The sequence below is a fragment of the Vigna unguiculata genome, chromosome 10 (genome assembly GCF_037176805.1).
Source record: "Vigna unguiculata cultivar grain cowpea cultivar isolate G323 ecotype 2 chromosome 10, ASM3717680v1, whole genome shotgun sequence".
NCBI classification, from domain to species: domain Eukaryota; kingdom Viridiplantae; phylum Streptophyta; class Magnoliopsida; order Fabales; family Fabaceae; genus Vigna; species Vigna unguiculata.
In genome coordinates, this window is record NC_140801.1 from 41,466,283 (window position 1) to 41,538,371 (window position 72,089).

The window sequence follows — 72,089 nt, forward strand, 5'->3', positions numbered from 1 at the left end:
ATGACAGTTTGTTTAAAGCACTCAATGATGAACAAATTGATGTATATCAGCATATCATGACAGCAGTTCTTTCAAAGAAGGGAGGATTCTTTTTCTTATATGGCTATGGTGGTACAGGTAAGACTTTTATGTGGAAGACATTGTCGGCTGGTCTAAGAAGCAAAGGCATGATTGTTTTGAACGTAGCATCAAGTGGAATTGCTTCTTTATTACTTCCTGGTGGAAAAACAGCACACTCTACCTTTTGCATCCCACTGTTAATTAATGAAGAATCAACTTGCAACATAGCACAAGGTAGTCTTAGGGCAAAACTTCTTATGGCTACCAGTTTGATTATCTGGGATGAAGCACCAATGATGAATAGAATGTGTTTTGAGGCATTTGATAGAACACTAAGAGATATTATGCGAAATGTTGATGATGCCAATAAAGACAAACCATTTGGTGGCAAAGCAGTTGTGTTAGGAGGTGACTTTAGACAAATTCTACCAGTTATCAAAAAAGGATCTAAATTTGATATCATAAAATCATCAATCAACTATTCAGAGTTATGGAATTGTTGTAAAGTGCTAAAGTTATCCAAGAACATGAGATTAAGTACTACATCAAATACTGAAACAGCCAATGATATTCAAGAATTTGCTGATTGGATTTTGAAGATTGGAGACGCAAAAATGGATCTAAATGAGAATGGTGAGTGCATTGTTGAAATTCCCGAACAGATCCTGATTACAAACACAGATTTACCTTTATTGTCATTGGTTGAATTTGTCTATCCTGAATTTGTGGTTAACATGTTGAATCCTAATTATTTTGATGATGGAGCAATTTTGTGCCCAACAAATGATTCTGTAGAGCAAGTAAATGATTTCATGTTGTCATTAATTGGTGGTGATGAGGTGACTTATTTAAGTTCAGATACACCTTGCCAATCTGATGAACAAGATGAAGTGCAATCTGAATGGTTTACATCTGAATTTTTAAATGATATCAAATGTTCAGGGATACCAAATCATAAACTGAAGTTGAAAACAGGTGTTCCAATTATGCTCTTGAGAAACATTGATCAAGCAAAAGGTTTATGCAATGGCACAAGATTGCAAGTCAAACATTTAGGCAAGAATGTAATATGTGCAACTGTAATTACTGGAAAAAACATTGGTGACAGCATTTTTATACCAAGAATGGATTTAGTGCCATCTGATTCAGGGTTGCCTTTCAAATTTCAAAGAAGACAATTTCCGATATCTTTATGCTTTGCAATGACGATTAACAAAAGTCAAGGACAAACGCTTTCTAGAGTTGGCCTTTATCTTCCACAACCTGTATTCACACATGGCCAACTATATGTTGCTATTTCTAGAGTCAAAACCAAGAGAGGATTGAAAATACTTATATTGGATGAAGATGGAAAGGTAACAAACACAACTAAAAACGTTGTGTACAAAGAAATTTTTGAAACTCTTTGAAAAGAAATCAATTATAGGTATGTCATTTACAATTTTATTCTTCATTTCAAAACTGTTATAAATATATATCAATTGATTTATGTTATTTTCTGCCATGTAGGAAAATCATTGTACTGAAAAAGTTGAACAAAGAAGTCATTGTGTACAAAAGGAAGTTATGAACTTCAATACCAAAGGATACATTCTAGGTATGTAATTTATTCTTTTTTAATTCTTATATTAACAAAGTAGTGTATTAGTCATATTTTTGTTGTTGGTGCTTGACGACAATATTCAATGAAATCAAATCTTAAGTTGACATACAACTTTAATTACATTCTAAATTGATCTATTTCATTGATAAACATCAACATGTTTTTAAAACATTAGATTATCATCATATAGATTATTAAATATCCAAAAAACCATTGCTATGACCAAAATTATTACATATAAAAAATACCCGTGCGTTGCACGGGTAGAAGGACTAGTTAACGTATAATTGTGCATTTTAAAATTAAATCTTAGAATCTTTCTTGTCGTTGTCATTCCAATGCTTGATGATGATCAAAGCCAAACACAATAGTGGGCCAAAAAAGAATAAAACAGACAACGTACAGAAACGTATAAATGCCAAGAGAAAAAGAAGAGAAGAGGAGGAAAGAAAGAAATATAACTTTCTGAATGTAGAAAACAAAGAAAATAAGAAGAACTTATTACAGAAGAAAAGCGAGAAGCATGTATATATAGGATAAAAGGTAAAAAAGAAACAGAAAACAACGCTAAGCGCTATTAATCTTCGCTTGGCAGTTCAGTAATGTGATTTTGTTTCTAATTTTTTGAGTTTGTTTCTGATTTTAAGAAGTGTTTTCCTCAAGCTTGGAATAGATATTTAATATTTCTGGTTTAGCACAAATGATGAAAAGTTAAAGGTGATAATTGTTGTAAGTTGGAGTTGTAAAACAATTAAGAATCTTTTAACATTTAAGATTTTCACATAATAAAACACTAATCTTATCTATAAAAGATTCCGTGAATGTGCGGTTTTTAATTTGTAATTTTGTATGCTCTTCAATCACGTTCTTGATGGGTTATTGTGAAAATAACCTTATGCTCAGAGACAGAACCCTAATCCCTTTATAAATCAAGGTCCATCAAATTTATTTTTATTTTATTTTATAAATCAATGTCCATCAAGTTGGTTTTTATTTTATCTTTATTTTATTTTATTATCACTTCCCATAATAATAACTAATAGGTCTTTAAATTTAAATTTTATTAAATCAGAATTGGACTCATCATATATTTCAAATGAGTCACATAATATAATTAATTTGGTCAATTAATTCTAACATTTTTCCACTTGACTCATATGATGCCATAACATTATGTAATTTAATACGTAAACATAATGCGCATTAAAAACCTTACATAAATTGGTTCCATCATTATTCATAATTAAAGATACAAAAATAATAATAGCGGTTACATATCATTGGATCGACATGATCCCTTCCATGCACTAATGTATCATCCCTTTCTCCTTAACATGACCTTAAAACGAGAAGTCCATAATGAGTTCAAACATAATGTCATTTTTCCAAAACAATAACATAACATAATTTATTTTTTACATCATAATTTGCATGCATAAACATAAAGAAGAAAACACATATTTCAGAAACTTATACATTAGAGAGCTTAGAGTGTCACATAAACATTAATAACATTAACATTCACTAGACATAATGTCCATATTCTTTACATGGCCAGTATACAATTTGGACAGTATCCCTTTTGTCAAAGGGTCAACAATCATAAGATATGTGCTACACTCTACGATTCTGAAATCATAAGATATGTCCAATCATAAGATATGTCCAAATAAATTACTTGATCAATGAATCAAGCTATTCAATTGCATGAAGAAAAAAATTTGGAAAACTTCCAATTGCCACGTTCACGTACACGGTTTTAGATTTCACATCATGCCATTCATTACATTTCAATCCAAATTAAAATATTCAATGCTTTACTTTCATTCATTGCCAATTAAATCATCAATGCCAATTAGAATAAAAACTCGTAACAGTTAATTGCTTTCATTCAATTTCAATTAATGGCAGCAAAACGGGACACAATTTTCTAATGGCAGCAGAATCATACATACGCAACTTGAATACATTCATAAAGACAGTGTGATTATAAACCCTCGATTAATAATTAGGGTTCGTGAAAAAAAAATTGGGGATAAACTTAAATTAGGGTTTATAACATTAGGGGAAAACATCATAAAGGAGAAACATCACATAATAGGAAAATCATAAATCTTATAGCACTTGCTATGATACCACATGTAAAACAATTAAGGATCTTTAATTTAAGATTCTCACATAATAAAACATAATAGAGCACTAACCATGATCCGTAAGTGATCCTATATGAATAAGTGTTCTTCAATTTATAATTTTGTGTGCTCTTCAACCACCGTTTCTCAATCTATCTCTTTACCTCTTTTTTCTCTTCTCACACGTTCTTGATGGGCTACTGTGAAAAGAACCTTATGGCCAGAGACAGAACTCCCAATCCCTTTTATAAACCAACTTCCATCAAGTTGGTTTTTATTTTACCTTTATTTTATTTTATTATCACTTCCCATAATAATAACAAACAGGTCTTTAAATTTAAATTTTATTAAATCACAATTGGGCCCATCATAATACTTCAAATGAGTCACATAATCAAATAGGAAGAAGTTTCACCGATCCTTGTTTAACTTTTTCTCAAATAATGTGACGATATATCTATAAATGGTGTAATCATGGAAGACTAGATTAGATACAATCTTTTATAGTATATAGATGATCACAATAAATAAAAACTAATTATGGAGATCTTGCATAAGATAATTCAACCATTGCAATGGAAAATAATCAATCAATAATCAATATAGTGACTGTTTTGGTGATTGACGTAAATCAATAATTATATCCTTTGTCATTAATATTTGTGACCGCTTCAATGACCGATTCATTTAGTGACTGATTTTGTAATTGATTTCGTGACTGATTTAGTCCTTGATTTCGTGATTAATTTAGTGACCAATTTAGTTACTGATTCTATGACTGATTTAGTGACCGGTTTTGTGATTGATTTGGTGAGTGATATTTTGTATTGAAGTTTATTTAGATTTTAATCACAATTATAATTTAGTTTTTTTTAGACTAAAGAATTTTTTTTTAATTAAGTGAGTCAGTGAGCCAACTGATTTAACCCACCAACCCGTGGTGGGTCAGGCAAAGTTCAAATTTTTTGCTCGTTAAGGGTTGGCTCACTAAGTGGCTAACCTGTGGTGGGCGGGGTCTACTAGCCCATTTTGACAACTCTAAACAAAATGGGTAAAATAGTAAATTAATATTATCAAATGACTAAAATCCAACATGAGACATTTGTCAGCAAAATAAACATGGGTAAGAATGTAAAATTCCTAGTATCTTATTTTCTTATATTATAATAGATAATAGATTTTAAATTTGTGTCTACGCACAAGTTAGTGTTTTTTGTGTGTTTTTTTTTATATTATAGTAAATATGTATTATATTAAAAACGAGATTAAAGTAGTTTTATAGATAGATTTAAACATTTGAAATTTCACAAAAACAAATAATACTTTTTAGGAAAAAAAAAATAATTTATTCAAGAAATGTGAGCATAAACCATTTCTACTTTCCCTCCTCCCTCGCGGCTTTACATTCTCCAAATCTTTTAGTTTTTCCCACTTTGCTCCTGTCTCCTTCCGCCATACGTTGAAACTTAGGGATGGGCAAGTTTAAGTTTTCACCATGGTCATTCCCTACCCACACTTCATTGCCACTAAGAAGGCCACCATGGACGCTGGCCTCTTCCTCCCTTCCTCTTTCTACTCCTCATCCATCATTTTCACCAAAGTGATAGGAATAAAATATATATATATATATATATATATATATATATATATATATATATAAAAGATACAATAATACAATATATTCAAATCATATTCAAGTATGAGTTAAAAATGAGCTACTGAAGCCATAACAACACGAAAAACATCCTTAGTAGAGACCGATGAGAAAGTCTCCTTATAATCAATGCCATCCCTCTAACTATAGCCTTTTGCTACAAGTCTGGCTTTATACCTCTCAACTTTTTCATCTAGACTACGCTTAGTCTTGAAGACCCATTTACACCCAACTAGTTTACAACCTAGTGGCAAATCCACAAGATCCCAAACATCATTATGGACCATAGAAGCTAACTCATCATGCATAGCATTTAACCAATCATCACCATGAGAACTAGAAATAGCCTCTTCAAAAGTAGTAGGATCATCAACATTATTTAGATCATATTCATCCTCTTGAAGATACACAACATAATCATCAAGTATAGAAGACATGCGTACTCTTTGAGATCTCCTCAAAGAAATTTATTCAACAACATCATCATGAACTTTTTCATCTACTACAAGTGATGTGGCATCCACAAGATCTGGAACAAATTCATTTTCATCACGGACAACTGGAATCACATTATCTGCAGGGAGATAAGTGGATGGCACGGGAATAACGACACGGTCTTCTCTAAGAGTGACTGGTCGTGGTGCATTGCTCCCACTGTCCAAATCATCCTCAAACAATACTGCACGGTCAGACTCAATAACCCTCATAGAGTGAGAAGGACAATAAAACCTGGTACCACGAGAACCCATACAATAACCAATGAAGAACCCACTAACAGTCTTGAGATCAAGTTTTTTTAACTAACGATTATAAGGCCTCACCTCTGCCTTACAACCCCACTCATGGAAATGTCTCAAACTTGGCTTCTTCCCAGACATGAGTTCATAAGGAGTCTTTGAAACAAACTTACTAGGTACTTGATTAAGAATATACACAACAGTCCTTAAAGCATCTCCCCAAAGGAAATCCGGTAAAGAGGAATGACTTAACATACATCTCACCATCTCTAAAAGAGTGTGATTCCTCCTTTCTGCAACTCCATTTTGCTGAGGAGTACCAGGCATAGTATATTGAGCTTCAATACCACATTCATCAAGAAATCTAGCGAAAGGTCCAAGATTTCTTCCAATTTCATCATATTTTCTATAATACTCTCCACCTCTATCAGACCTTACACATTTTATCTTCTTTCCTGTTTTCAACTCAATAGCAGCTTTGAAAGACTTAAAAGCATCCAAGGAACTTGATTTTTCTTGTAGAAGGTCTATCCATCCAAATCGGGAATAATCGTCTATTAACATGATAAAATACCTATATCCCCTCATGGAAGTGGGTGTGATAGGTCCACATATATCAGTATGAATAAGCTCTAACACATTGTCAGTCCTGTTTGCTCTTGTATTTCTTACTTTTGCGGTAAGCTTGCCCTTAACACAATCAACACAAGTATCAAAATCAGAAAAATCCGGATCATGCAGAATACCCTCTTTAGTCAACCTCTCAATCTAAGGTCTAGAAATATTTCCCAAACGTCTATGCCATAACATAGAGGAATTTCATCAACTCTACTACGCTTACGTCCAATAACAGAATTAACAGACATGTCATTCAGATTCAGCATGTAAAGTCCATCATATAAAACTCCAGAGCCAACAATAATTGAATTTAAATAAACAACAAGTTTACCATTAGCAAATTCAAAAGTGTGGCCACATTTATCCAAAATTTAAACTGAAATCAAATTCCTTCTCATAGAAGGTACATAAACAATGTCTTTCAATAACAAAACATGTCCAGAAGGTAAATTTAAAGAAACTACTCCTATGTCTTCAATTGGTGCTCTAGCTCCATCTCCCATGATAATCTTGGACTCGACATCACTTGGTTTTCTCAGACTTGTGAACCCCTGTAAAGAATTCACAACATGAATAGTGACACCCGAGTCTAACCACCAATAATTGGGAGGAACATCATTAACATTAGATTCAAAACAAGCTAGAGCATATAGGAGTATACCTTCCTTATCAACATTCTTCTTCTTAAGAATATAATAGTCAACTAGCTTGTGTCAAAATTTCTTACAATAGGCACAATTCCCCTTGAAGTACTTCTTCTTAGGCTCCAAAACCACTTATGCTTTCCCTGTGTTCCCCTTTTCAGGACGAGATTTACCTTTGAACCCCTTTTTCACAAGTTTAGTGCCAGAACTAGTAGTTGTGAACTGCACACTATGAGACTTGGTCTTTTAAATTGATGCTTCCTCTTGAGAAATAATAGCTATCATTTCATCAATTGTCCATTCCTCCTTCTAAGTGTTGTAAGAGATTCCATAACTTGCCAAATCAAGTAACTATCACCAAGCTCTACCTTTAGAGATTTGAGTTTGTTATAATAGTGTACAAGCTTCATCATATGCTCACGAACACCACTGACACCATCATATTTGGTCTTCTCAAGAAGTGACAAATATTGACCCTTTTGAGCATTGTCAAAAGTCTTAAACTTTTCACCAACTGATCTCATAAAATCCTTAGCATTGTCATTATTCGGAATGCTCTATCGAATAGACTTCTCCATGGTATATCTGATCACCATCAGGCACACCCTGTTCGAGTGTTCCCATTTTTCACGAGAAGCTCTTTGGACTCTAGCGGACTCAGGCGTAATAGCTGAAGGTTCTGCTTTTCTCAAGGAAAAATTCATGTTGGTAATTGCTATATACAAATTCAAAGATTCTTTCCAGTCCTCAAAATTTGTCCCATTTAAAGTTTTGACCGAAGTCAATGGCATAGGCAAAGAAGCTAGTATCAAAATAACAAAGAAACATTTAATACACACTTATTGTGTAAATAAACAAAATAAATGTTTTTGAATACACAGCAAAATATGCCTATAATACCTAATTATTTCTCATTCGTTATGATCCCGCCTAAGGGTCTCAAATCATAATAAATAAGAAATATAATAAAATACAATGCACATCTCATGTTAAAAGAAATCTAATACCGATAGGGTACAAGACAAATAATTGACATAATAAAATTCAAAAAATACATTGTATCAAGAAAAATAAAATACATTAATAATAAAGTACCGATAAGGTATAATTAATATTAATGAAATATCAAATTAATTAATAAAATAATTAAATTATATCATTCCCACAAAATTTCATACAACTGTGCCCACGATAGGTGAGCTAACAATTATATAAAATTATATCATGCATAACAAAAATATAATAAATTATATAATGCATGAAATAATAATAATATTATTTATTAGTATTATTATTTTTAATTTTAATTTTTTTTAATATGTGAAGATCGGTTCAAAACGCATGCCGAAACTGATGCAAAACACAGGTCGAGAGGGTGCAGAACGGAGGCCACCAAAAAACGTAACTGTCAGCCACCATAAGCCACCACCACACCGTGTAGGCCGTCGATAAAAATACCCAGATCAGAGCAGCAAAACCAAAATCGTTCAGGAAAAGCATTTACGAACAACAAAACCAGCATACAAAAGCATATGCAGATCCTCCACTGCCATTGTTAGCGACGCAAAACCTCCGCTCATGAAACCTTCGTTCAACGCTGTTGCACATAATGCAGACCACCACCACGCAGATCGAGCACCGTGACCACCTCCGATGCAGCGTCATGATGTAGCGTCAAACATTTCTCGCGAAAGAGAAAATGAAATTGGTTGGTGGTGAACCGGGAGAAACCAGGGGCTTTGATTTTGAATCTTGATTTATCCAAAAACCAATTGATATTGATATATTAGGTTTTGAAAAACAATAAAAAATCTCACGAGCAAAGATCGTGATATTCCATAAAGGGTTTTACTCCTAATTAGGGTTCCAATTTGGTGCTTTTGTAATATTAATTAAACCACATCAGACCAATAATTAATAAATAATTAAACTCTTTAATCAAATTTTGAATGCAATAAGTTCTCCCGTAAGAATGAACAGTTATGAAAAATATGATACACTTTCAAAAAGAATAATTATATTTTGTATCTCATAGCTCTGATACCAATTAATAAGAATAAAATATATATAAGGTACAATAATACAATATATTCAAATCATATTCAAGTATGAGTTAAAAATTGTGTACCTGGAATTAATGAAGGATCAGAAGCACGTAGTATGAGATGCTATTATTCTCTTTTTGATAGCTATTCTAAAACTTAAGAGTGTTTTACGTTGTTACTTAAAAACTGACTAATGGGTGTCAGTTTTATAACCTCTCGGTAGAGACCAGGGACCTCTCAAATAAGTATATGATTATCCAAGCCCATCATAAACCGTTTACTAAACAATCCAACCCATCATGGATCGTTCATCAGAAAACCCAAAATTATATATATTACCCATACAATAATTAATTATGTGCAATATAATTAACATTAACAAATAACTTAATTTATTGATTAATGCTAATCCATAATAATAACAACATAGAGAATAATAATTTTATATAATAAAATTATATAAAATATAACACAAAGATGACCTCAACAAGATCGACACTTACAAGGTCGTTAAGTATGTTGAATATGGCATGGTTCTTGGCCTGGGCACTAGCTGAACCGTTGAGTATGTCGAATCCAATGAGCTTTTTCTTTAGGGAAAACTCACATACATCTTCAGAATACTCACCTCCAAGATAAACAACAAATAGGCACTGCTTTAGCAGACCTAGGGTTTTCGGGGTGGAGGTAAAATTGTGTATAATACATGGCATAAAGGTTTGTTTTCTGATTTTCTATTATAAAAGTGTTTTACACTCTTTAGGATCCCCTATAATAGCTAGTTGTAGTTGTATTTAACCTTGTTCTAGAGAAATATTTTCCATTTTGTTTCCATTTTGAATTTAGGTTAAATTATTTCTCGCTTGGGAGCTTCTCCCTACACCTCAAATGATTTTTCTAGTACCTCCAAAACATTTGAAACTTCTTAGTTTACCCTTAAGTAAAAATGAAAACCTTTTATTTTCTCTCTTACTTAATGCCTTAACAATTGAGCCCCACCCCCAAAATTTTTTTACCTAGCACCGCTTTAACTCCACATCTCTTCTCCCTACATCCTCCCAAGTCTTTTTTTTTCTCTCCACATCCGGAAGTTTGCAACTCTCCCCCCATCTGCAACAACTGCTAGCAACCCCTCTGTTATGGCCCTGTTAAAAGAAAAAGCCAAAAACCAATAGAAAGTAATCCTCTCTGTTATTAATCTTCTAGAATACGAACACTAAAGCAAAAGATACAATTAAGAAAATTCCAAAGTCGGAGACGTTGGCTAGAGAGTAAGAAAGAAAGGAACAGAAAAAAATTTTCCATGCTCCTCCAATCATGCACCAATCATTTTATGCCCTTTTCTTCCTTAGATTCCCTCAACTTCCACGTTTTGCATTTCTCTCTCTTGCTACGCCTCATTTCTCTCTCTTCCTTAGATTCCCTCAGCTTCCACGTTTTGCATCTCAATGCCCCCTTCATTAAAATTGACCTTGTCCTCATGGTCAAACTGAGGAAATTGAGATTTTAGTCGGACGACAGATTCCCAAGTGTTGTTAGACGCATCCAGAGGGGACCATTAGACACAGACTTGATCAATCCAGCGTCCTTGTTGTTGGATACACCGAGAATCTAAAATAGCCATTGGAACGGGTACGGGAGCATCAACTGTGGCTGCTAACGGAAGGGGATAATATTGTTGGTGACCAGTACCGATGCATTTCTTCAGAAGTGACACATGAAAAATAGAATGAATGCGAGCAGAAGGAGGCAATAGGATGCGGTACGCAACAGGCCCAATCCGTTCAATGACAGGAAAAGGTCTAAAATAGCGAAGCCCAAGTTTCTAGTGATGGTGTTCGCGCAACGTAACTTGTCGATATGGTTGAAGCTTGACATAGACCATGTCACCCAACTGAAATTCAACATTGGCACGCTTGCGATCAATAATCTGCTTCATACGTTGTTGAAGGAGCTGTTCCACATCAGCTGGAACAGTGGCGATAGGGTCTCTAAATAGCACTGGAGGAAGCCACCCGTAAACAACCTGAAAAGGAGAGAACCCTGAAACAGTTTGGTAAGATGTGTTATACCAATACTTAGCCCATGGAATAAATTGGAGCCAATTACGAGGTCGCTCAAAAACGAAACAATGAAGGTACATCTCAATACAGCAGTTGAGAGCTTCCGATTGGTCATCCGTCTGCGGATGATACGTTGTACTCATGGCTAAAGTGTTGCCCTGACTTTTGAATAATTGCTGTCAAAAATGACTCGTAAATGTTTTGTCACGATCAGACACAATGGTCTTAGGTATCCCATGTAATTTAACAACATGTTGGATGAATTGTTCTACGACTGATGCACTCGTAAAATGAGTTTTTAAAGGAATGAGATGAGCATATTTTGATAATTTGTCAATGACCACAAGAATAACTGTGTAACCGTGCACCGGAGGAAGTCCGGTGATGAAATCCATAGCAACATCTTCCCAAATGTTTTGCGGAATGGGCAAGGGATGCAAAGGTCCAGCAAGTAGGGAATGAGAAATCTTTGCCTGTTGAAAAACTTGACATTGCCACACATAATTTTTACTGTGATGTTGCATTCCATGCCAAAAAAATTGCATAATCAATCGTTGATAAGTGCGGAGGTACCCGGCATGACCACCCACGGGAGAATCATGAAACTCCTTCATAATTGTTGCAATTAGAGGAGAGTTAGCAAGAACCACCGAACGATCTTTCCAATACAAAAGGCCGTGAGATTCTCGATAAAAGGGATTTGACTCGCCATTGCGTAGAGCAAGGAGAATGGAACTATATTCGGGGTCCTGAAGCAATTCAGCCCTCAAAGTATTGAGGAAGTCACAATGTTGAACTGATAAAGCAAAACAGTCCAATCTGGATAAGGCATCAGCACCAGAATTTTGTGGGCCAGGTTTGTATTCAATGACAAAGTCATAACCATGAGTTTATGCATCCATTGCTGTTGTTCGGGCGTTTGCAGAACCTGGTCCATGAGAGGGCGCAAGCTTTTATGGTCTATTTTAATAACAAAACGATGTCCGAGCAAATAATGGCGAAATTTAGCCACCGCCTCAGTAATGGCTAACATTTCTCGTACATAAGCAGACTTAGCTTGTAACCGGGGTGACAATTTCTTAGAGAAGAAGGCAATGGGATGACCCTGTTGTCCCAAAATAGCTCCGATACCGGTTTCGGAAGCATCTGTTTCGAACTCGAAGGGTATAGAAAGTAATCCTCTCTATTATTAATCTTCCAGAATACGAACACTGAAGAAAAAGATACAATTAAGAAAATTCCAAAGTCGGAGACGTTGGCCAGAGAGTAAAAAAGAAAGGGACAAAATTTTCCCACGCTCCTCCTATCATGCACCAATCATTTTATGCCCTTTTCTTCATTAGATTCCCTTAGTTTCCACGTTTTGCATTTCTCTTTCTTGTTGTGCCTCAATTCTGTTACCTCATCTTTCAGATCATTTGCCGTGTGGTTGGGCGCATCCACACCCATAACACCCTCCCTTCCTTCAAGTAAGTTTTTTTTTCAATTTATACTTTATTATCTTTTATTGTAGCTTGTACCCATTTATTTACTCAGATTTCACTGCCTTTGGTGTTATACTTGCTTCGATTAATTTATTGCATTGCCATTATTTTGTTGTGGACTTCATTATGAAATTTTATTTTTTAAGATCATATTTATGATGTACTAGATGTCAACATCCGGTTCGTTGGTTTTTGTTACGGATGTGGACATCCGAAATCATTATTTTTTGAAACCTTTTGCCCACACCGGATGTGGACATCTGGTATTGTAAATTTTTGCTACAGATGTCGACATCTGAAAAGGTAATTTTTTAGTTTTTTCAATATCGGATGTTGATATCTGGTACTATTTTCAATTAATATTTTTGAAATATATTTTAATTGCGGTTTTCGACATCCAGTATTTCGAAAATAAAAAATCACAAAACAATACCGGATGTTGACATCCGTAAAACACATTAATATACCAGATGATATTCATAATAACAAATAATTTTATTAAGTAAACCATATCAGATGTCGATATCCAATATTAAAATAATGTTTAATAGTTAAAGATGTCAGCATCCGGTGAACACGTTAACATATCGGACGTCAACATCTGGTATAGAGAAAATGTTATCAAAAAACAACATATATCAACAATGCAGTATGCCATTAGAGGAGGAGGTTGGAGAGGGTACATTGTAGTGTTTTTCAACACTTTAAGTGAATTTGAAGCTGCATGGGCTTTCGGTTGACATGGGAGCTCAATAAATTTAATTATCGTCACCTATTTTGATTAGCAAGGACATTAATATAATTAAGATTATTACTTGGGGGTAGTCGAGAAATCGTTGGAGGTGCATGGAGAAGCCCCTCACGCTTTGAAATGTGGCACCTTCTACCTTTTATTGGGTTTGGTGAAACACAACTCTTCCTAATACTCTTCGCTAGGTTTCGGAAGTGCAATGCGATGCTTAAACATCACACTCCAAAATTTTACCTTAACTTCTTTCGTTTTTAGTGACAACTAAGAACATGCATAACTTTAATATATTTAATTTATTATATATTTTAAAAATTTAACTTATCAAAGACACCAGAAATTATTTAAAATAATTAATATAAAAATATAATATCATTTTTTCAGTTTAACAAATAAGAAAGAATAAAAAATATAATATTCCATAATGTAATATAAAATCTCTAACATTTCAAAAACAATTATGTTAATATTTTCCAAATATAAAATTTGTGTTACTTACCTATATTAATGTTTAATAAACAAGTATATTTTAATATCCTGACTATTGTATTTAAATAGCTAGCACAACAGATCCACCCATGTCAAATTGCGTACAATGCTCTTATTACTTTTCTTCGTAAGACAATCCCATCACTAAACAATCTCATTTGCTCCTTTCAATGTTGTCACGGTTATCTTAAGCTCAGTCCCACGATAGGCCATATCTTGTTGTGTGTGTTGTCTCCTTATAAAGGAGCCTTTTACTTGTAATGTACAACCTGCACATACTTATGAAGAAAGAGATTCCATTAAATCACATGACAAGCAGACCCTACACCAGCTCAGCTTACTGGTATCGCACCAAAACTCAGCAACACACATCAGAACTCAACAACCAATAATACAAAGTGATTTTGGTCTAAACAGTAAGCTGAAGATCACACCTGCAAGCAAAAAAATGTCCATGATCATAAGGTCTAGGTTATAAATCAAAGATTCTTTACAACTACCCTGCTATTCTCCCTAGCTCAGGAACACTAAATGAATAATGGATTCCTATCCTATAGATCTTAAACAAAGTATGAGACATAGACACCAATAAGAAAAGAAAAAGTTTACATTTATATTTTTTTTATTTTTGCCAAGTCCATACTCTCACTTGGACTATACTAATTTCTTCTAGGCTGGTACAACATTCCTAAAAACAATATGATTTCAATAGTTCTATTGAATACACACTATACCAATTCACATTCTCTTTCATAGCATATTTCCTTTATGATTGATGAAAATGTGTTTGAAACTAATTGTGGCTTAACCCCGGAATCCTTATCCAATTATTACACACTGTGAGACCCCTTTATTTCTTCTTCTTCTTCTTTTCTTTTTTGCCTTTTTGCCGAAAGCACAGAAAACAACTCCCTTACGTTTACACTCTCCACTCCACACAACCTTCCATCAGCCACTTCTCTTCAGTGCACCCTTCTTTTCTTTTGTAACTTTTTCCCTTCTCTTGCAACCAGATCCTGGAAGTGAAGCTACTGTAGAGCCCTCTGCTGATTCCAATTTCGTTGCTCCACCACCTCTGAGTAAGTCAACAATGCAGTTTTGATCTCCTTTTTGTGTTCAAATTCAAAATTTTGTCCCAAGTTCTAATATTAATCAGAACATTCATCTTTTTCGTAACCTTGTGTTGCAATTTCTTAGGTTGAGTTGAGGTTTCTGCCCTTACTGGTTGAGGTTGATTTCACCAAGCTTAAAATCAGTAAAAAAGTAAGGAAAGCTACCTGTTTTCTTGAATTTTTGCATAGAAACCATTTTTGATGACTTTGATTGCATGATTAGGTGTGAAATGATGTTGAATTGCCTGTTTGCGTTGAATTGGAGTTTTTGGTATGAATTTTTTGGAGTTTGCATGCGAGATCAGATTGGGAATCTGATGTTTTCGCCCAAGCAAGCAGCTTTCGCACGAGCGAAAACACCATAAACTCATCTTTGTTCCCTATGCGAATGGTCGCCTAGGCAAGCTATTTTTGATTGAGCGAGAGACAATCTCGCCTAAGCGAGAAAACCCAGCCTGAGAGAGAATTCGCACAGATTTAAAGTGCTCTCTACTTTGAGTCTCGCTCAGACGAGAATGATCCATTTAGGCGAGAGAATCCTTTTGCTTGGACGAGACCTTCTAGCTTGAGCGAAACCCACTACAGTAGAGTATTTATTTCCTTATGTGTTATGGATGAATGAATACCCTCAGTGTTAAGGCATGAATTGTTATAATAATATGCTTGAATTGGTGTATGATAACCTGCGTGGTGTAAATGTGTGAATTGGACTATGAGAGTTGTGGTTGATCTAGAATTCCATGGGGAAATTCTAAAGGGTATGATTGTGTGAATTGGACTATGAGAGTTGTGGTTGATCTAGAATTCCATGAGAAAATTCTAAAGGGTATGTTTTAGTGTATGTAAGGACATGAGGACTCACTATTGGGGGTATCCTGAAACTCCAATAATTATTCACGCTCAAATAGAGCAGAATGGATTATGTCGTGAGGAGTAGCAGGAGGTCCTAGTCTTTGGACTTGATCAGGTCTTAGATGAGATCCAAGAGATCCAATGTCACTTATATAATCCGGATAATTGAGTCTAATGTCATTCCTTCTTTTCTGTGTTATTATAATCCAATTGATTTTCGGTGAAATATGAAATTAATATTAAGTTTTTAATTGAATTATATGTTTCTTCTAATCATATTAGCTTACCCTTCTTGCTTGTGTCTGTTTTCTTGTGTGGCTTTCCTTTTTGCAATGATCATCAATTAATTGATGTGAGTAGAGAAAGATGCAAGTGAAGGCACTCCCTTCTTGGATAGGAGTTAAGACAATAGAATAGAGTTTCTGATAATAGCCTTTGTTATATGTTTTGATTAGAGTTGGAACTTTCTGTTAACTCCTTTCTAACATAGGTTGTAAATATAATTGACATTTCTATAGTTATTTGGATGATTGTATTAATACTCTCTATTAACTTCCTTCTACTATCTGCCTTGTCTTATCATGATTGTATATTTCCTTTAGTAGTGTAAAAACTATTAAATGGGATGTTACACACACAATATGTAAGACCCGGGAAAATTAATTAAATAATTAATTAATTAATAAATGCGGGTAGAAGACGCCTTTATGGCATTAATTGTTGTTTAATGTGATGTGAAAAAGTACTAGCTCAAGTGGTTGAGAGTATTTTGGTTATGTAAGAGGACTTGGGTTCGAGTCCTAAGTATGCCAATTATGTGTGATTGTTTTGTTATTGATTTTTAAGAATATGTATGAGTGGGTGATTGGTACTGTAAACTTATGTTGATTGTGATTGGGTGATGATCTGCCAACTTTGATCACACATTCCAAGTTAGAGGTGCTGAATTATGTGCGTTTTACTTGAGTTGTATTTCTTTGTGGTGTGCTCGATTGGGGTCTGAATTTGGTATGCTTTTAGGGGTTTTATATGCAGTTGTGATTGAGTAATTGTGTACTCTTGGTGTTGTGCAATTTCTTGAATATATCACGCAAGTGTACGTGGGTTTTTACGTAGTTCTTTTAGGGAAGTAATGCGATGGTGTCAAATGAGATGAAAATTCAATTATTAAGCATGATTCTGATGTACTTGTGCCTCTACATTGTGTTGATAATGATTGGTTGGTGTTTTGGTATGATTTTGACGAAGTGGGTGCGTGAACAGACTCGAAACCCTGCAAGTCTCGCCCAAGCAGGTCCATCTCGCCTAAGCGAGAGTTGCAGAGTTTCACGTAGAGTTCTGATTCGTGGTTCTCGCCTAGGCGACCAAGGAGGGGTTTGAGCGACATGGTCTCTCGCTCAAGCGAGAGGCACTCGCCTAAGCGAGTTCGCGAGGAGAACTTGGAGGTTTGAGCGCGATTTCTCGCCCAAGCGAGAGGCTTTGGAGTTTTGAGTGACTGACACTCTCGCCTAGGCGAGAGTGGTTTGCCTAAGCGAGTTCTCGAAATGTGTTCATGTTGGTTTTGTCGAATGCTCGTCTAAGCGAGATTTGTTTGTTATTGGGAGAAAGTGTGACTCGCCCAGACGAGGAGATCTCGCCTAAGCGAGATGACGTGTTGATGTTGAGAAATTTCAGGTAGTTGTGTACTTGTGTGTGGTGTTTTGGTGATCTATTCTAAAGTATATGTTGTGTATGCATGTGGTGTGGTGGTTGCGCTTAAAGGAATAAGTCCATTAGGGGTCTTGGATGTGCTCGGTGGTTGGACACATGATGGGCATGGAACTGGTTGAGTTTCCGTCGGCTAATAATGGGCGAGGAGTCCTTAGTATGGTGATTGCATGTGTCGGGCGCACGATGGGCAAGGAACTGTTATGTTCCCATCGACTACTATCGGGCGAGGAGTCTATAGTATGGTGATTGCGTGCGTGCCAGGGTCCAAGTGTGAGACTTGGATGTTTTTACTGCAGACGAGGAGTCTGTAGGGCAGGACTATGAGCGGGATAGGCTCATAGGGTTGGACCACGAATGAGTCAGTTTCGTGGGAGCACAGGGAAGTCCCAAGACCTAGTTCATGCATATGACTCATGAAGGACCATGAGGCCATGATTTAGGTCATTTGGAAGTTATAAATTTAGTTATGTTATTTTGGGTTGGGAAACAAAATTATATCATGTTTTGTATATATATGTTGTGCATAGTTCACCCTTTCTGTGTGTGTGTAGCGATGATCGGATAACTTATTATCCGGGAGCAGATGATGTGACAGGTGGGCCAGGTGACACTTAGACGCGGAGCGAGGGCTAGCAGGGGGATAATTTTGTATATGTATATAAATGTACATTTTTAGCTTTGAGGAAATTATGTAATCCCTTTGGGAGTATTTGATTTTAATTCGGTTTTATGAATTATGAATTACTGGATTTATGGATTTTAGTTTTAAAGTTTTAAATTTCCCGTGTTTTGGGAAATAGTTTATATTAAATGCAACACTTGTTGGATTTCGAATTTTCATTTATTTTAATATCAGTAATATTTCTTAGGGATGTTACACAATCCATATCCAAGTATATAATTTTTAAATTATTATATATTTTTCATGATTATAGAAATATAGTATATTATTTATAAATATTATAAAAGATAAAATGATAAGGCAATTATTTTAGTATAGAATATAATTAAATTTAGGATTAAATATGTTTTTAATCTCTAAACGTTTATAAGAAATCGAACTTAATCTATGTTCCAAACTTTGATACAGTTTGGTTCCCAAACTTTAAAAATAAATAGATATAGTCATCATAACCTAGTCGTCTTAAATTTTTTTTTTTGGCATGTAAAATGGTGTTTCTACATTTGAGTTGTTTAAATTGTTTGACATGTTCAAGACTAAATATCATCCTGAAAAGTCTTGTTAAAAGAAATTGAGGTCATTAGCTAAGGGGACTATAATCCTTCAATTTTAGTGTTTGATAATCAAAATGTATCAAAGTTTGGAAGAGGAAGGAATTCCAAGTTTAAGTTTAAGTTTAAAGACTAAAAATCAGCTTAAATTTATATAAATGGTCTCTCAAAAACTAAAAATAATGCAATAATATTGTCATAAATGTCATTAATCTAAAATGGTTATCACTCATCTTTCCATAAACTTGGGATCAATATAAGAATAGTCACTCGAAATAATATCGATCATGTATGCGTAGAAACCTAGTATTTCTCCATCTTGTGTTAAGCAAATATTTGCATAAATAAGAAGACAAGTAAACATTAATAAAAAATTAAACCCATCTTGAACCCATTTTCAAAGTATATATAACTAAATACTATAGTGTGAAGATTCTAACATATACAATATTAATTGATTAAATATTTATTACTTCACCTATATATTTAATCTAACTTAAAGATCGAAATATCTTTAGAAACAGCCACTTATCTTCGATTGATAATGGAGAAAAAAGAAACAACTTAACAGATGAAAAAAACAACATTTCAACATATTAAAGGAAACATTTTGCGTCTTATAGAAGATATTGAAAATGAGAAGTAGTATAGTCTGTTTCTATTCGTAAAACAGTACCCTGTCAGAAGAAATTTCTCCGTTTCTATTCATAAACAGTCAGAATTAATTGAGATAAGAGACAGTGAGATCGGAGCCGTGGATTTTCTCTCAATTTTCACATAAGTGCCCCATATAAGAATCTTCAGTCAAAGCTTGTCTATTCACAACACTTACTAAGTTATGTTTCTTGAAAAACAAAAGATCTTTAATGTTGCTAATACTTTAATGTCTGTAGAAATGTATTTCTCATACAATAAAAAACAAAAAAAAAAATGTATGGTTTGTATTATTTTTAAAGAAATACTTATTAGATAGAATAAGCATATTTCTACTTATTACATAATGTGTTTGTTTGTCTAATTTATTCATGTTTATTATATAATAAGCAAATTCCATCTTCTATTATTATTTAAAAAAATAAACATATATATATATATATATATACACTTAATAATTCTTCTATTATTAATACCTCTAACTAAACTCGTCGTGATTTAAATACTTAATTGCCACATTTAGCCAAGACAAGCAATCAAAAAATTAAAATCAAGTTAAATAGAAATTTAGGTCAAGGAACAAAGAAATAGACACATCACCCAAAAGTACCATAATCATTAATCATGTCTCATAAAACTGAAGTTATATATTCTGATTTATATGGGACAATAACAGCTCATACATAATACTCTATATCTTCTACTAGTGCCTACACAAGCAGCTTCACCACTACTTCAGTTACAGACTTTATCACAGACATAAGATAACTCGTACAAGCCTCAAGGAAGCATTTTCTAGCCATTCCCATGTCATGTCACGTGGCCTTTTATTCAAACATAGTATAACATAAAACACCATGCTCCCACCTCACTGCACACTGCATCACAACAACAACAACAACAACTCATTATAAACTGTAAGATAAAAAACCTTCTCACTGTAACAAAAGATCACAAAAGACTAAAACTTGTATGACTTCTTCAAACGTAGAAGTTAGGTTCTGATTCTTGCTATTGACATCAGAGAAAAATTTAGCATAGAAATCGCTATAAACTATGTTAAGATATTAAACATCTCGGTTATAAGATTATCTTAGTAGTAAAATTAAAAAAAGGTAATGGAGTACCTGTTACAGTCAGTGCTAGGGCTGATCTGGTAAGGAATGTTTACATGACATTGCTTGGGAAGACTAGCAGCAAGGTTGAGATTCCTAGGATTGTAGGTGATGCCACTGCCACTAACAGCATTCTTGATGCAGTTGCAAACAGCTTGGCGGTCAGGTGTGGTCTGAGCCAGGCCATAGAGGTTCTTGATCCCATTGCAGCACTGATCAGGAACATTGGTTCCACCATACATCACATAGGAAATGCATGGGCTCAGGTTGCTCACAACTTGCCCACATGTCACCACTGCCTCTACCCTGGGAGTGCTTGTTGCTCCAAGAACCACCCACACAATGCACAACAAAGAAACCCTAGTTCCCATGGTGGCCATGATCAACCACTCAACCCTTGCAAGAACCAGATATGGAAAGGTAGTGTAGTAATTATGTGTTTGGGGCCTTTTCTTTTCTGTGTTGTGGTGCTTTGGAATGCTATGGTGGTTGTGGTTATATAGAGGGAGAAGGGTATGGGGCTGGCTAAGATGTTAACAGTCATGTGGCTGTTCTTATTGGGTAGTTGAAGCAATTCAATGCATTAATGGAGTGTAGTTGAGTAAGTAAATGCCACACTATACTAGGGAAGAGTGATGATGAAGAGAAACTATGATGATGTCTACAATTTGTTGGAGATTTTTTTTTTCTTTTTTCTAACGAGTAATATCCAACAGCAACATTTTTTTGTTTCTGAACACCTAATGAATACCATAATTTCTCTATATTTTCTTTTTGTATCACATCATACAGTCTGTATATTTATATTCCTACCGGCACCATAGACTCACATCATTTAGAAGATCCAAATTTAAGGTTTTTTTCTTCTTCTATCATGTGTATCTTTAAAAAAGATAAAATCATAACAAAATCTTAGAATGAAAAGAAAAACAAATATTTAAATTGTTTTTAATCTTCACTACTGGTGAAACTATTAGATATGATACGAACAACCCAATATATAGTATGTACTATGTACTAATGTATAATAGTGACATAACATAAAATGAATACTTTCATAACAGAATGTTGGATTAAAAAAGTTGATTGAAAAATAACATCGACAACAATTATAATGCTATATCTAAGTTGCACTGTCTGGTGACTGAAATCACTGTTACGTATCACAGAGTAAATGATTATCCATTTTCCGAGCAGTGTCAATGTTTCCAACAAGTAGGTCACGTGTGGATTAAGATTATGGTTGAAGTTTAGTAATCTTTGGAACAATTAAATAATTCTTCTACTCTTACTCTAGGTTTTTCGGTTGGCCACAGGCTACGTTTCGAGTTAATCACTTCTTGTTTTTATACTTAAAACTACATTATGCAAGTTAAAAGGAAAAAATAAATTATTGTATCCCTATTGGTATTTCTATAAGGTGAAAGAAGGATTTAAAAGGACCATAAAGAAAGAGAGAGAAGAAAAAAGGTGTCTATAAGAGTAAAAATACGAGTTGAAGAAAGATATTTTGACTATTAAACTTAAACAATTTTCTTTTATATATGAGACGACATCTTTTAATGGGTTTAAAATAAAAAAAATAAAAAAAAAATGAAAAGAATCAAAAACTACTTAAAAGAGATGTCACATTAATTATAAAAAAATGTCAAAATTTAATTATTAAAAATTATTATTTTAAAATATATAAAAAAGAATTGAAAAAGAATATTTGTACATATTTTTCTTAATAAAGACCATTATAATTATCTTATTACACATTTTATTTTATGTCTGTTTTATTTAACTAAATAAGAAAAAATATAAGTTTTGATTTTTATTTCATTTTTTTTAACAATTTTTCTTTCTTTCTTTTTTTTTTTAATCAGACATATCATAAAAGAAGAATTTTAAAAATATTTATGGAGGTTATTGAAAGGTAAATAAATATTAACATTTCTTTTAATACTTTTTTTCTCTCATATTATACTTGCCACATATATCATTTTCCATGTCGCATTCATCTAACTCACAGAAAATGAAATGTGAGAGTTTTATCATTAAAAAAAAGTATTACAAATATAAAATAGAGTACTAGAATGCTCCAACTTTTTTCAGACAACATATACCACAAAAATATTTAAGGAATAACTTTCTAACAATATATATATTTATTGATATTATGCAACTGCATGTATTTTGGAGAACAGAAGCAGGTATGGACTGGTTAAATTATAAATGCTATATGTATATAGGTTACAGCAAAGTTATATCCTGCAACTGCAGAATATGATAAACATCATTTAAGAGGGTACATATATATATATATATATATATATATATATATATATATATATATCATTTTAATTTCTTATTTCTTTACTTGAAAAACAAAAAGTGCTGAGAGGGGAAAAAAGTGGGAAAGCACAAAAGGAAAAAGATGATGATTATTCACCTCTGAAATCATTCATATATTTTATTTGATAATTTAAATATGTAATAGTTAAAAAAATAAAATGTAGAGACTAAGTAAGATATTTTAAGTACAAAAAAGATGAAAATATTATAATCATAGGGATCAAATAAGTAGCTAACTTGATTTGTAAATAAAATTTGGAATAAACTTAGAGTGAATTGGATTTTTATGACTAATAAGAATTAAGACAAAGTTCAAATATAAAAAAGTACATACGTAATTATTTAATAACAAGATATTTACATTTACAATTAAAAAACTCGAAAGTTAATTAATTTAACTATAAATATTATTTTTTATTTAAATAATTCTCCAAAATAATATTCACGATTTGTTTTATAAATGTGTAGGCTTAAATACTTTTTTTAAGACCCGTGAAATTTAATTAATTAATTAATAAATGCGGGTCGTGGAAGCCTTTATGACATTTAATAGTGGTTGATGTGACGTAAAAGAGTACTAGTTCAAATGGTTGAAAGTACTTTGGTTGTGTAAGAGGACTTGGGTTTAAGTCCTATGTAAGCCACTTATGTATTATTTAATTATTATTGTTTTAATAATATGAATGTGCGTGTTAAGTAAGAATATAGTAATTGAGTTATGTTAGTTTAACATGAAACATGAATTGGCATGATGGTTAGCATTGATTTAATATTTGCATGATTAGGGGTTCAAACCTTGGTTTGAACAAAATGATTTTCTTTTTGTTAAAATCTACACTAGCATGGAAGTGAAGAGGCACATAAACCCTAAGGCATGTGGCAGCAAGGGTGGCTGGAAACAGAAGGTAGTATGCTTGCAATCTTCGTTATATTCGCAACCGCCTGGCGGTAGGGCATGAACCGCCAGGCGGCTTATGTGTTTTCAGCCTATTTTCTGGGTTCGCCTATGAACCGCCGGGCGGTTGAGGGTGGCCCGCCAGGCGACGCAACGTGCGTCTTCTTATTTTTTTCGTTTTGGTTGGTTTGTCAGCGATGCTGTGGTGTTTGGGTTGTATTTCTATTGTACATATTTAATTGACATGATGAATTATGAGATTGTAGTTACTAAATTGATTGGACATTGCATGAACTTGAAAAGTTCATGAATATCAATTGGTGGGTTGATGAATTGGGGATTTCATAATCACACTAAATTAAAGGGAAAAGGTTAATGGAATTTTACTTATTGGAAGTTTTAGGAATGGATCATGAACCTAAACATGTGAGTACAACCTTTTGAGTCGTAAATTGAATGAAATCAGAGTTGTTGTGAAGGAGGCAAGGTTCGCAGGTGCAGGAACCCCCTGGCGGCACCATATTGGCCGCCAGGCGCCACACCAGAGGTGCGTGGTGTGTTGATTCACGAAAAACGTTGTTTTTCGTACTTTTCGCGTAACAGTAACCGCCGGGCGGTATTTTAGTCCCGCCAGGCGCCAATCGTCTAATTCTGGGCGCTAGGCGCCACCAATTTTTCTGGTTCGCGCAGTTTTCGTAAAACTGCATTTCTCGATTCGTTAACCGTCCGATTTAGGTGAAATTTTGACAAGTGGTCCATAACATGTGGTTCTTCACTTTAAACAGTAGAGATTGGATTTGGAGGTCAGTAGCTAGAGATATACATTACCTAATATTACTAATTTTGGAGTTTGTAAAATACATGAATAAGCCTTTGATGAGTTCAAGTAACTTCTAATGAAGCATAATTGGGTGCATGTGGTAAGTTAAATTCAGAACGTATGTTAATTGGGTACGAGTGAGATAATTATGTGAGATATGGTATGGATGGTGAAACTTTACCCTAGTCGTGGTTTTGTGCTTGTGAATTTTTATTGAGGTACATATGCAATATTGACAAAAGTGTGGTGTCATGAGTTTATAAAAATATCAGACTGTATGATCCTAAGACGAGGTGTATGTGGAATGTATGTGGCATGTTTAAAGGGGTAAGTGAAGGAGAGTATGGGTGCATGACAATACTTGATTTGATGGCATGTTTAAATGGGTGTGGTGTAATCTTATTATAGTTGTATGACTGGAAAACTAGGCTGTGTTATAAATTGTTATGTTGTATGATTGGGATCCCTTGGGGATCTGTTTAAGTGCCAAGGAACCAGTAACAGTGTGCTACTGGTATGGCGCCTGGCGGCGCGAGCGAGCCGCCAGGCGGACGGAAAGCAATCAGCGATAATGGTCATAGCACCTGGTGGTAGGGAGAGTTCCGCCAGGCAGAATGGTGCAGCAGAGACTCTAATGGTGCGATGGCGCCTGGCGGCGAGGCAGGTGCGCCAGGTAGTGACGGTGAGTGGCGCCTGGCGGCATGGTGGGTCCGCCCGGCGGTGACGATGCAGTGATGATGTTGCAGGCGCGTGGTGCTTGGCGGTGTGTGATGCCCGCTAGGCGGTGTGTGATGCCCGCCAGGCGGTCTGAACCTAGTGTGTGCCTGACGACGTGGGATGCGCGCCAAGCGGTTTTGGTTCAGTGATGGTGCGCGAGGAAAGGTTTCTACACAGCTTTAAGGGATGTTCATGATGCGATGCTTTGGCTGGGGGCCCAATTACGAGTGTAATCTTGTATTGGGGTAACACGTGACCACTCAAGGTTGTAGCCTGGTGGTTTAGGAAGTCCAGTGGAGTGTGCGAGTTGTGGCTCGTACGGCGAGGTTCGGGTGATTGCCCTCTTCAGAGTGATTCTGATAGAGTTTTGGTAGTTTGGAACAGCTACAAACTTTATGTTTGTTTCGGGGAGCTCCACTTGGTGTCACGATGAGATGCTGTGGCAAAGTTATTCCCACGTGTGGACTATCAGGTGGTGGCCTGTAGTCGAAGGGGCGAGTAGACACTCGCGCAGCAAAGATCGATCATCGTTCTCACCTAAAGGGTATAGAAATGATAAACGTCTAATGAAAGTATTGGAAGTGGAGAAGTAAGGAACAAGGGAGAAGAATACTAATTCGGGGTTTTAAGGTTGCGATGTTGTATTTAATATTTTATGTGTTTGGTTTTATTTAAATGAGCTCACCCTATCTGTGTGTGTGTGGCGATGATCATGTAACTTGTTACATGGGAGCAGATGATAATGCAGGTGAGCAGGCGGATACGTAGAGACGGAGTGGGGATCGTGACGGGATTATTTACTCAGTTTTATTATGATTTACTTTTGTAATTTTTATGGTTTGATTTTGTAATAACGGAATAGTACGATTTTAATTACTACGTAAGCGATGTTGAACTTTTAATTTTCCCGCATTTTTGGGAAATTACGAGAATAAATGCGATGTTTTATAAATCTTATTTCTTATTTATTTTTAAATAGTAATTTCCGGCTAGGACGTTACATTTTTTATCCTCATTTTCGTAGTGTTTATTGCAGATGGTCCTTATTTTTACCAAATGTTTAAAATGGTCCTCATTTTCACAATTCATGTTTAATTTAGTCTTTTTCTGTGACACCATTTAAATAAGTAACGAAGCATTGTACAAGTGGCACTGTTTGTATTATGTTGTACTGGGGTGTATTACATGTAATGTACATGTGTAGTAATTAGATATTTGGGGATAAATAGGCGAGCTAGGGTTTTGAAAATGAATTGTTGGGCAGTTGGTCAGTTGTTGCAATCTTCTTCCTCCATTCCCAATTCGTGTTGCTGCAATCTTCTTCTTCCTGCAATCCCATTACATAGGTATGTCACAGTCCCAATCTTCTCCCTTTACCTTTAGTTGTGATCGTTGGAGGTAAGTGTTGTAGCAATTCATGCAATGTTGGTGGTTCAACGAGAAATGGGGGATTAATCCCGATTAGTAACTGCGGAGAGATGGCAGAATTAATAAGTTCCAACCACAAACAAACCCCGTAACAGAATTACAAAAACCCTAACCCCAACTGATTCAAATGTGCAAAATTTATCACAACCCTGAAAACCCTAAACCCACAAGCAAAGCACTTACCTCGTCGATGATGATTATCTGGAAAATTGAAATTAAGCGAACAAATCGCCACATCCAATTGTTGCTTCCTCTGTAAATCGGAGATGAAGAAACTCGAAGATGAAGAAATCGTCTGTACTCGTCAATCCCTAATTGCAACGTGACCTAATTGAAAAATGTTTGCCCCAAATTGAAAAGTTAATGTTAATAATCCACTTGTACAGTACACGTAATACACCTCAGTACAACATAATACAAATAGTGTCACATGTACAGTGCTCAGTTACTGATTTAAACGACATCACAGAAAAGGACTAAATTAAACACGAATTGCGAAAATGAAGACCATTTTAAACACTTGGTAAAAATGAGGATTATCCACAACAAACACTATGAAAATGAGAACGAAAAAGGTATTTCAGCCTAAATGTGTATAAGTTCAATTCCAAACTTTAAAGGATTTAATTTCCATTTACGCACAGCATATAATAGAAAAAACTCTAAGAGATAATCCATTAGAAATCACTTTTTATTTTTTTCAAAATTATCCCAATTTTATTAATGTTTATTAAGTTAGCCGGTTCAATATAGGATGACAAATAAATTTGTCCTCGGGAATATTGTCCGAACTCGTTCCTGTTTTGACCAGGAATCTCCGCATTAACTAGACATGGATATGAGTATGAGGAATATCCTACTTTTTCAATTAAGTATAAGGATGTCTGTATTTGTCCCATCCCATTCCTCATGACTAGGTATGGATATGTTTATCATAAAATTCATTTGCATCTCCAATATAATTTTCGTCTTATCACAACATTTATGCAATTATGTCCAAATGATGTATGTCAATTAAATATTTGTTATGTCTCACATTTGAATATTTCTACTCTTATTTAATAATTTTATTTATTGTATATTCTTTTTTCATATGAGAATGTTTAATATTCTCAATTTAAGTGTTCAATAGTATAAACATTTCATTTACTATTTACTAGGTAATATCATAAATTTATCTTCTTTATTCTATTATTATTATAATTTTTGTTCCATTTAAAAAACTTTTTTGTTCCACTAAAACAATGTTCGGTATCTCTCAATTATCAACTAGGATGATTTTTAAAAGTTTTCTTAGATCTCTACTGTATTTTTCATCTTATTATACTATTAATTATACATTTTTTTCCTTTGTGCGATTTCATTCAATGGTATCTCAAATTGTTTTTAAGATACACACTTTATCATTTTCTTAATATTTTTATTTTTCTTGTTTATTTTTATCATCTACAATACTATTTTGATACTTTTAATACAATTATTTTTATTTTATAACTCATTATCATGGTGTAATTTTATCACTATAATTGTATAAATAAATTTTATTTACTATAATATAATAATTTTATGTAATTGACATGAATATTTTTTTTATCACCATCCAATATATGTTGAAGTTTAAAAGATAAAATATCTATGTTAAAATTCTATTATTTTAATTATTATTAGTTTAATATTTGATTTTTATGTGAATTTGATCAAATGATGTATTATGATTTTTATTAGTGTATAAAAATGGAGATTTCGTTAGAATTTAAAAATAATAGTAAATAGATATTTAAAATATATTTTTTTTAAAATATTTTCAATTTTTATCCACCAGGTTTCATTAATATTTGCAAATTTAATAAATATTTTTGTTCTCATAAACTTTTATTTGGTATTATAATTTGAAATGTACACAATTATAATTTCTTTCTAAATATTTGACATTGAAGAAACAACTTTCTTTTAACTATTGAATATTTGATAATACTATGTTTCATTTACCATATTTTGTTATTATTTTATAAAAAATAATTAGTTAATATTGAAACTGTAAGAAAACATGTACGAATACGAGTATATATATCTGTTATCCGATGGGGATGAGTAGGGATGACAACAGGACGGGACAGGGACGGGTTTTGCAATCCCACACCCATCCCCATAAAAAAAATTCATCTCCATCCCTATACCCAAACCCAACGGGTATCAAACTTTTGCCTCATCTACATCCCCATTGGGTAATGGGTATATACTCGTTCAGATACTCATGTTTTCTTACTATTTCAATATAATTAATTAATTTTTATAAAATAATATAAAATTACAGGAAAGGAAACATGATATTATAAAATATTCAATATTAAGTGGATGGTTGTTTCTTCAATATCAACTATTTAGAAAGAAATTATAATTGTATACATTCCAAATTAGAATACCAAATAAAATTTCATGAGAACTAAACATTTATTAATGCAAACTTTAGCATGAGTAGATTCAGTTTTGATTCTCAAATAAAATTTTGTGAATTTAGTTTTGGGTGAGTAGAACCAACCATATACGAAAAAATTCCCATTCCATATCTTGTTGCTATCCTCAAAATGTCCAAAGGCAGTAGGTCTTGTATAAAAGGAAAAAACAAAGTTGTGTAGGGTTATAATCCTCGTAGAACAATTATGGCAAAACATGGTACAAGTTTAGTGGTAAGAACCTTAGCAAAGCAAATCATAAGCCATCCTCCAACACAGAAAACACTGAATACTCTCATTGCTTGCATATTCAGAAATCAACCTTTTCACACCTTAGAAACCCGAAATAAAAGTAGTTAACAAGTTAATCCCAAACAACTATCATAATTTCTCTTAACTACCATAATTTTCACACCTTGTACTTTTGCTGATGAATATTTGTAAAAGATTGAATAGGATCAAAGGGACAAATAGATTTATGTTGGCCTAAAGAGTGCATGAAAACTGATATAACTATTATTAGAAGCCTTCTAAATGGCTCTGAATCCTATATGATCAATCTGCATTAAACAATGATCATCCTTGACAAGTTACGATGCTATGAAAATGAAATTTTCATTGTCTGAATTTATGCTTGTTACTCTCTCCATCCCATAAAAATCCAAAATAAAAATGAGAACAAAACCACAAATGAGGTAGTTTGGCCACCTGATGGGAGAATGAATATGCCAAAGCCCTCTCTCTTCTTAAAGTTGCTTATTGTTTGTGCAAGAATTTGGCTTCAATTTGCTCCTTTGACTGCAACTAATAAAACAAAGAATTGTCTCCCACATCTAAATTAACCCAACAAAACCCTAAAACATCACAGTCAGGAATCTCAAGTAATAAAACAGAGGCCTTCTAGAGAGCACATTAATCACACTGGTTCATAATAGAAGAGGAAAACATGCACTTACAATAGCACACAGCTTCTCAAGTTCTCTTTCATGTGGCGTCGGTGGTGGATGATTCTGGTGGCGGTGAGCAATTTGTGTTGAAGCAGTTGCAGTAGTTGCTACCACATTTTGGTGCCGGAGGTTGTTCCTCCATTAAATTATGCACCATTTTCGCCAATCACACCAAGCTCGTTTCAAACTCTATTGCTACATCTTAGATGTTCTTTGGTAACTGACAGTCAGATACAAATAACCATTTCAGCCGTGATTTCAACACCAAATTATTCTGAACCACCACCATGTCCTTCACCTTCTCGGAATCGATGTCGATTACAATCGGTTAAACCTTCATCGGAGCCATGCCTTTCTTTTTCTGCAGCGACAGTGAACGGTGGAGCTCCGAACTGCATTGCTAGGAAGACGATTTGCGAGGGCGGAGCACGGTTATTGCTATTTCGTGACCTGACGCGATAGAGAAATGTGATATCTGGGGAGTACTCCAGTAGACGTAGCGGTCTAGCAAACTTCAGAAAGATCTCCTAGGAGCACTGTAGTGGTTGCGGTGCTGACTTATGGTGGCTGTGGTCCAGAAGGCAAGGATTTTGTTCTTCGTGTTTCACTTAGGATTCTTGTGATGAGAAATTCTTTTTTTCTTTTATGACTTGTGAGTTTGATTTTAATAAAAAGTAAATGACAAAAAAATTTTAATAGAAATGACAGGGAAAGATAAGAGCCAGAAAAAGATAACGGGATGAGAAAAAATAGTATAATACGTTAATGACATTTATAAATGCCATAATTTGCCTATAAATTAGGGCAGTTATTAAACTGTCGCATTATAAAACAAATTATGCCAGTTTTCTAAAACTGCCATATTAAAACAGTCATAATTATTTCAATTTTTTGTAGTGATTAAATTTGTAAACATTAATGATATTTAGTTGATAAAATTTAAAAATATTTAAAAAAATATATAAAAAAAAATACATATTCAAATTAAAATATATTTTAAATGTCTCTTTACTTCAATTTGTTAGATTCCAATTAATCTCTTTTTTATACACTAATAAAAGTCATAATACATCATTTGGTCAAAATCATATAAAGAATAAAGATTAAAATAATAATAATAAAATTTTGACATAAATTTTGTATCTTTTGAACTTCAATATATGTTAGATGGTAATAAAAAAAAATCATAGCAATTATATTAAATTTTTATATTATAGTAAATAAAATTTTGTTTATACTAGAGACAAAATTACAATTTGATAATGAGTTAGAAAATAAAATAAAAAAATAGTTATATAAAATATATCAAAAAATTATTCTACATGATAAAATAAAGACCAATAAAAATATTGAAAAAATTGTAAACATGTGTGTTAAAAACATTTTGAAAGATTATTGAATGAAATCGCACAAAGGAAAAACAAATATATAATTATAGGTATGATAAGATAAAAAATACTTTAGAGATCTAAGAAAACTTTTCAAATATCAACATAGTAAATAGTTGAGAAATAACGCAAATTGTTTTAGCAAACCAAATTAATAACAATAGAGTAAAGAAGATAAATTTTTTATATTACCTAGTAAATGAAATGCTTATGCTATTAAACACTTGTACTGAGAGTGTTAAATATTTTCATGTGAAAGGAAAATATACAATAAATAAAAATATTAAGAAAGAATAGAAATATTCAAATGTGAGACATAAAAAATATTTAATTAACATACATCAATTGAACATAATTGGATAAATGTTATGATAATAAGATGAGAATGAATTTCACAAAAAATAAACAATTAGAAGAATTAAAGAATAAAAAAGTGCGTTGTAAATGTGTGTGTGCGTGTGTGTGCGTGTGTGTGTGTATGTGCGCGTGTGTGTGTGTGTGTGTGCGTGTGTGCGTGTGTGTGTGTGGGCTAGCCAAAATAATACATCAAAAATTTATACATTTAATTATTGTCACTAATAAAATAAAAATGAATACATAATTTAGTATAACAATAACTAAAAAGGAAATCACACATATCTAGAAAATTGTCAAAAGAAAATTCAATAATAATCAAACCACACTTAAAATCCAGTTATAAAAAACACAAAGTACAATATGATTAAATATAGTATTATCAAATATTCAATAGTCATAAAACAAAAAATTAATATACAAGACGCTGATTAAATAAATGATTAAACTAATATTTACTATCAAGCGAGACAAGAGAAAATTACCTTCTTTATTTCTTCGAGAAGGGAAGAAAACCGTTGAGAGATGAGAGCAAAAATAATAGATATTTTTCTCTTCAGAAACAAAAGAAGATAGGTGAGAACAATTTGTGAGAAACTCAAAACATATAATGGAACCACAATTAAAATTCGGTTATAAAAAAGCACACAGTATAATATTTTTTCTTCTATGTTCATAAAATAAAAAATTAATATAAAACAGGCTCATTAAATAAATATTAAACTAATATTTCACTATCAATTGAGACCAAAGAATTACCTTCTTTTTTTCTCCCTCGAGAATGGAAGAGAACACAAGAGAAATAAGAGCAAAAATGATAGATGTTTTTCTCTTCAAAAACAAAAGAAAACGGCTGAGAATGAGATATGAGAACAATTTGTGCTCAAGATATATAATGGAACCACAATTAAAATTTGGCTATAAAAAACACACAATACAATAGTTTTCTTCTATATTCATGAAATAAAAAATTAATATAAAAGAGGATCATTAAATAAATTATTAAACTAATATTTCACTATCAATTAAAACCAAAAAATTACCTTCTTCTTTTCTCCCACGAGAATGGAAGAGGACAGAGGAGAAAATAAGAGCAAAAATATTATATCTTTTTCTCTTTAAAAACAAGAAAAAACAGGTGAGAATGGAATATGAGAACAATTTGTGAGAAACTCAAACCATAATAAATAAATAAATAAATAAATATCTTGATAAATCTTTTTATTCTTTATTTTATTATGTTTAATTTTATATTTTATTATTTATTAACATTAATTATTATGTTTATAAAAGAAATAAAATATTTGATTTAATCATAATATATTTTTTAATATCTATAATATAAAATATATATAATATAAAAAAATTCAAAACTTTTGGGGGGGCCATGGCCCTCCCTGCCCTAACAGTGCTCTGCCACTATGTATATATAAGGTTTCTAAATTGACTATGAATATTTTAATAATTTAAACGGGGACGGGGAAATGACAAGGACGGGTATTATGGCGGGTACGGGGATGGGACGGATATGTACATCCTCATACCTATCCCTATCCCTATACCTAATTGAAAAAGTTAGGAATTCCCCATACCCATATCCATACTCAGTCAATGTGGAGATTTTCCGTCAAAACGGGGAAGGGTTCGGGCAATATCCACGAGGACGAGTTTATTTGCCATCTATAGGGAGGAGAATAGGACTAGAGATGTCAAAAAAACCGTACATGTGGGTACCCGCGGATAAAACCCTTATCAGGTAAGAAATGAATATTGTAAATAGATACCCACGAGTAACTAATACGGGTAATTTTTATACCCACTTGTTAATGAGGGCAGGTACAGGTATCATAGTATTCATACCCATGGATACCCGTACTCGCTATACTGTAATTAAATTAAAAAATGATTAAAACATTAAGACATTGATTTTGAATAAGTTTTTTTTATCAATTGGTTTTAAAATAAAATATTTCTTTCTTTGTTAGCTGTCATCCAACACTATTTAAATGAGTTATGTTGACTTTGTTTGCAATTTATGAATGTTATGTATTGTATTTTATTTGAATTTATGGTAAAAATATGTTGTTAAATATATTTTTTTAAATACCTGTGTATACCCGCGATCATCCGTGGATATTAAGAAAACGTTCAGGTACCCATATAACGGATACCCGCACAGATATGGGGACGAGTACAAGGTGAATAAAAATACGTTAAGTTGAATTTGGGTATCTCTAAATACAATAAAAATTTGATACCCGTTGAATTTGAATATAGAAATCAAGATAATTTTTTTCTCTAAAAATAAATATGAGATAGCAAAATTCATTCCCACTCCGCCATATTGTCATCCGTGATTAAAGCATGCTCATGCCAAATATGAAAGATGCAACTAGACACAATCATGTGTACTTTGAACAACGCAATAAATTTTTGTAACATTGAAACATAGATCCTTTGAGAACTCAGAATATTGACTACCGTACCAAAATATAGATTTAATAAATTTAGACTAATTCTTGGAATTCAATTATTTTGTCCTTTCTAAAACTATCGGTACTTACGATTTTTAATTATTGAGAAATCAAACTTCACAATTTGCTTCACATTTCGTAATTCGGGTAACAAAATTGATAAAATATATAAAAAAATCTTCGTGCAAAATAACATCCAATCTTTCTTTATTTTGATATTCTAATTATATACTTATTCAATATATATCAAGAATTATACATAAAAATTATATATAGTTGTTTAGTCACATAGATTTGAAAAATGGATATAGAAATAGAAGCAATATTACCTAGGAATAGCAAAACGGGTAGCCCGACCCGTTTTTGCCCAGCCTGTCCATGACTCTTCAAAAATGGATCAGGTTGGGCTGACTCGTCAAACTGAAACGGGTCAATAATGATAACTCATTCTGTATAGGATAGGCTAACAGGCCGGGTTGGGCTGAGCCGTCACTTTTAAAAAAAAAAATTAATTTGTTTTCAAACTTTTTTAATTTTTTATTTTAAAATTTGTTTATTTATACATATAAATTAATATTAAAAGAATATTTAATTATATAAAGTATTTTTTAAACTTTTAATTAATTAGTTAATATTTTTAAGTAAATAAATTAAATTAATTATTACATTTACATGTTATATTACTCTATTATAATTAATAATTAAAACTTAATTTGTAAATGTTAATGATTTAAATTGCAATATTATTATATATTTAAACCTTTTTAAAAAATATAATATAAAAATTTATCTTTTTAATAACTTTTTATTTTAATTTTTAATTTAAAAAAACGAGTCAACGGGTTGGGACAAGCTGGAATGAACTAACGATTGAAATCTTCAACCGATTCATCCCTTTTAACACAGACTGACAGACTGACCCATCAGGCTAACCCATCTTATCACCCGTAATATCACATAAACCAAAATAACTATAACGAAAAAGATAAACTCAAGTGATTAACTATGATTTCTCTTCATAATAAAGATGTTGATCACATAATTGTTAAAAAAAAATTGAAAAAGGTTTTCAACTCAATTTAAACTCCCTTTAAAAATATAAATTGATTTAAGAGAGAATGGTTTTGACTTTGCATCGTTTGGTTTGAAACCAGAGTGGTGTAGAATCCAATCTTACAGTTCTAATAGATTGAAAGACCTTTAATTTAATTAAATAAAAGAGAATCTTCAAATAAAACTACCAAAACTATTAGAGTTTTAATAGATTAAAGTTAGATTTTAATCTATTAATTTTACTTAGTAGTAAAATTAATTGAAACTTATTAAAATACATAATTCAATACGAGTGATTTTAATTTATTAAAAGCTCGTTTTAACTTATTACATTAAAATAATTAGATTAGAATGCCTCATAATTTTAAGTCATTCTAATCTATTAAATGTTAGAATTTTTTAGTTATATATATATATATATATATATATATATATATATAATATATATATTATTTAATATGTTATGACCATTAACTGATTGGTTAAAATACTAAAGTGGTCTATTAATATTAAGTTTATAACTAAGGGCATAATTGTCATGAAAGGTTATTATGTAAACACTATCAAAAAATTTTTAAATAATGACCAGTTTTAATGATTAAAAATATAAGGGATACTACGTTTGCTAAGGGAGACAAATTTGGTTTCAATCGATGCCCAAAAGAAAACTTGAAAATTCAATTAACATAGAAAATTCATCATGGATTAGTTGTAAGAAGTCTAATGTATGCCAAAAAATTCTTCATGGATTAGTTGTAAGAAGTCTAATGTATGCCGAAATAAAGTGTCTCATATCCCAACACTAATAAAAGTTTGATCAAGTCAAAACATATCAACATCAAGTTTTCAATTGTCAAGGAAAGTGTATAAAGTGGACAAGTTTTCATAAAACATATAGGGATAGAATCCATGATAGCAAATCCTCTTACGAAAGATTTTTCACCCAAGGTCTTTCACGAACACACTATTTAGTTGGGAATTTTATAGTTTGAGAAATTTTTAGTCAAATAGGAGTTAGTCATTTATGTTATTTATGCTCTCTGATTGATATTACTCATGCATACTCTTATATTTGAATAATTTCTTTTGATAAGATATAAAGTTTGATATTCAATTATTACACTTTGTATAATAATGTTGTTAATTGATCTAATTAAGGTAAAACACATACATATGTGACCAGTGGGAGATTATTAGAATTTTAGAATCACATCTATATTATTTAAATGTGTTATGGTCATTATTTGATTGTTAAAATAACATAGTGGTAAAAAAATAATAGAGTGATCTATTAATATTAAGTTGATGACTACCTGCATAATTGTCATGAAAATGTTATTAGTAGATACCTAAAGTAATATTTGATTTGATAAGAGAAAAAATTGGAATTATTAAAATATGGAATGTAACTGAAAACAACAGTTATCAGATGGATTATGATGGTGATTATGGTGGTTCCATTTGTAGAGATAACATTACGTATTGTATTGTGTTAGGTTCTTATTTTCTTTTTCCTTTTCATCCCCATACCATAAGGAGAGATAACAAAATCAGTGTCAACCATCTACATTTGAAGATCACATTCCCGCACTTAGTCTCATCATATTTTTTTTATAACATGTTCTATTTATTTGGGATCTCTGTGAGTAAAAGTATATGATTAGGCAAAAGTATTATTTCTTAACAATTTAATTCATTAAAATGATAATATAATCATTTAAACTATTTCTTATAACCAGGCAAAAATATTTTAACGCATTAAAAAAATCTTTGAATAAATTAAAGAACTACAACCTATGACCAGAAAAAGTAATACATTCAGATAAGCTTTCTAAATATTGCAATGTAAGATGAACCTAAGTAAGAGAAAACTTACAATGGTGTCCTAATCAAATCACACTAACCAAAAACATATCCAAGTCTTCATGGATTATTGCAAATCTTCAAGGAAAATGATTAGATTCTTCAAATACTTTAATCATAGATCCAACAATGCCATTCAAGTATCACTATTAAAAATTCAGCACACGAACCCTCAATCTAATCAATTCAGCATACTTCATCGCCATAACAAAACTGAATGCGCTGCCCAGTCATGAAAAATATCGGATATATCCGCACCAAACACACCTATATACTGCAGGCCATTGAATTACATAGTATCAAACAACGACACCTTCAACCGCTGGGTGCCATTGCTGATTTCTTCCTGTTCAAGCCATGCCTAGAGCCTCTGTGAGTAGCACCAATGTTGCTCTAAGCAACAAGAAAAGGCTAGTAGCAGTAGGAGATGGACTTGCTGACAAAACATAATGAACGTACCAAGCGAAACTTGCAGTGACTCGCCTCATAATGCTCAAAAAAAGCATAATTATACCATCTGAACTCCGACATCTGTTTGGAGTACATGTACAATCAACTATATACAACAAAGAAGAAAAATAAATAGTTTTGTTTACCTGACATGAAACCTCCTAACACTGTTCAAACCTAACTTAGAATGGATAGTGTTTGTTTACCTTACAATATGTGTACACACTATAGTTCGAGGAAGAACTAATGTTGCGGCTGCAGCAACGTCTGAAAGTTCAGAGGTTCTTTGGTTGTCACAGCTCTGGCTCTATAAGCAGCTTGTAAAGTTATGAGGTGAAATTCAATGTTCACTCAGTTGCATTAGATTCGAAATCCAAAATATGTCGATCCATTCGGTCCAGAAAACTACTTAGTGACAATCTTAAAATTCTGTTTTCTTCTCTCAATAAGTCCAGCTCTTTCTTTAACTCAGCATTCTGCTCTTCAAATTGAATATTTGATAAAATCTGCGTACGGATAAGTTCATTTTCCTCCATTAATTGGTCTAGTTTCACCTTCAATTCAGTGTTTTCCTCTTGTAATGTAACATTCTTCTGTCTTATAACATCATCCTGCTAATCAAATAAGTTAATGATAAGTGGAAAAGAAAAAACTAAGGATTAATAATTAATAATTAATAATCTATGACAAGACCCAAATGACTAAAGTAGAACGAAATCTCACATCATAAAAGCTCAACTTTGGAGGAGAATCCTCCACAAAGAGTTTATCACACTTGAATTCTTGATCACAACTGAGTTCGTCAGAAAAACTGCTAGTTGGGGGGGTGTCCTCAACAACCATTTTTAGTTTTTCAAGATTGATTTCTTGCTCTCTACGTACTTTGTCACAAATTGTTAAATCCGGGGGAGTATCCATCACTATGAGTTCTTCACCGTTGAACTCTGTATGTCCGCCTACTTCATCAGGAATACTGATAATTGTGGGGGGATCCTCAACTACCACTAGATTTTCAGGATCCATTTCTTGCTCTCCACGTACTTTGTCGCAGATGATTAAACTTGGGGGAGTGTCCAACACTACCAAGTTCCCGAGATTGATCTGCTTTTTACATTTTTCATGACTAGTGCTCGACCTTGTGGGAGTGTCCTCCACTACCTGATTCTCCATATTATCCTCGTCTTCTCTGCATACCTCACCGTTGATACTATGCCGACACCCTGAATCTACATCAGAAACCTGCCAATGCCCAATTATCAATCAGTAGAGAGTACGAAATATGAACATTGAAATAGAAAATAAAATATAACACCCTAGAAGATAGATTAATATATAAAATTCAATCTAAACATGTGAACGTTTTAATTAATATTTAAAATTCAAACTAAAACCATGTCAATTAAAGTTTGGCTCGAAAGATAAGATTTTCCTACGTCAACCCAAACCCAAACGTGAATGGTCCTGACTCTCAAGCTTGCTGTGGCTGGTGGCTTGCACTAACCTTACAATGGAGCAACTGCTTACCCTAAACTTTTAGGAGCAGGAAGATCACCAGCAGTTCAAACAAAAACTGCAGGCTCCTGCAGTTAAAACAAAATCAAATGGTCCAAAGATGTTGAAGATACATTGATTCATTATTTAATGCAAATAAATAATTTTTTTATGGTGAGCATTTTTGGCATTTGAAAGTTCAATTGCAATAACCCTGAGCCAAACTTACATGTACCAGAAATAAAAATAAATATCATAACTCACGCTAGATGGAGTGCATGTCGAACGGTTTTCTGCACTTCGAAGCTCTTTGTTGTCACCTATCAACTCCAGTGCTTCTTTAATTATCTCTATTTGCAACTCTCCAGCAGTAGGTTGGAGCTTCCAAATCACCTGCACATAAATAGATATAGACAAAAGGAACAATAAGTTTATAACCCGTTTTCTTTCCTTCACTTTTTTAATCGAGGCATCAATGATACAAATAGAACCAACGTCACTGTCATCAATTCAAACACCAAAATCATGCATATTCATACTAAATCATAAATGACAGATGAAGAGAGATGCTCCACTACTTCAACCATTAAGTGTGTTTTTGAATTGTTGTTTCGGAGTATTGAAAACAAAAATGTAGGTTACTTTAACCCAAACACTCAATAAATAATCAAACAAGGACTTCATATAACACAAAAATGACAGTGCGTCAAGACAGACATAAGTTTTCTCAACCGATATTATATGAGGAGTCGGTAACGATAAACTCAACACTTAGCAGATTTGTAAGCAAGTTTCTAAGTTACCTGATCATCATCCAGCTCTTTAAACCATGAAGTACCCTGTTGTCTTTGGTTAGATTTAATATTATCCCATCGACACATGCGAGGAAAGGTGAAATCATGATCTTGCAGTTGTGGCCTTGCTGCTACGTCAAAATGTTCATAGGACCATGTCTGCTCGCCATAGACCAAAACTATTAAACTTGAATTCCATCAAATAAGCATACATAAATGACATTTTACAAGTACTGATCCGGACATCTTTTCCATCCAAAAATTAATGCATACTCATGGTCTTAAAAGCTAGAAAAAAGATTGCGTCAATGGCCCATGATACATAAATTTTACAATGCATATAGCTTCTATGTACTATCTAAATATGAAAAGAAGAGAAGAAAACACTGAAATATCAAATCAACATCAATTTAGTCTTTGAGACTTTATCTCCATTATACTAACCTTCAACTATAATTCAGTTCATTTTTTGGACTAAATTGATAATAACTAAATACTTGGAGGACTACAATTCCTTCTCTCGAGTGAAATTTTGCAAATATAGACGACCAAAATAACAATTTACTCCATAAATTAAAAAATGAAAATCAGCCACACCTCATAGATATGATCAAAAGAACAACATTTATAAATCATTATTTAAAGCACTTTATTGTTAACAAGATTTTAAATCGTGGTTGTAGTAGCAATTCTTTGTATTGCATAAAACTACATAAAATTGCAAACTCCCAAAAACATTGACTTGCGACTGCAATTACAGTAGCGGACCATTTTATTTTAAAACATGTTTATTACTTGCGTGCTTCGTTTCACATTTCACATGTAATTTTTAATTTTTTTCACGTCTACTAAAATGCTAGTGGTTATAACTTCTCAAGAAAAATATCTTACTTCTAAACGAATTTTCAAACACGGAGTACTTCAAATCTCGGAACCAATTAGCTTCTCCACAAATATATCACATTTTAATGTCAAGTACCAACACGAACTAAATACCTTGTAGCTAATATTCTTCACATCAAATTATGACATGGTGAAACGAACTTACTTGAAGAAAGATGAGACAACCTCCCACATACTGGACATTCTGCTCCTTTCTCTTATCCAGCCACTGACACAAATCATCAATAACAGCAGCGCCCCAAGCAAACCCTGAAACCTCCCCCACATCCCCGAGAAACCGCAAGTACCGCGAATCTACCTTCCCGTCGTTCGAAGCAAGAAACGTTCCAATCGTGTAGAGCAAAAAGCTCCGCACAAAATCATCACTCACAGCATCCCCAATTGAATCGAGCCTATTCTCGAGAAAACTCATGGCCACCTTCCTCTTCACTTTCGTTGCTCCGTACGACTCTTCCAAATCGGAGAAGGGTTCCTGTTCTGTCAAGTTCACGGGGTTACCGGTCACCGGAAGGCCCAGGATCAGCGCCGCGTCCAGCGGTGTCATTCGGATTTCGCCGCCGGAATGTAGCACGAAGGCGCGGCTCCCGCTGCTCCACGCCTCCATAAGCTCTGTGAGAAACACCTTGTTCAGGCAGTGGTTTGGAACGGATAGAAGGTTCCCGAAGCCGGTTCTCGAAATAGCGGATCTCTGCTCCGGTGTGAGCAGCTGCACGCGCTTCGCGAACGACCTCAGCGAAAATCGAGTGCTGAAAGGCTTCTTCTGAAAGTGCGCGCGAAATTGAACATAAATTCAAATTCAAATTCAAATAGAAAGTGGAATTTGTCGGTTCTTACCGGCTCTGGAGCCTGTACGAGGCCGATGGCGGAGAGTCTAGTGGATTTTCTCATCGGAGAACCAAAATTCCAGCGAGGGCAACGGCGACGGAGATGGCCACAGCGACAGCCACGGAGGCGGCGACGAAAATAATAACAGCGACGGCGACGGAGAAGAGAAGTGCCGAAACGAAATGAATGAAAATGAATGCATAGAGATAAGGGAGGGAGCGAACAGGCGAATTAACCCAGCACCACTTGGCAGTGACAAAGCTTCCCGAAGAAGCTTCAGAAAAAAGATGAGGCGCCAAAATAAATATGAAAAATATATTAAAATTTCTCTTTCCCCCCTTGCGCCTCCACCAAAATATTACTTTATTTTCATTTATAAAATTATCAATAAAAAAGTTAGCAATGAATAATTTCAAAATTTACTTTAAAAGCTTGATTTTTTTTTTCTCTTACTTGTTGTCAAAAGAAAGTGTTAAATGTTGTGCTTTTTTTTTAAGTTTCTTAAAAGATCTTAGTTATTTGGAATTTACTTTTAGCTAAGATGATGATTTAAATGATTTCTAAGAAATTTTGATAGTTGGATTATGTTCTTGCGAGGCCCATGAGATTTAAGCACACTTTCACGCTTTTTATCACAACTTTTCCCACTTTTTCAAGTTTTCTTGGAATCAAACATTTCTTTTGCTTTCAGCCTTCTCAATCAGTGAGATATACATGAGTCTAACGTCTAAGTGAGTTTTCGGTCAACTATAATGTAAGTGATAAATACAAAATTTATGAACCACATACCTCTTACCCAATTACCTGTATTTGATAATGGTAGGCCTTGAATTATTTTTGAATCTGGTGCAAGCCCAATCTTTTTTTTTAATCATGTTTGGTTTTGATAATCATGTGATTAGCGTTATAATTGTCATCTTATTGTCAATATTTGGTTTTGTTGGTAGTCTGTCGAGTGCCCCAGCCCAGAGGTCCTTCACCTTGGTTTTGATATTTGGTTTTGTTCTCTGGTTTGTGCTTTCAACTTTGAGTTTTTGACCTATTGTTCTCAGCCTCGATAGTACACATTATGATAGACTCCTCCTCAAGCTAAATTGGGCCAAAGCTTGAAATGATGACTATGGTGGATGGTGAATGGTGGAATGTGCAGAAGCTTGGTGTTGAGGTTTGAAAGGGTGGATGAAGGTTGTTTGTGGTACTCTAAGAGAGGTTAGGCCAACTCTAGAGAAAATGGTGCAAGAGGGACCTCATGGGATACTCTAGCAAGTGACTAAGAGAAAAGATATGGCTTAAAAATGAATTTGGCAACATAACATTAACATTCTTAAAGTGAGAAATGCACAGGGGAGACACCTCTATTTATAGAGTAAGGTATATCCAAAATGGTCCAAAACCCTAGAATGCTAAAATACACCAAAACCCTAAAAATGCTAGCTTGGTGAAGGAGAGCTTAACATGTAGCAATCCTCACTCTCACGAAAATGAACCACTCATATGTTGCCATGTGGAAAACTACTTTATGAAAAGTCTCTCAAATAGGAAAATAACACATGGCAACTAACTTTGTAAGAGAACTCTCCATTAAAGGCTTGCCATGTGGTATGTGTGGACGCCCTTCCTAAGCTAGCTAGGTAAAACATAATTAAGCATCAAAGAGTTGCTTAAGTAGGCGCACATGATGCTCCCTACTTAAGCAAGATTGTTTTTAAAAGCTTATACTATTTGGCCCTTAATACAAAGTCTTCAAAAGAAATTCTACACTACCTGGTCCTTAATACAAGGCCTAAATATTCCTAATCTATCAAGAATACTCCATTGTGGTCCAAAAGAATAGAGTTTTGCTTCACCTTGCAAGATGACTTTATCTCTTCATGAAAGTGCTTGGCCATGCTAGGGGTTATGCCATCACATTACGCGTCTCTCATTCTCAGTCATGATCGTGGTGATGCCTAACAATTGGGTCTTAAGTCTATGGCCTATTGTTCTCAACCCTGATTGCACACATTATGTGCCCCTTATTCTCAATCCTGATTGTGGTGTTGGCTAATGATTTGGATTTTAAAGAAACATCTTCTTTGTGGCTACATTGTGCCCCTCAGGCCAGAATAAGTATGTATCTATTCGTGCCTGATGAAGGGTCATGTCATTTTAGGGAAGTGTGCACCAGCTCGTGTATCATTGTTTTCAGTGGTGACATGAAGCGTCACTAAGGTTGGACCCTTGGATGCTAGGAGATCTAATGATCTAAGAGACATGATTATTCACGAGTCATTTGTCACTAGCTGCCTATAAATAAACTTTGATTTCAAAGAAGGGCACAAATTCCTATTTTTAATCTTTTTAGTCTTTTTAAATCCTTATTATTTTTCTCCCAAGTCGGTCCGACAAGCGGTATACTGACGATTTGACCATAACGTCATTAGAGTTAAGCTTTTCAAGTAAGAGATCGATTTGGATTATTTCTTCCATCGAGAAAGTGCATGGAAGTGCTTCTCGAAGTATACATGGAGAAGGAAAGGGTGACATCGATGGTGATTTCATCAAGGAAGAGACAATCGTGGTTTATTCGGTCGTTAACCCGATAGATGTTAGAATCGTCGAGCGAAATGTTCGCGTGTGGACAAAACCCAATAAGGGGTGTGAATTGGGTTCTTAATAAAAATTGTACTTTTAAACTTTTTTTCTTTGAATATCAAAGTTCAATTAAAATTTTATCCGTTATTTTAATAATCACAACACAACAAAGTAAAGAGAGTAAAAAGAGAAAATTGCACAAAGTATTTTATACTGGTTTGGATCAAAAGATCCTACATCCAATTGTTAATCTCTATCAAGAGGATTAACTCAAACACTAAAAATAAACCACAAATACAATCACAGATAAGAAAGTTTAGGGTTTAGAAAACACCTCTCTTGAAGTCACAAGAGATGAAAGATGCCTCCCTTGAAATTCACAAGGGATGAACACTTTCTTTGAGTCCCACAAATGATGAAAACATCTCTCTTGAATCACACAAGAGATGAAGAAACACCTTCCTTGAATCCATAAGGAATGGACACCTCATTTGAAACACATAAAGGATGAAAAACTTCTCTTAGCAACAACAACAACAACACTCAATCACACAAGAATCCACTTGGTGAAAGTTATCGCTCTAACCACACTAGGTTTTTCAAAGCCTTCCCATAGAGAGTTTTCAAGTACTTACACTTCTCTAACTTCTCTATTTTGAATTTAGCCTAAGAATATTAAAAGTCAAGTCACAACTATCATTGATAATTGATTATCACTATGATAATTGATTATCACATAGCCTTTTCTCAAAAATCTTTTTTTACTGAGATAATCGATTATCACCTGAGATAATCGATTATTCTAGTTAAATTTGAAAAAATTAAAACTCTCACTACTCTACTGATTGGGTTATGGCTTTTGACTCTTGACATACTAATTTAAGTATTTTTAAATAAGATACATAAATTACAAGACTTAAACAACTAAACTACTAAAATCTAAAGTCTTCAATGTATCTCTTGAATCCAAGTATTCTTTAAGTCTTTAACATTTTTCCATGAATCATCATTAATTCTTCCACACTTCTTCATAAGTCATCATCAAAACTCTTTATTAATGCAAGATGTTCATCTTCTTCTTTTGTCAACAACAGAGTCAGTCGTCCAAGACGACGAATTTGTCGAGATGAGCGAAAGATTCGATATCAAGCTAAGTTTTGAGTGTAGTTGGATGAACTCTCATGTTCAGGAATACTTTTCAAAGTCTCAACACAAATATGCATTACAAAGTTTAGCCGATAACCATTATATCCATGATGAGGGCACTAGAGACAACATAGTATATTTTCGTTGCTATAAGATGGTAGCCAATTTTTGCCATGGCCAGGAGGGTTCCGACAATGACTTATTCTACTTGTACTCATGTCTAGTGACGGTTTTCATGTATGACTTCCTTCTGACGACTTTACCATGGAAGTTATGTTAATCTTGAATGTTTCACCGAGCCAACTTCACCCTAACGCTTGAGTTTGATGTTATATCCAAACGTCTTCCTTCATCATTTCAGTTCTCGACATCCGAAAAAGGCTCGATGGTTGTCGTTAATCAGTCAAAGTAAATCAAATTTGTTGGCTCTTTTTTACCGTTTCATATAAGGGTTTTAAAGGAAGTTTTTTAAGGTAGTCATCGAGGAAGGAGGTTGAAAGTATTATTCCAACAAAGGTGTTCCTAAGTTCCCATTTTATTGGACCTGTAAACATAAGTTCTCCTCGTTGGCCATATGTTTGATGTCGAGTGAAGAGTTGTCAGTTTTGGATATTCTGAACTAGTTACCCCAAAAGCATCTAACCCGAAGACTTCTTAACCTTTACTTGTCATCCAGCCTTCAGGATGAGTTTATAATATGTTTTTGCTTGCTAAATTTGTTCTTATCTTTCAATTATCATGTGCTCAAGTTGTCTAAGTCCAAAAGGTGTGGCCTATTTAAAAGATTTGTTAAAAAAGCTAGTTGTTAGAGGATCTGGCAATGTTGAGACCTTAGCCCCTCCTATTGAAATAATTGACACCCCCATTTACCAAATCCTTGCTCTTGATGTTACAGTTGTCAGTGATACCGAGAAGAAGTGTTGAAAGGACAAATCCAAGCATCGGGCACCACTGCCAACTTGTTCATCACTAATATCAAGTTAGTCAAGAACAACATAGAGTAGAGAATTTTTGGCTCGTTGACTCGGTAAGATAAATTGTCCACTTTCACTAAGATGAGTACACAAGCGACATTCCTCGATCTACATTTGATGTTGTTGGGCAAAGGTGAAGATCTAGTCGAGGTGAAAAAGATAAAGCGAAAGCTTGTAGATACTTGTCATTCATTGGATGAGGCCCTTCATGTCAATGGGGATTTGGCCTCATAACTAAAAATAGCCCAATATTCCCATGCAGAGAAGAAAAAGCTACAAGACTTCTTAACAAAATCAGTTGATAAGGAGAAAAGGCTCCAAAGGGAACTTTGCTAACTCTAATGCAAGTTCGATGATATCATGTTAAGCTACCAAGTCGAGACCACCAAGCAGGCTTCCCTAGAGGAAGATTTATCGATGCACAACACTTTGTGTTGTAGCAACGTGAACTTGGGTTCTCCAAAGCGCGACAACAGTGGCCTTCTTCTAAATCATTACTCTCAACGAGGGGAATTTTGATGTCGACAAGGAATTTTACAATGGAGAACTTATGAATGTTGATTACATTCCCGAGAATTCAATACAAATATTTGGTGTCGTCGACCAAGAAAGAGGTGGAGGTGATGCTTGAGGATTCTGGTCTTGCCCTTTTTTCTGTTGGGAATAGTCTCTCTTGTTTTGGGACATTTTTTGTAACCTCTATGAAGAATACAAAATTTTCTCTTTGTTTATAGATATTGCATACAAAATATCATTACTGATGACAATTTGAGTGGCCTTGTGCCTTTTACTACATATTTTTTGCGTATTAATTCAGATTGACGACTAACTTAACCGATCGTTTTGCAATTTGCGTCATTTACTTCTCTCTTGTTGATGTTACAACTTACCTAACACATTATATTGTGTTAGGGCTTTGTTTTATTTGGATTTTATACAGGGAAAATTTGTTATTTTAGCTTTTAACACATCTTATTGTTAGGTAATTGGGAGGCATTCACCAAAATGAAAACTTCCTTAACCGGTCACTTTAAATTGTATTTGGGAGGGATTCACCTGAATGAAAGCTTCCTAGACCAATAAATCTTGATATAATAAAATATGTTCTCATTAACTCATGCCTCGTTAAAACCTTTCCAGCTAAAATCCTCCTTAGATAAAAATGTCAATAAAGGAAATAGTACATTTAATCGAAATGAATTTTCAAATGGGAAACGTTCCATGTTTTCAAGATCTCTTCCCATATCATTATTTCTAGTAGGTAGGCTCCGTTTTCTAGATTTTTCCAAACCCAAAAAGGCCTTTCCTAGATGGGTGCAAAGTTGTTGTCTTTGGTGTCCTTTTGAGCCTCAACTATACTCCTCCATACCAAATCTCCTTATATGAATTCTCTCAGCTTTATCTTTGTCTTGTATCTTTTGGTAGTCCTCTCCTTATAGATGTCTCTTCTCTGATTTTTACTTCATTCTACATCTCTTGATGAGATCTAACTCAATTTTTCAGCACTCTAAATTCAAGGGCAAGTTGTCTATTTGTTGTCGCATGTAACATCCCTAAGGAATATTACTAATATATAATAAATAAATTCTGAAATGAAATAAATTCCACATTTATAAATAAATCATTTCCCAAAAACGCGGGAAATTCAAATCTTTTATACAATGCAATAAATATCGGAGTCCATAATTATAAAACCGTTATAAAATTAAAATGGCTCCCGAAGGTTACATAATTATCTCAAAAATAAAATAGTAAACATATATACAAAAATCTCATGTTATCCCTCACTCCGAATCTAAGCATCTCTTGGCCCACCTGTCAAATCATCTGCTCCCGAATAACAAGTTATCCGATCATAGTCACACACACACAGAAAGGGTGAGCTATGCACAATATATAAACCAATACATGAAATAAATATGCCACCCATCCCCAAAATAACATAAATAATATTTCATACTTTTCAAATAACCCAACCATGACCTCATAGTCCTTCATGAGTCATATCCATGAACTAGGTCTTTGGACTTCACTGTGCTCCCACGAAACTAACTCATTCGTGGTCCAACCCTATGAGCCTATCCCGCTCATAGTCCTGTCCTAGAGACACCTCGTCTGTAGTAAAACATTCAAGTCTCATACTTGGACCCTAGCACGCACGCAATCACCATACTATGGACTCCTCGCCCAATACTAGCCAACGGGAACATATCAGTTCCTTGCCCATCGTGCGCCCGACACATGTAATCACCATACTAAGGACTCCTCGCCCAAGCTAGACACTCAGTCTCGCTTAGGCTAGTCCACTTCGCCTGAGCGAGCTTAAAACAGTGGCATAAACACGTTACCTTGCTAAGGCAAGATCATCTCGCCTGGGCGAGTCATACCATCGCTCAAAATAACTCCCACCTCGCCTAACGAGGATTCAAGCAAGCAAAACTCAATTCTCATCGTGACCTCGCTTAGGCGAGTCGTTCGCGCCTAAGCGAGCATCCTGTCGCTCAGAACCCCAATACATCTCGCCTGGGCGAGATATCGCGCTCAGGACACTCAGGTCACTTCGCATCCTCGCTTAGGCGATTGTCTCTCGCCCGAGCGAGAGACAAGTCTCTCAACCCTGATACGGGGTCACCTAGGTGAGAAACGCAATACAGAAGCAAAAATGAGGTTCTACAACTCTCGTTTAGACGAGATACACTCGCTTGGGCGAGACTTGCAGAGTTCTCCCTCTGTTTACACATACATACCATCCAAAACCATACCAAACCAATCCACAATTATACCAAAACGTAATACAACAGTACCAAACAATTCATACCCAAAAGTACAACGTATACACATGGTATAAGCACATTTGAATCACCAAAAAAATACAGGTTTGGCCACAATCAACCCTTACCGTACCCTAACACCCTCCTTCCCAAAACATACAATGCACAAAGCTTTCTACATAATATCAATTACACCAATTTTTCAATCCCAGTACCTATAATATACAATTCATATCTTACCCAATCAATTTGAGACTAAAAAAACACAGAATCACAATCAGAATTTATATGCACATAAAACAGCTCCCCTAACCTGAATGTTTGATTGAGATTGGGAAGAAAAGTGGGATTTCTTGGTTTGCCAATGATTTTCCACAGACTCTCTCTCAATTCAGCCCCTTACACACCCAAAATCTCACCTCACAGCCTCAATTTCAAATTCCTCTTCAATGTTAATTATTTGGTGGTTTTCCAACCCTCTTGGTTGCCCCATTCTGCTAGGTTCTATCTACCTTTCCACATTCATTCCAAACTAAGTTTAGTAAAAATAAAAGTTAAGTTCTGTCTACCAAGGTTTAAACTCATGACCCTCCATTCATAATGTCAAAGCACAACCACCATGCCAATACATATTTAGTGATACACTCCAATCAATATAAGTTTACATTGTCAATTCCATACTCATACATATTATTAAAAATAAAAAATAAAACAACAACACATAATTGACATACATAGGACTCGAACCCAAGTCCTCTCACACAATCAAAGTACTCTCAACCACGAGCTAGTACTTTTCCACGTCACACCAAACAATAATTAATGTCATAAAGGCACTTTCTACCCACATTAATTAATTAATTAATTAATTAATTAATTTTCACGGGTCTTACAATTCCCCCACCTTTAAAAGTTTTCGTCCTCGAAAATAGGAATTATCAGAAAAGAGGTGAGGATAAGACTTCCTCATGAGATCCTCCATCTCCCAAGTCATCTCCTGGATTGCCTCGTCCCAGAGAACCTTCACAGTCCGAATCTCCTTCCCTCTGAGTTGCTTGACTTGAGAATCTAGAATTCTCACCGGTCCCACTCCCAAAGTCAAATTCTCACGCACCTGGACATCATCCTGCTCCAGCACATGAGTAGGATCCGTCACATACTTTCTCAACTGAGATACGTGGAAGACATTGTGCCGGTTTGCAAAGTGAGGTGGCAATGCAATCCCGTACGCCACTGGTCCAATTCGCCTCGTAATCTGATATGGACCGATGAATCAAGGTGTCAACTTCCTCGACTTCAATGCTCTCCCAATACCTGTTGTAAGGGTAACCCTGAGGAACACGTGGTCCCCAGCCTCAAACTCAAGTGGCCTCCTCCTCTTATCTGTGTAGGATTTCTGCCGACTCTGAGTTGCACGCATCCGATCCTATATTACCCTTACTTTCTCAGTAGTCTGTTGTAAAAATTCTAGGCTAAGAACCACAGACTCTCCATCTTTTTGCCAACACAAAGGTGTCCGACATCTCCTGCCATACAAGGCCTCGTAAGGTGTCATCCCAATGCTGGAATGGTAGCTGTTATTATAAGTGAACTCCACCAGCGGTAGCACATCACTCCACGTCTCGAGGTGATCCAGAACACATGTTCTCAATAAGTCCTCCAGAGACTGTATGGTCCTCTCAGACTGGCCATCAGTCTGAGGATAATATGCCGAGCTCATTCTCAACTAAGTGCCCAAAGTGTTCTGCAACGACTGTCAGAACCTCGAGGTGAATCTCGGATCTCTATTTGATATGATACTCGCAGGTACACCATGTAATATGACTATTTCCCTGACATACAGCTCTGCCAGTTTATCTAGAGACGTCTTCTGATTAATGGGTAGAAAGTGTGCGCACTTCGTCAATCTATCCACTATTACCCATAGGGAATCATGCCTCCTCACTGACATTGGTAGATGCATAACAAAGTCCATGGAAATGTTGTCCCATTTCCACTGAGAAATCTCTAGAGGCTCTAACGTACCCCCTGGCCTCTGATGCTCGATCTTCGCTTTTTGACACACTAAGCACGATGCTACATAATCTGCCACATCAGTTTTCATGCCAGTCCACCAGAAGGTCACCTTCAAGTCTTTATACATCTTAGTCATACTTGGATGTATGCTAAGACGGCTCTTATGCCATTCGTCCAAGAGCATCTTCCTCAATACCCGACTCCTGGGTACGCACACCCTTTCTCTAAAATGCAAGATGTCGTCTTTACCCATCTTGAAATCTTTTCTCTTATCTGTACCCAGCTCACCTATTATCTGTTGCAGCTCTTGATCCTTTCCCTATTCCACCCGAACCTCATCTAAAAACTCATTGGTAATTCTCAACATGTTGCACCATATATGACTTTCCCCCATATCCAGCCCCAGATTCATGTCTCGTAACCTCTCTAACAACTCCAACTCCTTAATCATCATGGTTGACACATGGATCCTCTTCCTACTCAGGGCATCTGCTATGACATTAGCTTTACCAGGATGGTATAACAACTCAAAGTCGTAATCCTTTAAGTACTCTATCCATCGCCTCTGTCTCATATTCAGCTTTTTCTGGTCGAACAAGTACTTCAGACTCTTGTGATCGCTGAATACTTGGAACTGTGCTCCATACAAATAATGCCTTCAAGTCTTGAGGGCAGAGACTATTGCTGCTAGTTCCAAATCATGTGTAGGATAGTTCTTCTCATGCACCTTTAATTGACGAGATGCATATGCGACTGGCCGTTTCTCTTGCATTAACACGCAACCCAGCCCCTGATATGAGGCATCACAATAAACCTCAAACATCTTAGTTGGATCTGAAATGACTAACATCGGTGCAGTCGTTAACCTTCTCTTCATGTCCTCAAAACAAGTTTCACATTCATCAGTCCAAGCAAAAGGATGATCCTTTCTAGTGAGCTGAGTTAACGGATTCACCCTCTTGGAGAAACCCTCCACAAATCTCTTGTAGTAGCCTGCCAGACCCAAGAAGCTCATCACCTCGGTAACGGTCTGCGGTCTCTCCCATTTTACCACCGTTTCAATCTTGGCCAGATCCACTGCTATCCCCTGGACTGATATTACATGACCTAAGAACTGTACCTCCTTGAGCCAAAATTCACACTTCGATAGTTTCCTATACAGCTGATGCTCTTTGAGGATTTCTAGCACCACTCTCAAATGCTCCGCGTGTTCCTCCCGGCTATGTCGTCAATAAACACAATGACAAACTGATCCAAGTACGGCCGGAAAATTTTGTTCATGTAATCCATGAAGATCACTGGAGCATTCGTCACCCCAAGCAGCATCACCACATATTCATAATGCCCGTAGCGTGACCTAAAAGTCATCTTCTGCACATTCTCTGGCTTGACCAAGATCTGATGATACCCAGACCTCAAATCAATCTTTGAAAACACCGCAGCTCCTTTCAGTTGATCCAGTAAGTCATCAATCCTCGGCAATGGGTACTTATTCTTTATGGTCAGCTTATTCAATTGTCGATAGTCAACACAAAATCTGGAACTGCCATCCTTTTTCTTCACTAACAATATCGATGCTCCCCACGGTGACGCACTCGATCTGATGAACTTCTTTTCAAGCAGGTCTTCAATATGCTTCTTCAGTTCAGCTAACTCAGCTGGTGCCATTATGTATGGTGCCATAGAAACTGGTCCCGCTCGAGGGATGAGATCAATAGAGAAATTCACATCCTTACTCGGTGGCAATTCTGGAATCTCGTCTGGGAAGACATCAGCATACTCATCCACTACTGGTATGCTTCTAATCTGCTCAACTGTGCTCTTCTTCTCTCCTTGAGCCACTATCATGAAACAAGTAACTTCAGCTTCAACCTCTCTAATCCCCTTTTGAGCTGATATCAACTCTAGCCCCAAAGTCTCTGGAAAAATCACACTGCGTCGTCCGCAATCAATAACAACGTGATTGCCTGACAACCAATCCATTCCCAGAATTACATCCAAGCCCTCCATTGGCAAGCAGATGAGATTCACTTTGAACCTGCGGCCCGCTGTAAGACTCGTGAAATTTATTAATTAAATAATTAATTAATAAATAAATGCGAGTAAAAAGAGCATTTATGGCATTAATTGTTAGTTGGTATGACGTGGAAAAGTGCTAGCTCATATGGTTGAGAGTACTTTGATTGTGTGAGAGGACTTGGGTTCAAGTCCTATGTATGCCAATTATGTGTGGTTTTTTATTATTAATTTTTAATAATATGTATGAGTATGGAATTGATGATGTAAATTGTTTTTGATGGGAGGGCATCACTAAATGTGAATTGGCATAGTGGTTAGGCTTTGGCCTTATGAGTGGAAGGTCACGGGTTCAAACCTTGAAGGGTAAAGAATAAGCTTTATTTTTGCTAACTATTAGTTGTGGTATGAATGTGAAGGGATAAAGAAAACCTAGCAGAAGGATAACCATTAGGTGCTGAAAAATCACTCACTAAGGGACTTGAATAGTCATTAAGCTCACACTAAAGCCAATCCCGTTTTATTTTTAAAACCCAACATAAAGGCACCTATGAAAGCCAAAATTTAGGTAAAGGGAAGGGTTTTGGCATTTGTGGTGAACTGCTATAGTGAGAAGCACGAATTTGAGAGTGTGAGTGGAGTTGTGGGTGTGCAAGGGCTGGACCAAGGGGGAAATTGCGAATCAAGGCTTCTATCTTTTCAATTGTTGATCACTAATTCCAGGTTAGGGGAACTTTTCTTTTGTGCGTGTGAATTACATGATATGTGTATGGTTCTGTGTCATGCTTTCTAAATTGATTTCTGTTTGGCATGAAATTCGTGTATTATGTGCAGTGATTGAGAGTTTGATTGGTTTGAGATGGTGTGCATAACCATGTGATGCATTATATGATTAGGGTGAGGGTTTGGTATGGATTGTGTCATTGTTGATTTTATACTCGAATTTTGGTAGTCCATATGAATAGGAAGCATGATTCTGATGTTGCTTGCCATTACTTTGATTTGGAAGCGCTTGAACGATGTTTGACATTGGTGTTGAGTGAAGTGCATGCGGGAACAGACTCGAAACCCTACAAGACTCGCCCAAGCGGGTCCATCTCACCTAAGCGAGAGTTGCAGAGTCTCAGATTGAGTCCTGGTTCGTGATTCTCACCTAGGCGACCAAGGAGTGGTTTGAGCGACATGGTCTCTCGCTCAGGCGAGAGACACTCGCCCAAGCGAGGTCACGAAGTGACTTGGGAATTTTGGGCGCGATATCTCGCCCAGGCGAGAGGTTTTGGGTTTTGAGCGATGGACACTCTCGCCCAGACGAGAGTGACTCGCCTAAGCAAGTTTTTGAAGTGCAGTGGTGTTGTTTTGTCGAAACTTCGTCTAGGCGAGGTCTGTGTGTTGTTTTAGGCAAAGGTGTGACTCGCCCAGGCGAGAGGATCTCGCCTAAGTGAGATAACTTGGTGTTGTTGTTGTTTTAAGCTCGCTCAGGTGAGGTGAGTTAGCCTAAGCGAGGCTGAGGGCTTAGCTTGGGCGAGAAGTCCCTTGCTTAAGCGAGTTAATGCGAATTACTATGTTTCTATGTGTTTGTGAGTGTGTTTTGGTTGTTTATACTAAGGTTAGGTTGTATATGCATGTGGTGTGGTGTTTGGGCTTGGAGGACTAAGTCCAATAGGGGTCTGGGATGTGCTTGGTGGTTGGACACATGATGGACATGGAACTGGTTGAGTTCCCGTCGGCTACTAATGGGCGAGGAGTCCTTAGTATGGTGATTGCATGTGTCGGGCGCACGATGGGCAAGGAACTGTTATGTTCCCGTCGGCTACTATTGGGCGAGGAGTCCATAGTATGGTGATTGCGTGCGTGCCAGGGTCCAAGTATGAGACTTGGATGTTTTACTACAAACGAGGAGTCGGTAGGGCAGGACTATGAGTGGGATAGGCTCATAGGGTTGGACCACGAATGAGTTAGTTTCGTGGGAGCACAAGGAAGTCCCAAGACCTAGTACATGTATATGACTCATGAAGGACTATGAGGTCATGGTTGGGTTATTTGAAAAGTATGAGAATTTTAGTTATGTTATTTTGGGTTGGGGAACATATTTATATTCATGTTTTGTTTATATATATTGTGCATAACTCACCCTTTCTGTGTGTATGTGGCGATGATCGAATATCTTGTTATCCGGGAGCAGATGATGTGATAGGTGGGCCAGGAGATGCTTAGACTCGGAGCGAGGGCTAGCAGAGGATATTTTTGTATATACATATAGTATATGTTTATAATTTTGTTTTGAGAATTTTATGTAAACCTGGCGGGAGCCATTGATTTTGTATTTCAGTTTTATGAATTATGGACTCCTGGTTTTATGGCTTTATATATTGTATTTTGAATTTTATTTATTTAATATCAGTAATATTCCTTAGGGATGTTACACCCACCACTTCCATTAAACAACCTACACAGACCGAACTGGTAGCCACCTAACCTGAAGATGGAGTTGAAACCAACAACTCACAATCCAAGTCACGTTTCTCCAAGCTCAGTTTTGACACACATGCATCAGAAATAAAGGAATGTGTTACTCCGGAATCAAACAACACCAATACTACTTTACCAAACAATACCCGACTGTGTAGCCTCGATGGTGGTTAGGGCAAAGGCTCTGCCAGCTGCTCTAGCTCGCTCTGCTGGCGATGCTGCTGGTTTCTTCGCACTAGGACTCTTCTTTTCTGGGAAATTGTTGGCGAAGTGTCCCGGTTTGTCGCATATAAAGCACTTGTGACAGTCGCCTGACTCTCCTACTCCGCCTGCCAGATGTGGACAATTCCTCTTCAGGTGGGGTCTGCCACACTGGTAGCAAGTGGGACCCTGAGAAGTCTGTTGTCGGCTGTACGGCTTTTTCATCTGTCTAGCCTCCACAACATTTTTCTGATGTCGGCTCACAATAGGACCAGGGCCCTTCTCCAGGTATTCAACACTCTTGGCATGTTCCACCAAGACTAGGAATCTTCTCTCTCTCAAGGGCGTCACCACCTTCTTTAACTCATGTTTGAGTCCTCGCTCAAACTTAAAGCACCTCCATTCCTCAGTAATATTCTGCGAGGAGTATCTCGTCAGATGCTCAAACTTGTTGACATACTCATGCACTGACATATCCCTTTGCTGCAGTGTAAGGAACTCTGCCTCCCTGTCCTGTCTAGCGGTATCTGGAAAATATTTCTCCAGGAAACGAGTCTTGAAGTTGGCCCATGTCGCCGGATCCTCCCGAGTCTCCATCTGTTGTTGCATACCTGTCCACCAATATTCCGCATCCTCATTCAGCAGATAGGTAGCAAAGAGAAGTTTCTGCTCATCCTCACAATTCATCACCCTGAAAATCTTCTCACATTTGTGGAGCCATGCATCCGCTTCATCAGGAGAGGCTTTGCCAGTGAACTCTGCTGGCTTGTGGCGCAAGAAGTCCTCCACGGTCGGCACCCTGATTGGTGCAATCGCCGTTCTAGGCTGCGCTGCTACGGGTGGCTGCATCGCATCCACCATCCGGTGAATAGCCTCAGCGATGTCATCCGCACCACTACTCCTCCTCCTCCTGTTAGCAGCCATAGCCTAGATACGCCACATCACAACTGTTATAAATCAGTCACTTAGTCAACAAAAACCACACACATCTTTTCAACATTCAACACACAAACATGCAACAAACAACCACATCGATAAACTCACTTCCCACTAGCCCCAAAATATTTTAAAAATATTTTCAAAACTTTTGCTCTGATATCAATTGTAACATTCCTAAGGAATATTACTAATATATAATAAATAAATTCTGAAATGAAATAAATTCCACATTTATAAATAAACCACTTCCCAAAAACGTGGGAAATTTAAATCTTTTATACAATGCAATAAATACCGGAGTCCATAATTATAAAACTGTTATAAAATTAAAATGGCTCCCGAAGGTTACATAATTATCTCAAAACTAAAATAGTAAACATATATACAAAAATCCCATGCTATCCCTCGCTCCGAATCTAAGCATCTCCTGACCCACCTGTCAAATCATCTGCTCCCGAATAACAAGTTATCCGATCATCGCCACACACACACACACAGAAAGGGTGAGCTATGCACAATATATAAACCAATACATGAAATAAATATGCCACCCATCCCCAAAATAACATAAATAATATTTCATGCTTTTCAAATAACCCAACCATGACCTCATAGTCCTTCATGAGTCATATCCATGAAATAGGTCTTGGGACTTCACTGTGCTCCCACGAAACTAACTCATTCGTGGTCCAACCCTATGAGCCTATCCCGCTCATAGTCCTGCCCTACAGACTCCTCGTCTGTAGTAAAACATCCAAGTCTCATACTTGAACCCTGGCACACACGCAATCACCATACTATGGACTCCTCGCCCAATAGTAGCCGACGGGAACATATCAATTCCTTGCCCATCGTGCGCCCGACACATGTAATCACCATACTAAGGACTCCTCGCCCATTAGTAGCCGACGGGAACTCAACCAGTTCCATGCCCATCATGTGTCCAACCACCAAGCACATCCCATACCTTTATTGGACTTAGTCATTCAAGCCCAAACACCACACCACATGCATATACATCCTATACTTAGAATAAAGCAGCCAAATCACACACACAAGCACACACAAACATGGAACTTCGCATAAACTCGCTTAAGATAGGGACTCTCGCCCAAGCTAGACCCTCAGTCTCGCTTAGGCTAGTCCACCTCGCCTAAGCGAGCTTAAAATAGTAGCATAAACATGTTACCTCGCTTAGGCAAGATCATCTCGCCTGGGCGAGCCATACCATCACTCAAAATAACCGCCACCTCGCCTAACGAGGATTCAAGCAAGCAAAACTCAATTCTCATTGCGACCTCGCTTAGGCAAGTCGTTCTCGCCTAAGCGAGCATCCTGTCGCTCAGAACCCCAATACATCTCGTCTGGGCGAGATATCGTGCTCAGAACACTCAGGTCACTTCGTGTCCTCGCTTAGGTGAGTGTCTCTCGCCCAAGCGAGAGACAAGTCTCTCAACCCTGATACGGGGTCACCTAGGCGAGAAACGCAATATAAAAGCAAAAACGAGGTTCTGCAACTCTCGCTTAGACGAGATACACTCGCTTGGGTGAGACTTGCAGAGTTCTCCCTCTGTTTACGCATACATACCATCCAAAACCATACCAAACCAATCCACAATTATACCAAAACGTAATACAACAGTACCAAACAATTCATACCCAAAAGTAAAACGTATACACATGGTATAAGCACATTTGAATCACACAAAAAATACAGGTTTGGCCACAATCAACCCTTACCGTACCCTAACACCCTCCTTCCCAAAACATACAATGCATAAAGCTTTCTGCATAATATCAATTACACCAATTTTTCAATCCCAGTACCTATAATATACAATTCATATCTTACCCAATCAATTTGAGACTAAAACAACACAGAATCACAATCAGAATTTATATACACATAAAACAACTCCCCTAACCTGAATGTTTGATTGAGATTGGGAAGAAAAGTGAGATTCCTGGGTTGCCAATGATTTGCCACAAACTCTCTCTCAATTCAGCCCCTTACACACCCAAAACCTCAATTTCGTGCTCCTCTCTATACCAATTCACCAGCCAAAACCCTTCCCTTTACCTGATAGGTTCTCTCTACCTTTCCACATTCATTCCAAACTAAGTTTAGTAAAAATAAAAGTTAAGGTCTATTTACCAAGGTTTGAACTCATGACCCTCCAATCATAATGCCAAAGCACAACCACCATGCCAATTCATATTTAGTGATACACTCCAATCAATATAAGTTTACATTGCCAATTCCATACTCATACATATTATTAAAAATAAAAAATAAAACAACAACACATAATTGGCGTACATAGGACTCGAACCCAAGTCCTCTCACACAATCAAAGTACTTTTCAACCACATGAGCTAATACTTTTCCACATCACACCAAACAATAATTAATGTCATAAAGGCACTTTCTACCCACATTTATTAATTAATTAATTATTTAATTAATTAATTTTCACGGGTCTTACATCGCAAGGTTGGCTCTCCCACTCCTTGATTTTTGTTTGAGGTGTATATCGGTAATCCCATAATACTTTAGGTAATTCTTTTACCCATCGTCCTTTCACGGTTCTGAGATGTTTCTTGAGTTTGGTCAAAATAATTTGAACTAATTATGCCTTTGGTCCCCATTTTTGTACGAAAATCACAAAATGGTTCCCCAATTTTATTTTTCTCAATTAGGTTCTTAATTTGAAAATTTCATAATATTTAGTCCTTTTTGTTAATATATTACTAACAACGTTAAATATGTGTCATGTGTCATTTTGTGGCTTTTTTTTAATTTAATTTAATTTAATTTTTTATTTTATTTATTTTTAGTTTTAAAAAAAATCATGTGTCAAGTCAACGTTGCGCCACGTGACAGTGGCAATATGATATGACACTGGGGCAACTTCATGAACCAGCCCAAGGCTGCTCCTTTTAGCAAGGTGGGGAAGACCTTACACTAGATGGTGTAGTCATTAGTGTATAAGCTAACTTGGTTGACGTATATGTCTATGTGCTCGTCAAGGTCCATTGACACATTGTATTTTTCGAATGTCAAGATTTTCTAGTTAGCAAAGAGTTAAGTCTCCATTATTCCCTCTACGAAGGGATGTCATTTTACTGATGCACCGAAGGTGGCATATGAGGTCAGTTTCCTGTTGTGGTGAAATTGTAACTTTGCTTGTTTGTTGGTGTTACCTTGTCCGTCCTGTGAGAATTCACTTAACTCGGGTTGCGAATGGGGAGTGGTTTTTCTTGCTCAAGCTTTTGCTTCATACACACATTTTTTGTTTTTAACGCTCTTATTTCTTTAGCACTTTTTCGTTTTAAGGACTCATTTATCTTCCCAACTCAACAAGGATTGCAGCATGATCCTTATGCTTATCTTCAACTTGTTCCTGACTTGTCATTCTCCTTGTAGTGCCCATAAGGTGTGTAAAGATCTTTCGACCCTACAGTAGGCACCAAACTGTTCTTACAAGGAACAAGGGATCTAAGCACACCTTCATGTCTTCAATTAGAAATCTTCCCTCTTCTTTAAGTCTTCTCGACACCAAGCACTTCCTTAGCTTTTAGCCTTCTCGGCTTATCGAATGTACTTAGAGAAGACATTTTGATGCTCAAGTAAGTTTTTGGTCAATTCGGGTGTAAGCAAGAAATACAAAATTTATGAACCACCTACCTTTCACCCGTGTAGTAAAGCATTTTGGCCACGGTTATTTTGGCTCTGTGGCTTCAGTTCTACACCCGAAGTATAACAGATAGTTGATACCCGCAAGTCATGGGTATTTTAATACCCATTAATGAATGAGTCGAATGCGAATATCATACTATTCGTACCCGTGAGTATTTGTTACTCATAAAAAATTAAAATTTAATTTATTTTTTATTAAGTTAAATTTAATTAAAATTAAAATTTAATTTATATTTTATTGGATTAAATTTAATTTAAATCAAACTTTAATTTATATTTAATTTTATAATTTTTTGTAATTTCATTCTAAAAATTATAAAATATCTATTTTTAAATATTCACAAGTATCCACGGGTACCCACAAGTTTTAAAATATCCGCTGATATTTTTTAAATAGGTACCCGACGAATAAATAGGCGAGTAGCAGATGTATTCTTTCGTTATAGGTCGGATTGTAGATAGACATTATCTGTACCCTACCCGACCCATTACCATCTAAGGAGAAACCAAACGAAGTTCTTATCATTTCATTTAAATTGGATGTTATGGTTATGTTTAGTTTTCTAATTATAAACTTGTTTTTCATCAAAGAAGGACGTCTTTGAACATCATGTGTGCAACGAGAATCATAATAAGGGTGGGAAAGCCTCAAACTTCTAATCCCATAACTGGATTAATCGTTTTTGACATTTTTTTCTTCGAGAACATAGTAAAGGACAATGTTGTTGGTAGGGATGTCAACAGGGCGAGTAAGGTATGGGTAGTAGCTCCTCCTACCGTACCCGCTAGATAAATATTTGCCCCGTACTCGTATCCATATTTGTCGGGTATCCGTTATGCGGGTACCCGCATAACTTTTTAATATCCACAAATATCTACCGGTACCTGCCGGTATTTACAAAAAAAATAAATATAAATATATAACAACATATTTTAATCATAAATTCAAATAAAATACAATACATAACATTCATAAATTTTAAACAAAGTCCAAATAACTCATTTAAATAGTGTTGAATAACAATTTATAAAGAAATATTTTTTTTAAAACTAATTGATAAAAAAAATAACTCATTCAAAATCAATATGTTAATATTTTAATCATGTTATTTTATTTTTTTTTAATTTAAATTAGAGGGTACGAGTATCCACAGATATGGATATATGATACACGTACCCATCACGTTGACATGCGGGTATTAAAAGTACATGTACCTGTTATCCGCGTGTATTCATTTACAATATCTATTTCCTATTCATTGCAGATTTTATCCGCTAATACCCGCAGGTACAGATTTTTTTGACATCCCTAGTTGTTGGTAATAAAAAATAATATAAGTAGTAATTTAAAAAAGTATAATTTTTTCATGCGTAAAAGATAGATAATAAAACTTATACAAAATTTAAATATTAAAATTACACTTAATTTAAGTGTAATGTTTTTAGCCCAAAATTAATTTCCGTGAGTGCGGTGTAAGCGATACTAAACTTGTTCACGTGTTCTTGGATTTGAAGTTTGTATATGTAAAAATTATACTTTGAAAGTCAAACCTCACTAAAAAGGTGGTCTACAAGGTTTATGTAGCAGATTAATCATCAAAGAAGTCGATGAATGATGTCTTCAAATAGTAAGGTTACTTGAAAAAATAAATAACCTTCTTTTGAATCAAATTACAATAAAAGAAATCTTCTACATAAAAATTGGGAAATTAGTCACATATGTAGTAAATGTTGAATTTGTTACGGTCCTTCTTCTAAAATGCTCTGCTTCTACATCTTATGAAGGACACATATCCAACACAGGCTTCAAAGGCTAAAAACTCCAACTATTGATTAGAAAATAAGATAATGTTAGATATTTTGAGAGAAATACAACACTAATGAGACATAAACCCAATCCTCACATACGGGATTAACACTATCTCTAATCCAAAATTTTAAGACAATGGATTTATGGATCTTCATCTTTATATAGTGTTCAACTTTCTCATTTTTTTTTTAATATAGAACTTAGACTCACATTTGGATTCCCAACAAATAAGTTCCCTTCAAAACAAGGGAATACTACAACAAAACACAATATGACGACATGGATAAACAAGTGCATATAACAAGGGCTTTCCTTATGAGCCAAAAGAGGAAGCGCAACTACATGGTAGTTTGGACACTAGAAATGTAACTCGACAAAGATAAGTAAATTGCAAATATCCCAACCCTGCTTCTCTCCACCCTCCATGGTTGATCTTCATGAAAATACATGTAAAACTTACAAAAGCATGATTAAAAATTCAACAGTGTTCTGACTTCAAGTCCATTAAGATAATGTCGTTAGAGTCAATCATCGCATCTGAAGTATTGTCTACTTTGAAACCCAAAACTCCAATCACGATTTTATTCATAAAAGGCGCTTCAAATAAATATGTGAAACTATTGGATGTATCGGAACAAGTCTCCCAGACGAGGTTTAAGGGGAACTGGGATTTGTCTTTGAAACTATTTTTCCATTCCTTCTAGCTGAGGGCTAAGGAAACGAGTTCGTCTTTGAAATTTCATTTTCATTCCCATGGACAAGACTATTGTACCGATATTAAGTCTATTGAGATAACATCGCTAAGATTAATTACCATTGAAAAACAGATCGACAAAATCTATATGTTTCCATAACAACTTTACGACACATGGCAATCCCAAAAAACTAACGGATTTCAATTAACAATAAGATTTGAAATAAATAATCTATTAAGAAAGAAAATATGTATGCCGGGATAAGCAATCTTGTATTATAAGAGTTGCTCACATTGAGAATGCACAAATTTGTTAAGCAATGATCATTCTTACCAAGTTTCAGTTCCTCGAAGCTTTCTTCAAAATAGGATGCATCTAATATTTCATTCAACCTCAAGTATGCATCACAATATGCTTTACAACACACTGTTTCCACCTTGACTCTGAACCCTCAAGTGCATCCACCATATGGAAAAGTTTGTTTCAAGTTAACTGCATAGTGAATGCTGTATAGAACCAAGCTCTATATGTAAGACTCAAATTCTATGAAAAAAAAATGCAGAGACAGATAGTTAGTTCTTTGTTTTACCAGAGAACAACTCAGTAAGAGTATCCCAGTTGGCTAGAACTTGAATGGACCTAAACATCCAGCATTTAGTTAGTAGTTCCAAAATATCTGGTCCCTTCTGTAATGTTTCTTGAGATACTTTTGTATCAAAGCACGGTAAGTCCATTTCCTTTGTTGTGTCTTAAACTCCAAAAATGCTTCAGAACTCATTTGAAAGTCCCCTTTACCTAAGGCCTCATACACAAACGGATCTGTCAACAACATTGGAGAATCATCCAAGTTCATTTTGTTCAGAACAAAGTCCAAGTTCCTTCCAAGCCCTCTATCCAAGTATGCATCAACTACACACCCAAAAGTAACTAGATCAGGAATGACCCTCTCATGTTCCATATGTTGAATGCTAAGGTGAAGATCCCAGAACAAAGCCATCCTTGAGAAGGCTAAAGCACGAATATTAAAGGTTGTAATATCAGGACGGAACCCAGATTCCACCATTTGTAGAAATTCTTTCTGCAAGCTTTTCATCTTGAAATTTGCAGCATAAGAAAGTAACAAAAGGTTCCATAGCAGATTTCCGACATCTTTCCTACCTAGACCAACATCTCTTAGGAACTCACCCAATTCATAGAATTGTCTGTCCCTTGTATATGCAGAGGCCATGGCCCGAATCACTTCCCTCTCTATCATAAATCTCGATCTCTTTAACCGCCCATAAGCATGCTCCATGTCTTTCAAAGAACCAAAAATGCTATAATACAAAACAAAAGCATTAGCAGTTTTAGAAGAGACATGAACACCTCTTGAAGCCATTTCCTTTGCCATATCTTCCATTAACTCAAGCTGTCCTTCTCTTCCAAAACAAGAGATAGCCAACGAGTAAACATTAGGTAATATACTGAATTTCCTCATATCCACATAGCGTAGGATATTGACCACTTCATCGAATTTTCCATGTTTTGCATAAGCATCAAATAGTCTTGAAATAAATTCAACAGAAGGTACAAAAGAACTATATAGGAGCTGCTCCCATGTAGTCTGTGCTTGAGGAAAGAGACCATTTTCTGTGTAATGTAGCATCAAAACACACAAAGAAGTCTGTTTTGGCATAGAAACATCAACTTTGGTATCATGAAAAACCCCATCAGATTGAGGAAACATTCTTTTCCTACTATTGTTTTGAACCAATGAAGAACTATCTACACTGCTGTGTGTACCATCAAAAGCTCCTTTCTCATTCCTCCTCCAGATTATCTGTTCAACGCCCATCCGAAAGTATATAAAATACTGGAAAACACTAAAAAGTCTCTCATCCAATTATAGATTTCTACATAACTGACTTTTATAATAATTAATTTAAAAGCCATACATAAAGTGATTCTTAATTGGTTGACTTGAGCATATAACAAAAAAAAAAAAAAAACTGAAAAGATTTCATAAATTCAAGAGTAAATAGCTCATATAAAGATTGTTTTTTTAATATCAGAAGCAGATATGTACAATACATTTGTTAATTTTCACAGTAATTTCCTAAACAAATACCCATTGCGTTTTCAAGAGTGGGGATTCTTAAAAATTAAACTCAAATTCAAAGAGCAGTTGACACAGATGAATTTGGTCCCTATTGAAACAGCCCGCAGGAAAAATCAAAGATCAAATTCAAGACAAAAAGCATATGGGCTTATACTAAATATGGGCACTCTAAGAGCATGTTTGGATCAAATAAACAAAGAATTCTTAAAGAAGTGATAAAAAGTGGAAAACCTTGTTGTGTTGTTGAGGAGCGCCACTGGGAGAGTCCTTCAGCAGAATGGACATACGAGAAGAGGGGAGTGTTAAAGAATTTATTTCCATTGAAAACGAGGATGTTGCAAGAGTTCAAGGAAGAAGAAATCATGTGAACAGTGAGTGAGTGAATCGAAGATGTTTTTACGCAAAAACCTTGTCTTTGTTTTGTGTGAGGTTGTTAGAGTCCAGGCCAACCAATAACTAGGACCCTTATCTGTTCAATGATGCTTTCAGAAACCCATTTTCGTTATCTATCTTTGATTACAAGTAGAAATTAGAGTCAAATACTCTCTGGGCATAATAATTTTGTAAAGAAACAAAAAGCTTCTACTTGGAAGAAATAATGAAAAAGAAGTTTGTATAAAAACTGAGAGACAAACTTATGATTAACTTTTTTGCATTGGATTTGAATTCAAATTCTGTCAAATACTTCATGTCATGTTTTATTATTTTATTACCTTCTTACACTTTACTGTATATTTATATTTTCTTATTACTTTTTGGAAGATTTTTTATTAACTGATTTTCTATACTTTTATGACGCGTTTTTAAAGATATTTTATTCATTACATTTACCATTTTTTTCGATGTTTGTTTGTAAAGAAATTCATATATTTTTAAAGTATTACTAAACAAAAAATACAAAATAAGTTAAATGTTTTATGACTTTCAATTGATAATCAATTTCTTTAAATAGTATTGTATATAACGTATTTAACATTTATAGAAGTAAAAATTATTAAATATACAATTGTAATTTTTTATTATTTTTATTAAAATAAAAATAATTTCACATAAATTATTTAATTTTGCTATTATTTTTCTATAAATATAATTCTGGCTATAATATTTTCTTGAAAGTATACATACTTTTCTAAATAGTTCATTAATGTAAATAACTAAATTCTTGAATGCAGTTTTATTTGTTAATATTTTGAAATGTTTTTATATATTATTATTAAAATCTATCTGTTACCAAAAATGAAAAGCTTGAATTACATAAAACCTCAAAATTAAATGTAAAATCACTAAATAATCAGTGTAGAAAAGTTTTACCTTTCCATATGAAAAATAAGAAAAAGAATTATAAAAGAGAAAATAGGAAAGTTTAATATAAAGTCTAGGGTAGAAAATTACATGCAAAAGCAGAAAATTAAACGCAAAAAAAAAAGTAATATTATTGAAAATAAAACAAATCAACCACAAATTTAAGAACAAAATGAATCAAAAATCTTCAAATTTTTATTTGATTATGCTACTATGAGTTAATTCTCAAATAAGTGGTTTTCCATTATTGGAGAAGACAAAATGTGACAGAGAAGAGAAAAGAGTACAACAAAGGAATATGAAAAGACAAAAACTAAAACAAGAAAAAAAAGGAAAGAGAGAAAAGGAAAAACTAAAATTCTGGGTAACTTTTCAGATGATTTTTGTTTAGAGTTTATAGCACATTAAATGTTTTATATAGTCTCTAAAGTGTGAAGCTAATTTGGACCTAGTCCTTGAAGGCAATTACAATAGATGAGCCAATACAAGGAAATGTCAAATCCATAGATTCTATTTATCATTTTTCAACAAATTTGTTTCAACTTCTAAAATCATTGATGAATCTATAAAGAAAATTATGACTAAAACAATAATTGAAGGTCAGATGATCTAAAAAATGAAAAAAAAAACGTCACAAAAACCTAATTTATTACTAAAAATATATAAATGAGCTAAAAACTAAAAATAAAGAATTTGGAAAGTCTTTAAAAGTGTGTATAAAATGTGTTATCATATATTTCATCATTTTGGCATAAGAAGTTTTATATGGAAAGTTATGATATAATATTTAAAAGTGTTTTTTTTTTGCCTCTTTGGATTACAAATTACAACTTATCATAATTGTTTCTTTTCATAGTCAAATTGCACACACTTTCTTGATAAAATTATTCAATTCAAATAAAAAATCAAATAAACTATTGGCGCATCTAAAGATTCCTCAAACGATCTATCATTGTACTAAATCCTATGTGACTTCATTTTTTTCTTAACTGTACAAGAAACATGTTATTAGAATGGTCATAGAGTATATATGAATTCAAACATATAATCACTTGTCATTAAAATTGAACACATTGATGATCCATCAAATTATCTAGTAAAAATTAACATATTAGACCTTCTGATGACACTCGTTTGGTTAGACAGTCAGATGAAGGTCACCAGGTTAGATTATCTAGCATTTACCATGTTAAACATTTTGGTCATTATTGTTAGCACAAGTGACCTTGGTGCATGGATTTGATGAAGCTAATGCATGAGATCATGTGTGATTGATGAAGACTTAATGAAGATTTAAAGTGATTTGTTGTTGATCAAGCTTGGAGTGTATTGGATTTGAAATTGACATGAAGATCACAAAGCTAGAAGATTGGACTCAATCGTACACTATATGACATAGTGTAGATGTCCTTTGTATTTTGTCTATCTTTTCAATCTGTTAAAATGGATTTTAACAAGTTAAAAAACTTGTTGCATGTAGTTTTGGTATGAACGTATTCAGTAAGTTGAATTGCTATGAAATTGGTTAATTTCACTTATGTTAAGTAAAATTAACAGATTGGTTGTTACTTTTCTTCCAGGTGTTTCCTAGTTTGATTCCAGGCCTACGAGTGGGATCTTATTGTGCTGGGTTTGAGACTCTTGTGGGATTCAAGAATCTTGGTGTTTTTGTTTAATTCAGAAGTGTAATCTTTGTGAGATTGTGTAATTCTTTTGATATAGTGCATTGTTAATAAACTAGATGTAGCTCAGATTTGAGTGAACCAGTATAAAAACCATTGTGTGATTCTCTCTCCCTTACTTTGTTCTTCATTTTATCTTAAAGAAATCTTGTTTAATCAATCTTTGCAAGGTTTTCGTGTGTTTAAATGTAATCTGGTGGTGCAACTAAATTTGATATATCAATTGAAATCAATCTTATATGATAATGCATGCTCTTTGAGTGAGTTTGATGATTTGCATTTTTCTGCAGAATATCAGTATACTGATTTCATATTTCAATATGTTGAATAATACTTTATGAACAAATTAATCTATTGTTTTTGTTTTTCAATCAACTCAAATGTGTGGTCTTGCATCAATAAACATCTTATTTGTTGGTTAATTGAATTTAAACAGAAAGGTTTTAACAAGTTTTAATTGAGCATATTTTTAAGTACTCAACCAATTCAGTCCCCCTTCTTAGCTAAGAAAGTTATTTTAAACCTACAATTAAACTATGAGCCATGTAAGTTGTACTACATGTTATATATTTATCATATATAGATGATTTCATTTAACTTATGATTTATTATGATAGTTACATAGACAAATTGAGTTTGGAGCAAGGAAAATCCGAAATATATGGATTAGTTGAGCCTTAATCATTGCAGAACATTGGAAATACCAAGGTCCAAATCCAATCATGTTTGCAAACATAGATGAGTGACTCCCAAATAAATATTTAATTGGCTCTATACATTAAATGGCTATTTTTAATGATTGTGTATTTTTAAAATTATGGTAATTATTCAACTAATTGTTTGTCATTGTAGGTCTCATTCATTGTAATTATATCTGAGGATTATATTATAGTATAATTTTGTTAACTTCACATAAAACTCAACCAGAAAATGAAAAACTTATTAAAAGGATAAATTTTATATTTTTTATTAGATTTATGACTAACATGTGTCTTCACTTTAGTTAGAGTTGTAACTGACCAAATGTTTCAAGTAAAAGGAATAACAATGTCACTATAATTCATATACCATACAGTTATACATTTTTTAATACATTGAATAATTATTTTATGTCCAAGTTACATCAAATTAATTTGCTTCACTTCTTTATTATTCTAGTGTAATAAGTAAGTTGATTTTTTCGAATATGGCTATTATGTAACGTCCCATTTAATAAATCAACTTACTTAAATGACACGTCACACAGTACAATAATACAAGCAAAGGTACGGAGTAGGGACTCACTCCCCCAACAATAACCAAAGTAAAAAGAATAATCCTAGGGCACACCACGATGCCAAACAAGACAAGGTACGAGGTTTAAAGTAACTAGTAGCACAACACAAAACAAAGTAATACATGGGCCATAGCCCTAGCAAAAGACATAAGAAGAATAGCCCAAGTCCAGTCAACTACGCAGCGGAACCATCGCCCTGTTGGCCACGGGTGTTCCTCGCATCTGCTCACATCAACAAGTTGATGTTCATCACAAAAGAGAGAACCACACAGCATCACACACAACAAACAACAGAAGGGTAAGCTAAAGCCAAAACAGTGTTATCATGTAATCAGATATGCCCTCACAATCAAATATACATACATCATCCAAGCATGTTATGACCTTTCAATCCAATACACTAAGACTCGACTCGACTCATCCGGATACATATAACCTGGTCGGATTCAGCGGATGCTTGCACTTGTGGTGGATACCTCTGCTCACCCCCAAGCTGCTCATCGCCGAGCTATGTGTTACAATTGTTACAATGAATCAATTCCCTCACACACAAGGTTAGCCCTTAATGAGTTTCAGGCCTCCTGCTACTCTCATCACAGGAGTCAGTCCGCTCTAAGTGAGACTAACTGACTCCTTAAAGTGTCAGGATGCAATCCTTACCTTAAATCCTTACCAAGTTCTATAGATGGGGCACCACCATGGATACCCATTAATAGGGGCCATGAAATTATGTCCCGACCACTGAAGCACGACCTTGAAGTCTCACCTAGAAACTCCAAGGAATTACGCACTGACTCATACCAAATATATTCATACAACCAACTAACATTAATCATGCATTCAAACCTTGGGTCAACATCTGTAACCAAATTCTCATTCGTATTCCATGTTGGATTATACCTCCTTTTTCACCAATCTCATGAGTATAGAGCCTCATCTCATACCAATGCCATTGCCATTTCAATAACATCCCTCTCATTCACTTTATATGCTAAGGCCACATCAATAAATCAATTCAACCCATACCCCATATATCCCATGCCATTTCTCATACTTCATACTTAAAACACATCAATAAATCAACCAAACAATTCATAACACTCAAAAGAAGAAAATAACAAGGCTTACATCTCATCTCGCTCAGGCTAGAAGCCCTCGCTCAGGCGATAGGGGTTCCCTCGCTCAAGCGACAAGCCCTCGCTTAGGCGAGATCGCGATAGAGGCAATGGAAGGTTTCTCGCGCACTCGCTTAGGAGAGCCCTCCCTCGCCTAAGCGAGCCCAATCCTTGCCTAAAGGTGAGGTCCTTCGCCTGAGCTGCAACTGCAGCAACAAACCTCGAGCTCCCACGCGAGCTCGCTTAGGCGAGCGTCTTTCGCTTGAGCGAGATAGCACCTCGCTCAAAACTAATACCCTTCGTCTGAACAAGAGCTCGAGCGCGAGCTGGGGTTTGTTCTCTACAAGTCTCGCCTAGGCGAGACCGGGCCGCTTGGGCGAGAATAACAGGTCACGCCACTGTTCATCCTGCATCAGCTATATTGTCATACTCAACAATATTTCCAGACATCTCATACGTTCACAACAACATGCAAATTCAACCAATCACGATACAAACGCACTATCAAGAAGTCGCATCACACAAACAGAGGATTCTATCTTTCCTTACCTGGAAGGGTTTAGCAGAAGACTCCTAGACTAACTGATTTAGCACAGCAGCTCCGATGCTACCTCAGGGACGACTTAAGGAGGTGAAAAGGAAAACACTGGTTCGAACTCGCTTGACCAAGGTGACACTAAACCCTAACGGAGTGACGACTGTGGCTCTAAGCACCAAAGTAGCAAATTCTGAAAGTGTAGAATGAGTGAATTAGGGCAGACTTTGGGGTAGTTTTATCCTTTGGGCCAACCCTTAGGCCCAATAGCTTAAAAGCAACCCTTAAAACTTTAGGACAGAAAACTGGACCTTACATATTACATAATTTATTAAATGATAATCATCATTTATAAGTATTATTGATGCCTAGGCAGAGATAACACATTTTAACATTGAGTAAACTGTATTTTAATTTTATGATTATTGCATACTAATGTAAGTTAAATGTTAAAGGTCTTCAATGATGAATTTACATTATCGCAATAGAACATCATTCAAATAAGAAAATAATGAACAACCTCCCTCCTCTAACATATGTAGAATAATTGAGATTTATGTTTAACTTATTTATAGGTTATATCAGACAATTTTTATTAAAATAATTTAAAGTTATATTGTGTTGA

At 34.9% G+C, this 72,089-nt stretch overlaps 6 protein-coding genes and 1 long non-coding RNA gene across 12 annotated transcripts in view; 2 read left to right on the top strand and 5 right to left on the bottom strand.

The window, feature by feature from the left end:
- LOC114166218 (uncharacterized) overlaps window positions 1-1,469 on the top strand; it is a 7,796-nt gene extending 6,327 nt beyond the window's left edge. The window contains exon 10 of the mRNA XM_028050914.2: window positions 1-1,469. This exon is cut by the window's left edge and continues 192 nt beyond it. Within this exon, the coding sequence (XP_027906715.2) occupies window positions 1-1,469 (1,469 nt within the window).
- A 13,652-nt stretch (window positions 1,470-15,121) lies between these two features.
- On the top strand, window positions 15,122-18,762 carry LOC146883224 (uncharacterized). Its single transcript, XR_014984991.1, has 3 exons — window positions 15,122-15,356; window positions 15,475-15,540; window positions 18,503-18,762. It is a non-coding gene; the product is annotated as an uncharacterized LOC146883224 (long non-coding RNA).
- A 1,672-nt stretch (window positions 18,763-20,434) lies between these two features.
- LOC114166121 (non-specific lipid-transfer protein 1-like) lies at window positions 20,435-21,431 on the bottom strand. The gene is made up of 2 exons (XM_028050790.2): window positions 20,966-21,431; window positions 20,435-20,716 (listed from the first exon to the last, which is right to left on the bottom strand). Exons 1-2 carry the CDS (start codon window positions 21,331-21,333, stop codon window positions 20,707-20,709), a joined length of 378 nt encoding a protein of 125 aa, XP_027906591.2. The 5' UTR covers window positions 21,334-21,431; the 3' UTR covers window positions 20,435-20,706.
- A 16,330-nt stretch (window positions 21,432-37,761) lies between these two features.
- LOC114166244 (uncharacterized) lies at window positions 37,762-42,438 on the bottom strand. Of its 4 annotated transcripts, XR_003599882.2 has the most exons (7): window positions 42,155-42,436; window positions 41,466-42,080; window positions 40,427-40,576; window positions 39,888-40,016; window positions 38,856-39,371; window positions 38,339-38,746; window positions 37,762-38,238 (listed from the first exon to the last, which is right to left on the bottom strand). XR_003599882.2 is itself a non-coding variant. In XM_085667799.1 (6 exons), exons 1-6 carry the CDS (start codon window positions 42,206-42,208, stop codon window positions 38,480-38,482), a joined length of 1,728 nt encoding a protein of 575 aa, XP_085523925.1. In that variant the 5' UTR covers window positions 42,209-42,438; the 3' UTR covers window positions 37,762-38,479. The 4 variants fall into 4 exon arrangements, 3 of the variants coding, with proteins under 3 accessions (XP_085523925.1, XP_027906753.2, XP_027906754.2); XM_085667799.1 differs by having other exon boundaries at window positions 37,762-38,746; window positions 41,466-42,077; window positions 42,155-42,438; XM_028050952.2 differs by having other exon boundaries at window positions 37,762-38,746.
- Window positions 42,439-49,799: 7,361 nt separating this feature from the next.
- On the bottom strand, window positions 49,800-51,330 carry LOC146883225 (uncharacterized). Its single transcript, XM_085667478.1, has 3 exons — window positions 51,046-51,330; window positions 50,617-50,865; window positions 49,800-49,865 (listed from the first exon to the last, which is right to left on the bottom strand). Exons 1-3 carry the CDS (start codon window positions 51,328-51,330, stop codon window positions 49,800-49,802), a joined length of 600 nt encoding a protein of 199 aa, XP_085523604.1.
- Window positions 51,331-56,243: 4,913 nt separating this feature from the next.
- On the bottom strand, window positions 56,244-57,236 carry LOC114165494 (uncharacterized). The gene has a single exon (XM_028050104.2). It carries the CDS (start codon window positions 57,234-57,236, stop codon window positions 56,244-56,246), a length of 993 nt encoding a protein of 330 aa, XP_027905905.2.
- Window positions 57,237-62,564: 5,328 nt separating this feature from the next.
- LOC114165094 (Pentatricopeptide repeat (PPR) superfamily protein) lies at window positions 62,565-66,052 on the bottom strand. Of its 3 annotated transcripts, none has more exons than XR_003599687.2 (3): window positions 65,786-66,052; window positions 63,790-65,275; window positions 62,565-62,777 (listed from the first exon to the last, which is right to left on the bottom strand). XR_003599687.2 is itself a non-coding variant. In XM_028049750.2 (2 exons), exons 1-2 carry the CDS (start codon window positions 65,873-65,875, stop codon window positions 64,115-64,117), a joined length of 1,251 nt encoding a protein of 416 aa, XP_027905551.2. In that variant the 5' UTR covers window positions 65,876-66,052; the 3' UTR covers window positions 63,673-64,114. The 3 variants fall into 3 exon arrangements, 1 of the variants encoding a protein (XP_027905551.2); XR_003599688.2 differs by lacking the exon at window positions 62,565-62,777 and having other exon boundaries at window positions 63,673-63,962; window positions 64,046-65,275; XM_028049750.2 differs by lacking the exon at window positions 62,565-62,777 and having other exon boundaries at window positions 63,673-65,275.
- Window positions 66,053-72,089: the final 6,037 nt, after the last annotated feature.

Bases quoted from the DNA above. Each gene is read 5' to 3' on its own strand.
- LOC114165094 (XM_028049750.2), bottom strand. From the start codon at position 65,875: ATGGAAATAAATTCTTTAACACTCCCCTCTTCTCGTATGTCCATTCTG. The intron at 65,276-65,785 runs GTTTTCCACTTT...GGCGTTGAACAG, and splicing joins CTCCTCAACAACACAACAAG to ATAATCTGGAGGAGGAATGA.
- LOC114166244 (XM_028050952.2), bottom strand. From the start codon at position 42,208: ATGAGAAAATCCACTAGACTCTCCGCCATCGGCCTCGTACAGGCTCCA. The intron at 40,577-41,465 runs GTAAGTTCGTTT...TATGGCGAGCAG, and splicing joins GTTGTCTCATCTTTCTTCAA to ACATGGTCCTATGAACATTT. The intron at 38,747-38,855 runs GTGAGATTTCGT...TTATTTGATTAG, and splicing joins CAAAGTTGAGCTTTTATGAT to CAGGATGATGTTATAAGACA.
- LOC114166121 (XM_028050790.2), bottom strand. From the start codon at position 21,333: ATGGCCACCATGGGAACTAGGGTTTCTTTGTTGTGCATTGTGTGGGTG.
- LOC114165494 (XM_028050104.2), bottom strand. From the start codon at position 57,236: ATGGCTGCTAACAGGAGGAGGAGGAGTAGTGGTGCGGATGACATCGCT.
- LOC146883225 (XM_085667478.1), bottom strand. From the start codon at position 51,330: ATGAGCTCGGCATATTATCCTCAGACTGATGGCCAGTCTGAGAGGACC. The intron at 50,866-51,045 runs GTAATATAGGAT...GGTCCATATCAG, and splicing joins AGACTACTGAGAAAGTAAGG to ATTACGAGGCGAATTGGACC. The intron at 49,866-50,616 runs GCAATCCAGGAG...GTGTTTTTTTAG, and splicing joins TGAAGGTTCTCTGGGACGAG to TCTCAAATTGATTGGGTAAG.